At 35.0% G+C, this 72,089-nt stretch overlaps 4 protein-coding genes and 2 pseudogenes across 4 annotated transcripts; all 6 read left to right on the forward strand.

The window, feature by feature from the left end:
* The first annotated feature begins 3,243 nt into the window (after positions 1-3,243).
* On the forward strand, positions 3,244-4,842 carry LOC131416531 (olfactory receptor 6C2-like; annotated as a pseudogene).
* Positions 4,843-18,884: 14,042 nt separating this feature from the next.
* Positions 18,885-19,820, forward strand: LOC131415972 (olfactory receptor 6C2-like). Its single transcript, XM_058558038.1, has one exon. It carries the CDS (start codon positions 18,885-18,887, stop codon positions 19,818-19,820), a length of 936 nt encoding a protein of 311 aa, XP_058414021.1.
* Positions 19,821-29,285: 9,465 nt separating this feature from the next.
* LOC131415975 (olfactory receptor 6C68-like) lies at positions 29,286-30,221 on the forward strand. Its single transcript, XM_058558040.1, has one exon. It carries the CDS (start codon positions 29,286-29,288, stop codon positions 30,219-30,221), a length of 936 nt encoding a protein of 311 aa, XP_058414023.1.
* Positions 30,222-42,393: 12,172 nt separating this feature from the next.
* On the forward strand, positions 42,394-43,328 carry LOC131415978 (olfactory receptor 6C2-like; annotated as a pseudogene).
* Positions 43,329-55,933: 12,605 nt separating this feature from the next.
* Positions 55,934-56,881, forward strand: LOC131416532 (olfactory receptor 6C2-like). The gene has a single exon (XM_058559210.1). The coding sequence runs from the start codon at positions 55,934-55,936 to the stop codon at positions 56,879-56,881; it is 948 nt and encodes a 315-aa protein (XP_058415193.1).
* Positions 56,882-67,942: 11,061 nt separating this feature from the next.
* Positions 67,943-68,878, forward strand: LOC131415966 (olfactory receptor 6C2-like). The gene has a single exon (XM_058558031.1). The coding sequence runs from the start codon at positions 67,943-67,945 to the stop codon at positions 68,876-68,878; it is 936 nt and encodes a 311-aa protein (XP_058414014.1).
* The last annotated feature ends 3,211 nt before the right edge of the window (positions 68,879-72,089 follow it).

Raw genomic sequence — 72,089 nt, forward strand, 5'->3', positions numbered from 1 at the left:
AGTAAAGAAAATATTTCCTGGGCTAATGAGGCAGCCAGCTTTCTGTTGAAAAAAACCTTGAGCCTGTGTGGATGGTGGAAACTTAGTGAAACTAGAATTGCAGAGCTCTCTGGGTGTATCATTTTGTGGTCATGAGAATGAGCAGTCAGAGCCCACCCTTCTGTCTCCACTGTAAGACATTCCTGGATGACTTGTTTAATCCTTTGCAACTTTGGGGTTCAGTGAACATCTGAGGTCATGACTATCAGAGAAGTAAGTATTTTTTTTATGATTTTATTTTCCTTTTTTGAACTCTAGAATGATGCTTTTCTTTGAGGAAAGTGTCTGTAACAAAATAACTGATATGATCTTTTATTTTAATATTTTATGAAAGATTTCAACGACGATTTATGAAGTGTGGCTTTTCCATATGAGTGACAAACCTATAATAGTCATTGACAATCTGTTTTTATGTATCAATACAATGAAGATCATCTAAATGTAGTGGAATTCGGGGGGGTGGCACTCCAAGGCATCCTCTGCCACAATCTCACCCTCATTTTAAATAAAAATTATGTATAAAATATGTAAATTTTATCTCCATTGAGTGATTTATTTGCTGATGTTTTATCAGTTGGTGACTCTGCTCTGTAATAGTCTTTCACATTTTAATGTAAAATCAATTTTTAATCTCTGTATCTTAATGTCAATACCAATTAATTTCATGAAGTGTTCTTAAAAATGTGGAATATTAACGACTGGAAGAAACTGTTATTTTTGAAAGAAAGGATACTATCCTCAGTGCATGCAGGCTGAATGAGGTGCCTCAGAGCAAGTGAGACATCTGAATTGTGGTGATGAGAATTGAGGGGACGTATCCGGGCTGTAGACACAATTCATTTCTACACCAACATTGGAAATGTTGTCCCTTTATGACCCTTAACCTGACACTGTGGCGGGGAGGCTAACTTTTAGGTAAACCACGACCTGTTCTTTCCTTACTTTGCTTTTCTATAAACTCTCTAGGCTAAACCATGAACTAGGTACAAAGTGGGAGATGATATCTACCCCTCCTAGTCATTAGGAAGGAAACTTATTAAAGCAACCAAGTGAAACTTCAAATAACCATCTAATTGAGGCCTCTAAGACGAATGTCTTTTAATTCAGCCATGTAGGAAAACGACGAGGTATCCAGACAGTGACTGATCGTAGGAAATATTTGATAGCTGTTATGTAATTAATCAGATCAGAAAGACAACCGAATAAATAATACTTAATGACCCAAACAAAGGATTTCAAGTTATTTACTTTTTTTTTCCAGTCTAGGACTATAACTGAACAGTAGCCTTTTTTTTTTGTAAAGACAGAGAGCAAAGAATGATTTTTACATCTTGAACTCATTAAAAAAATTAAGGAGAATGTAGAACAGAGATTATATGTGGTGTATACATTAAATATGTGCATTTTTATATCAATTATACCTCATCAAAGTTAAAACAAAAAAGAATCTAATTGACCCTTTGCAGAAAAAAATTTGTGGACCCCCATCTGAGATTACATACTTACATAAGAATGTACCACAAAAGAGAATCATATTTCACTAAATGAGAAAACAGACTTCTTGTTCCGAGTCAGAAGAGTAAATATAAAATTTAACCATTTTACAGGAGACATTTTTTGAGCGCTTGATAAACTTTGAATAGGGCTAGTTGTTGTGGGATCTCACTGAACAAGACATACAGCTCAATCTCAATAAAATTACATTCACTAGTTTAGTGACAACAAAGAGAGAAGCATAGTGCGCTAGAGGGCAAAAAAGAGAGGCAAACAGACAAGGAAGTTTCAAGACACTTTTTCGCGGGAAGTGACGCTAGGCCAAAACTTGAAGAACGTACCCGCATCAGCCTAGTGAAGGTAAGGACAGGGGTGGGAAGTTGGACGTGAAGCGGGTTGTATCAACCTTCGTAGATATGTTGTTTCGGTTCGTGGAAAGTGAGCTCGCCCCCGGTGGAAGCCTGCTGAAGAACTGCTTCATAAGGAAGGTTCCTTCTAGATACTGACGTCATCACCACATGCTCGTCCTCTCAGTGCTCAAAAACCCCAAGCATTTTGGGTCTTGTTAGCAGATGGTATAATTTTGCCTTTTAGGTATAGATAGAATCTATGCAATTCAGCTACTGTTAATTAAAATTAATTCATAAATTTACCTGTAAACATTAATTTCAAAGGATATGCTTCATACATCAAGAGAATGAAATTTATGTCATCACAAAAACATGGTTGAAGCAGCACAGATGATGGGAGGAGAGAATATACAAAATAGTCCGTGCGAAGACGCCGCAACATATTGCCTGGCAGGTAGAAAGTGATCAGCAGTTGCTGTTTGCTTTTTTAGTTTTAGGGTTTTTTTTTTTTTTTTTTTGGTAAAATTTTAATTATGAAATAATGTTATACTTAGTTGAAAAAACAGTGCAGACAGTTCCCAGATACCCTTCACCAGCTCCCGCTAATGTTACCATGCCACGTAATCATAGTGCAATTATTAAAACTAAAGAATTAACGTGGTCTACAAACACTAGGAACTGAAGCACAGCCTCCAGGGCGGCTCCGGGACGCGGCCGCGCGGGGGCGCAAGCGGGCCGCCCGCCGCCGCTGTCCCCCCGCGCCCCCCGGCGCAGGCCCCGGCCGCCCCTTCCCCGCGAGCACGCGCAGGCGCCGGCGCGCGGCGGACCCCGCGCGGGACTCGGCTCCCCTCCCGGGCCGGGTCCGCCGCTGCGGCGAGTCCCGCGCGCTCGGCGAGGGCGGCCGCGCACGCGCTTCTGCCTCCGAGCCCGGCGCCCGGCGCCTGAGCTGCCCGGGAGGTTGGCGCGTCTCCGAGTCCCCCAAAAAGCGCAGATGGGAGAGCGGGCGCCGCCCTGGCTTGAGGGATTTGAAAGAGCGACAGATTCATTGAACAAAATTAAAATGAAATTAAATACAGACACTGTTTGGATTTTTCCCAGTTTCCCACTCATGTAATTTTTCTGTTCCAGGACCCAATTCAGGTTACTACATGACATGAAACTGCCGTGTCTACCTAGTCTCCTCCAACCTGCGTCTCATCCTGTCTTCCTTTGTCTTTCATGACCTTGAAAGTATTAACAATGAAGGCAATATTCTTCAAGTTTTTTTCACTTATAGCCGATAATTCCTTTATCGAATATTGTAGCATGTCACTTGTTTATACAGTACTTTTCGTACGCTGTGTTCTATATCAGAGTGAAAATGGAGCAGAAGTCCGGTAATGATGTAGAAACTTCGAGCTACATACTAGAAGTGGGAAGCAACGGCTGTTATTAGGATGACAATTCTCTGATACCAAAAGTAAAATGAAACGAAATGAAATGAAATGACCTCTTTGGTCATAGCCCTGGAAGCAAACGTTCAGATACTGCATACACGGCTTGTAGGCTCGGTATAAATTGTCAAACTCATTAGGGATTTATTTGCATTTAGTAGGAACCAACACTTCAAGCATCTTGTGAGTAGTGAAGAATTATTGGGAGCAAAAGGACATTATAATATCAGTAAAGTTGTATCACACAGATGATCCTAATTCTATAGCTAAATCCATTTCAGGGAATAAATGACAGATTTTAGATTAATTGAAAAATAAAGTTATGTGAACATGTAAGAGGGTATAAAAATATGGGCTGTAGTACTGTTAAACTAATATTAAGAAAAACGTTCTCTTGAGTAAACGTATAATGCACATCAAAAGACCTTAGGATACCAGAGTTTTGAGGGGTCATTATCAGGTCAAAGAAGAAAACGACTATTCATTGCAGTGATTGGACGTTCTTACCCAGTGGCCATGGCCATGTGATTCCACAGAAGTTTTCTCAGTTCAATGTCACTTGAGTTTGTGAGGAGTTTGAGAAGAGGTACAAGCGAGTGGTGAGAAACCGTACATCATTATCTACATTCACACTTCTGGGACTGATGGATGATCCTCAAATGCAGGCTCTGGTTTATATATTTCTGTTTGTCACCTACACATTGAGTGTAACTGGGAACCTGACCATCATTACACTCACTTTAGCAGATTCTCACCTTAAAACTGCTGTGCACTTTTTCCTTAAAAACTTCTCGTTTTTAGAAACCTTAACTATGGTCTGCGTCCCCAGATTCTTACACAGCTTATCAACTGAGGACAAAACTATTTCATATAATGCATGTGTTGCTCAACTATTTTTTTTCATCTTCCTTGGAGCTACAGAATTTTTTTGCTGACCATCATGTCCTATGATCGCTATGTGGCCATCTGCAAACCCTTGCATTATGCAACCATCATGAACAGCAGAGTCTATGGATGGCTTGTTATCTGCTGTTGGATAGCAGGGTTTTTAGTCATATTCCCACCAGTTTGTCTGGGCTTAACCCTGGAATTCTGTGACTATAATGTCATTGATCATATTCTGTGTGATGCTTCTCCTATGCTGAAGATCTCTTGTTCAGACACATGGTTCACAGAACAGATGACCATTGCCCTTGCTGTGTTGACCACCATCATGACACTTCTGTGTGTAGTTATGTCGTATGTGTATACTGTCAAGACCATCATAAGGTTTCCTTCTGCCCAGCAAAGGAGGAAGGCCTTTTCTACCTGCTCCTCTTACATGACTGTGGTTTCTTTCACTTACAGTGGTTGTATCTTCATCTATATCAAACTTTCAGCAAAGGATGAAGTGACAATTAATGTGTGTTAATGCTTACTACTTCAGTTGCCCCCATGTTAAACCCACTTATTTATACCTTGAGGAACAAGCAAGTGAAACAAGCTTTCACATAATCAAAAGAATATCACTGATCTCAAAGAAGTAAAGGAATGTTGAACCTGAACGTTAAATATATCAGAAAAGAGCAGTGGGCCTTAAGCTCATAGTCTTAAATTCTTAATTATTGTACCCTTGTCCACAGTCTGTTCGTATTAACTTGCTGTTATTATTGAATCTAGGACCCAAATTCATCATTTCAATGTTTGTTGATATAAACAAGTTGAGTCATTTCAACTCTTCTTGAAAATAAACTTTCTCCAAGGAAACATCTCATATCGAGAGAACATGAAATCAGATTTCCAGGAAAGGATTGTTTTACCTAAACTGAAATCTGGTTCTGAGTAATGCAAGAACTATTAAAACTTATGTGAAAAAAAAAATTGAATTAACAGGAAAACAGTGGAGTAATATTATCCATTGCTTTTTTTCAATGCAAACATTCAAATTGCATCAGAAAAAAAGCATATATATTATTAATCTTCTTGAACAGGAGTAAGATAATTTTTTAAAATAATAATGAGTTAGTTTGAGCACAAAAGAATGGATTTTAACACTGAAGAGGAAAATATATAAGTTGAGACATATGGAGATCAACATCTAACTTGGAAAAGAAACTTCCAAGTCCAAAGATTTAGAGTTCAGATTCACTGGATTCTCTCCAAAGTGAAAGAGCACAGCCTCTACATGAGTTCATCACCCAGATGGCGGTGATCTGATAAACTCGACCGAGACAATAAAACCATCTTTACGATGGCAAAGCAAGACTAGTGCTGAAATACATAATACGATGCAAGTCCTAAATAATGCTAAATTAAGCCAACAGGAGCTAACAACTCTCAGCAAAGTTCTAGACGTCAAGAAGATGAAACCAGCAAAATATATGGAAGCCTTGGGTTAAAGAAAAGGAATCCAATATGAAATCATAATTGTTTCTTAAAAGATTATTTTCAATATTGAAAGAACATAAGGTATGACCTTTACTAATATTTCATAAGAAAGATTTTCTACATTTGATTATTTTGTTCTTTACCATCTTTCACATTTCTCACCATAGACCTTGATGGGGTTCAGGGCAGGCCGCTCCAGAATGTGCCATTTTAGCATGTGGATTATTTTGAGCTGTAGACGGTCAAGGCCCAACAGACCCAAGAAGAGCTTTTTACCTCTCCTTTAACTGCCTAAAACAATTTAGGCAGGAGGTCTGTACCAGGATGAAAGCTATTACCAGATACAACTTTTTACATCAGAAAGATTTATCTGCATGGCATGGCAAACATTTGCTTATCAAACATTTGATCTTCCCATCTTCCTGTGAATTGTTTTCCTGCCCTGTGAAGTCCCAGATTCCTACCTCCTTCTCCTTGGCTCAAGATGGCATATAAGGCTCTATTGCCTGACTGTTAGGGAGCCTCACATCTTTGAGGTTCTCATATGCACAAAATTAAATTTGTTTCTTTTTCTCCTGTTAATCTGTTTTATGGGTCAAATGGGTGTTTCTGCTAATTTAAGCAGAGATCAGCTGATCTTGGCTGGATTTGTTCATAGGCTTGTCATTATGGATGTCTCGGTCTTGCTGTCTAGTAGGACCTCATTCACAAATTTAGAAGTTGAATGAGTCTGTAATAAGATAACTGAGTTCTCTTCCAGATGGTGTTTTACCCTCTAGCTAACACTTGTTTACATGGTAAGATCATAGGGCTCCAGGGGAGAGAGTGGAAGCATGCAAGACCTCTAGAGTCCTAGGCACAATTTCCCTTCTCCCACGTTCTATTAGCCAAGCAAGTCATAAGACCAGCCGAGTTTCAACAGAGAGAAATAGAATCACTTATTCATAGAAAGAGTTGGAGAGACACATTGCAAAGGGCGTAGATAGAGAGAGGGACATCCATTTTTGCTATCCATCTTCCACAGACACTATGATTCCCCTATGTTTTATAATTTCCTGCCCTTTTTGGTTCTAGTACACTATTTTGTCTTTAGTATGCATAGGGATCCCAGAAAAGTCAATGGTGATTAGTGTTGCTTTTATTATTAACTTTTAATAAACATTAGTTAAATAAATCCATAGAAAACAATAACGAATAACCTTTTACAGAGGAAATGTCTGTAATAACTCTAACTTTGAATCAGAACCATATAGAGAAAAATAAGGTATGTGCAATTTTTGTGTAATTAAAAAGGAATTTGATTCATAACTGAAGTGCTCTGCAAACTTTTGTTTTAATTTTAAAATAACTTTTGAAATTTTTCATTCATTCATTATAGCAATGATAATCGTGCACTGAGAATAAAAAATTATTCCACATAAAATACATTTGCTAATTCTCGAAACAACCCTCCTAGGTAAATTTTTTGAGGAGTGGCAAAATCGAACTTTAATGACTCCCATTTCCTTCTCATGTGTAGAGGGTCAATAGTCATTTCTCTATTCCTTGCTCTGTTTTAGTTGTCATTAGGTATTCCCACTCACTTAGTTTGCCTTTTTATTTTTCTCTTTTATTTCCATTTGCCGTTGTCATTCCTCAGTCTCCTATAGGCAACCCTCTTTAATGTTTTCAAAGGTTTTATTTTATTTTTTTGCTTTGCATGTGTTTTCTTACAAAATATGTTTTAATACATCTAGCAAAGCTATGTATTGCTGGTAATTGCTAAAAAATATTATTTGCACCCGGTAGCATTTGCCTCCAATGTGTATGCCCATTCCAGCATATGACACAGCCTCTCCAGTGTAATAGCAATGTAACTTCAAGGAAACCCTTAAAAAAGTATACATATATTTTTTAAAGCATCATTTAAAACACTAATGCATAAAATAGTCTTCAGCAACAGTAATAAATAATTTTATTAACAAAAATTTTAATTATAAAAATGGAAGGTTACTTTAATGGAAAGTGTACAATGTATTATCCAGCAGTAAATAATTGCACTATGAATATATAGAAATAACCATGATGTTTTAAAACACAAAAGAATGCTTCATAATAGAATTTTAGCAATACAAATTGGGAGGGAAGGAGAGAGTGAATTTAGCAATATATCACCAATCTCTCTTAAAATTGATGTCAAGTTGGAATTAACTAAAAATTGATTTAAAGAAATATGGACATTCATTCCAAGGTTATGTTTTCCCCAAGTAAGACCTAGAAATTCTAGATTTAAGAGGGAAAAGGGTTTAAAAAGCCATCAGGAGAGTAAGGTCAGAATCATGGTGGAGTGAGTTGTTCCCTTTGTCTCTCCCCTCTAAGTTACAACCAATTGGACATCCATTGACCAACTGAGGATTCCCTACACAGCACAACAAGATGCATAAGAGATCCATGCATCTGTGCATCTGAAGGTAGGTGGACCGGATCCCTGGGAGGCCATGGAACTAAGGGAGCAGCCCCCTCCCACTGTCCCAGCAGCAGTGATCCAGGGAGCATTGCAGAAACAGCAGGTGCCACGGCTTGCAAAACTGTGAGTGGATATGGCAGGAGCAGAAAAAACAGGTGCAACTTGCTCCCTTTAGGTGTCCCAGGGAATCTAGCACGTGTGACCCCTCTGATCCCCACCACTCAGCTGTGGCCAGGTCTTTCCAACAGTGAGGTTAGTATACAAAACTTGGATTTTCTCAGCTTAGCTCTGGCATTTCATCCTGACCTGAGTTTTCTAAACACACTGGCTAGTTCCAGACACTAGAGGCTGCATGAGGGAGCAGCAACAACCTCTCCTTGCTTAATCTTTGCTTCCTCCCAGTGGTGGCAGGTGGAACCTGTGACTAGAGGCTTCAGGAACCACAGCAGAACTAGTAACACAGCCTCCAGTGATGGCACCCCTGACACCAGCTCCATCAGCTGCGGGGGCTACATACAAGACCCCAGGCCCCCGGCTGTGACAGCAATACCCATGAACCAGCCCCCAGACAACGTGGGAGCAGCATAGTGGGTGCACAGAGCAGCAGCATCCAAGCCCATGGAGAGCTCACGGAGAGCCAGTGGAGGAACACGACACCCAGGCAACCCTGGAAGCAGCAGAAGTGCTCGCAGTCTGGTGACACCAGTGGTGACGCCTGAGATTGCAGGGATATCCTGAGCAGCAAGGATATCAGAGGTACATTCTGCCTGAGGAGGGCACTTATGATGCCTCTAGCAGAGGCAGTGGAGGGTGGAAAGTGCAGGCTACCAAATACAACCAGAAGCAGCTTAGAACCAAAGTAACCAAAGCCTTACCTGAATGAGAAAGATGGTTACTACCACAAATGCACTGGCCGAGGATCAATTCATCAAACACCATGAGGAACTACAGTAACAGGTCAGAACAGAAGGAGAATGACAACTCTCCTTATAAGTTTGTGGAAATAATGAAAGAGTGGATTTCATATGTGAAATGACATTTAGAAAAAAGTTTCTTTTTTTCTATTGGAACCTAATATAAGACTACCTTTAATGTTATGTGGACGTGAACCCAAATGTATTGCTTTCCTCTGGACGGATGTCTAGTAGGAAGTATACTTCCTATGCTTTTTACAGTTTCTGGAATCAGACTGCCTAGGTTCATTTAGTCAGTTTCCTCAATAACATCTGGTTCATGGGATTATTTTGAGGATTAATTGAGATAATCCACACAGAGTCCTTGGTAGAGAATAAGTTAAAACCTCTATCCCTAATTCTTTCTCTCCGTTATTTTCTTCTTCCTCCTCATCTTCTTCTATTTGCCCCGTAAATCACTCTAACACTTATGCTAATAGCTCTGGGCACTAAGCAGTAGCCACTGTGATGAGCGCCTTTGTTTCCTACATTCCCTATGAAGCAGGTGAGTTGTGCTGACTATGAATGTTCATTGTCTGTTAGTGAGTGTTAAGGCTGGAGTTCAGGGACTCTACAATTTTGGATGTAATTGAATTTAAGTGTTTTTTGTATTTGGTGTATTTCCAGGAACATTGGCATTTAATTAACTCAGTGTTCCCTAATGACAACATTGCAGTTAATTTAGCATTCTAATGAAGGATAATATAGTTATATCTTGGTATAAATAAATATTGATTTGTGAAAGTTGTATTGTAGGGTGGATCACTTCTGATTGTCCCTCAATTATTCTGTTCCAATGAGTACTCATGAATTCATTCAAGACTTACTTTTGGAGAACCTGTTATGTGACTGGTCCTAATCTAGCCACTGAGGATAAAAAGAGTGAAAAGGAATTGACATGTACCTTTACTGATACATGTAATAAATATTCCCAATGACTCTAATCCCTTCATATTTCACTTTTCTAGGACAAAATAATATCAGAAATAACTATTTTCTTTTACTGAAATATCCAAATTGATTACTGCCATTTTATTTTTAAACATATAAGTCTGATATTTTACTCAGACCAAGGAAATAAAATGTTGAATGAAGAAAGAAACTGTAACTACCAAATAAAAACATACTTAATCTTAAGGAAAACATAATGGCTTTAGTTGAATATGCAATCCTGATAGTCCTAAGATGAAACTGAAAGTTTAAGTGGAGTCAATACATTCATAAATGCCCTCTCATGGAGGCTTACATGCTCCCACAGCATTTTTTGGAATAGATGGTGCTCTCAGAGTTTTCACCAGTTCTTACCGTACACAGATGCTCTTCGGAGATCCTATTCCACTTTAAATCTAGGAAACAATTGTCTATATCTCAGTATGGAAATAAAAACACATTCATTTTAAATGTCTGAGAAATGTAAGGTGATTTTTGGAAGATTCAGAAAGAGATAATTTCTGATGTCTCTGGGCAAAGATAGGTTTTGACACAAAAGAGTAAGATGAAGGTTTTATTATCATGGTCTGTTACGGATGTGCATGGGCTGTCTATGTAAATAAATAAAGGGTCTTTTGTGACCAAAGTTCAAACACGACTAATGAATCCAACATGAACTGAATTTTGGCGAAACCTAACAGAGGCGTCAGTGGGAAATGTGTCCTTGGAGACAATAAGATGCAACAACTTTATGAGACACATACCAAGTGCATAACAATTGCCTGATGAAAAAGCGTAGTTCTGGCAACTCTTCAACTCTCAGATAACAAAGTGTGAACAAAAGACAAAAAATTGTTTCATATCTGTATATAAACATATATCAAAGTAATATACATAGTCAGTTATCAGCCAAAAAAAGTTAATATTTTTTATGTTAATAAATATAGATTTGCATCATAATTTTTCTACGTAGTATACTCTATATTATACGGAAAGGATTGAGAGTAGAGATGCTAGAAAAATTGAATGAAATACTGAAATGAAATATTGAGAAAAAAATTTTCAAATCTTGGAACAAAGCAGGAGAGTGACTATCTGTTCTTATAATGTCATTGTTTAACAAGTTCACCCAAGAAGTATTTAATTACACAGGAAAATGCACTTGCATTTGACTTTGCTTTTTATTGTTAGCTTAATGTTCAAACACTGTGAGGTTACACATTAACTTATACATTTTTATCCCATAGAAAAAAATCATACAAAGATTATAATATTATAGCTCTATAGGACATTAACCAGTTCAGTATCTATTAGAAAAATTATTTCAGCAGTCTTTGGAATATAAAATCCTTATCCCATGAATACTTTGAAGTAGCTTTACCACCTTACTGGTTTCGTTGTTAAGTTGACTAAAATATTTTGCTTGTGTTCATTCAGTAATTGTATGAGTCATACTTACGCCAGCTCTGGTGGTCTATTGGTTAAGATTCGGTGCTCTCACTGGCCTGGGTTCATTTCCGGTCAAGGAACCACATCACCCATCTGTCCGATGTCATACTGTGGCACCTGCATGTTGCTGTGATGCTGAAAGCTTTGCCACCAGGATTTCAAAAAACAGCAGGGTCACCCATGATGGACAGCTTTCAGTGGAGCTTCCAGACTCAGACAGACTAGGAAGAAGGACTTGGCCCCCCGATTCCAAAAAAATTGGCTGTGAAAACTGTATGAATAGCAGTGAAGCATTGTCTGATAGCACCAAAGGTGAGAGGACGGCGCAAAAAAAACAGGCAAGTTACTTCTCTGCTGTACAGAGGGTCGCTAGGGGTCAGAATCCTCTTCTCAGGACTAACAACCACCGTCTATATAGTAAGGCAATTGGCAGGATTTCAACTTTGCCAAATTATAATGTAGTAATAAGCAATAGTAGTTATATTATTTTGGTATGTATAGCTTAATCACTGTAGTTGAGTCGTTCTCAAACTTTGATAAGTTTCGGAATCACCTAGAGAGATAAAGAACTCAAAGACCAAGGCTCACTAAAGCAAGATAGATCCTGGGCCTTTGAATTTTTACCAAGTTCCCAGGTGGTGTATTAGTTATATTAGTGCATCAAAACATTGTGCTGTTTTGCAGAATGAACAAAAGTGGAAATCAGGCTTATCTTAGAAACTTAGAAGATTGTAGTTGGATAGAAACAGGGAATGGGTGTTTATAAGAATCTCTTTTTTATTAAAAATTCTCTTTAGACATAGCAGAGCCAAGTTTTACCAAGTTCTACTGCAAAACACACACAGTCTGCCAAAATCATCAGCTTCTGTACTTTCATTTAATAAAAACCCAGCACTTCAAGCAAAGATATAAAACTAATGGTAATGTTTTTTAATTTGACTTGTGAGTCCTGAAGAATTATTGGAAGAAAAAGGTTATCAGACTAGCTGTGCAATCACCTACATCAGTTGTTTCTTCTACTTCTGTGGCTAAAAATGGAATTAAACAAGTATACGCACAATGCAAAATCAATTGAAAAGAAATTTGAGAAAGTGCAAAGAACTATAAAAATGACTCTAGTACAGTAAAAACAATTTTGATAAAACTTTCCCTCAATCAATCGTGTAATATACATCAGTTAGAGCTGAGGATAGCCATATATTCACAATTTATCTTTCAATCCAGGGAAAAAAATCTATACAAATGGCATTAATTGAATATTTTTGCTAGTGTCCATTGTTAACATGATTTTTAATACCACCATATTTTTTGTTTCATTTTCAATCTCAATGTTATAAACAGATTGGGCTGAAGTCAAGAGCCTGTGATGAGAAACTATACAAGACCACAACATTCATCCTGCTGGGATTGACTGATGATCCACTACTTCAAGTTCTGATATTTTTCTGTCTGCTTGTCACCTATATTTGAGTGTAACTGGAAATCTGACCATCATCTCCCTTACATTAATGATTTCTCAACTTAAGCCTACCTTGTACTTTTTCCTCCAAAATTTCTCCTTCTGAGAGATCTTATTCACTACAGTCTGTATTCCCAGATTCCTTTGCAGCATTTCTACTGGAGACAAGACCATTACTTAGAATGTGTGTGCTAGTCGATTATTTTTTGTCATACTTTTGATGCAACAGAATTTTTTTCTCCTGGCCATCATGTCCTATGGTCGCTATGTGGCCATCTGCAAACCCTTGCATTATGTGACCATCATGAGCAACAGAGTCTGCAGAAGGTTTGTCCTTTGTTCTTGGGATGGAGGTTTGTTAATTATAATCCTCCACTTAGCCTAGGCTTAAATCTGGAGTTCTGTGACTTGAATATCATTGATCATTTTCTCTGTGATGCATCTCCTATTCTCAAGATCTCTTGCTCAGACACATGGTTCATAGATCAGATGGTTATAGCCTGTGCTGTGATCACCTTCATCATGACCCTTGTGTGTGTAGTTCTTTCCTACATAGACATCATCAAACAATCCTAAAATTTACCTCTGCCCAGCAAAGGAAAAAGGCTCTTTCCATCTGTTCTTCCCCCATGATTGTTGTATCCATCACCTATGGAGGCTGCATCTTCATTTACATTAAACCTTCATCGAAAGAAGAAGTGGATGTTAGTAAGGGTGTGCCAGTACTCACTGCTTCCATTGCCCTGGTGCTACACCCTTTTGTATAGACCCTGAGGAGCAAGCAGGTGGGACAAGCATTCAATGACTCAATCAAAATAATTACATTTTTCTCAAAGAAATAGGAAAGGATTCAAATTGTGGATTCAAGTTATCAGAAAGTTTTATGTAGTGGTTAGTGTAGGACCAGAGCAGATCAGCAAACTGTTTTTGATGCACAGTAAGTACAGAAATTGAAAATAAAATTTATATACTGTAAGAGCAATATGACGAAGTTAATATTTGTTGAATCTAATAATGAAAATTTTGAATTTGTATTTCCTGCTTTTTTATTTCTTTTTAAGTAATTCTTCTCTCTTGTATTTACAAAAGTATCAGTATACAACAAGCTGGGGAAAAATGCTAGTCGTTTACCACAAGTAGTTAGGGAAACACTGGATTATGTTTCTCAAATACTTCATATATTTGAAGTCATCATGATAGTCAGATTAACTGTCTAAAAATAGTTTGGGTCTTGCAGCTAAAACAGATCCTAACTAGTTCATTTTTTTCCCTCCTTGGAAAACAAATGTACCACAGTGTCATCTCTCACTAAGAGATTTTTCCAGAAAAACAAACCAGATTACACCTCCAAATCAGTGTCACTCATTCAGCAAACAAGTCAACTGTGCATGTATGTAAGAGATGATAGATAGGTAGGTAGATGATAGATAGATAGATGATTGATAGATTAGATAGATAGATAGATAGATAGATAGATAAATTCCCATCCACATAACTATCAGGACCATTCCCAAGGAGTTATTACAAAAATACTTTCTAAAAATCTGAAAAACGTAGACCATGCAAAAATAAATGTACTTTATTATCAAAGAGAAGATTAGCGTTAGAGAACTGGAAATAACATCTTGAATGGGATTTTATAACAAAGATAGAAATAAAACAGCCCCTCTTAGGAGAAAGCAGACTAAGCACTAAAACATATATGGAAGCACCAGTTATGAAAGTAGCTATATTATGCATGCAGGTGAGAACAAATTTCAGTGAAATTCAACTTGGAAAATGTATGGAAAATTCAGGCTATATATTGATCAGAAATTAGTTGTGTAAAGTATGAAAGAACAAAAAAGATGATCCTCAGTATTAGTTCTCAAGGAAAAATCTTCATGCTCTCAGTTATTGTATCCTTCATATTTCTCTCCCCGGGCCTCTGTGTCCAGGCATATGGGGGACTTTTGTCTCTCTAATCTTTTATTTCTAGATCCTTGTTCATTCTAGGAATGTTTTTCCTTTCATTCTTAGCTGGTCCTTTAGATAAGTCCTGTTCATCCCTCGATCTGACCATAACTGTCACTGCCTTGGCTGCTTCCCAAATCTATGCCTGATTAGACAGCCACCCCTTCTTCCCATTTCCCCACAGCCTGTTCTTCTTCGCCTCTTTATTCTTCTCTGTAAAAGAAAAGCCCTTGTTGCCTCACCCTTGAGATGCGTGCAGACCTTATGGCACAACATTCTCCCTGTTGCAATAATTCCCACTATTGCTGTTCACCCTCCTCCCCCTTGCAACAATCCTTTTGCATAAGGTCTCTCTTTGCTAAGTCTGGATTTGTTTTGTTTTATTTTATTTTGTTTATGACAATATACAATCGTATTGATACTTTCTGAGTCTACTGCTTGTTTAAACCTAGAAACAGAATAGACATAATTGTCTTTCCAAACAATACTGTTGAAGCTTTATGGAACCAGTTAATAACAAATATTCTCTCCTATGAGTGGTGAAGAAAAAGAAAATCAGACCTAGTCATAGAGGATTTAATCTGCCAGCTTTAGTGATGTGAAGTGGAAATTTAAGAGATATTCTACCCTGTCCTCATACACTGAATTGCTCCTCCTGTTTTCAGGAGGACAAAGGAGGGTCAGAGTGTCTCCTCACCTCTGCACCCTGTTTTGTTCTGTGCACCTAACAGGATTTTCATTCAGCACCATGCAAATGCAATCATACAATTATGAAAACTAAAGCACAACCACGGGAGTCAGGGTGCCTTGATTTCAATCCCGACTTCACCACTTTCTAGTTGCATCACATTAAGCAAGTTGCACCACTATAGTAATTTGATTACTTGATCTGCAGAAAGCTGCATAACGGTTACAGCTGCAGCATAGAGCTGTAAAGATGTGAGATAAGGCCTATAAAGAGCTTTGCAAAGTTTCTGGCAAGTAGCAGATATTGTTGTTATTAGTCCCTAAATTGGATGATATTGTGCCAGAGTATTCTCCTATCAGCACCACATCTAACCCAGAACTGGACTAACTTGCAGCCTGGCTCCCTTTTTAGTAAGTCTCATCTTTAAAGATGATTTTCCTCTGTCTTCTCACTTGCATCATTTCTGTTGAGGAATCTGTGATCATTCTTATATCTGTCCCTATAGCTGCTCTTTAGAGTTTTTCATTATCACTCATTCTGAGGAATTTAATTATTATGATCCTTGGTGTGGTTTCCTTTGTGTTTATCCTTCCTGGTGATTATTGATCTTTTCTGTTTTCATCAAATTTGTAAATTTTTATCCATTTTTAATTTCTTCAAATATTTTTCTGTCATCCCTCCCCAGCCCCTGTAGTGTCTTTCTTCTCAACTCCAATTACACATATGTTAGATCACTGGTCCTACAGTGACATTTTCTGTATCTTTCTCTCTCTGCTTCAGTGTATCTAACTTGCTGTATCTAAAAGTTCTTTTATTCTGCATTATTTATAATGCTATTAATATCAAAGAGTAAATTTCTCATTTCAGGTATGGTATTTCATTTCTAGGAGTTAACCATTTGGTTTGTGTCTAATTCTGAAGAAGAAATTTCTCTCTAGAATATTTTGGCTGGGGTACAAAAATATTTTCACTGAAATAATTTTTCAAAATCTTTTACAAAATCTTATTTTAAAAATTATAAAAATGGAAGAATATATAATTTTATTTTATTAAATAGTTATATTCCTATATTCATTTTAATAATAGTAAAAATATAAAGTTATAAATTTATGTAAAGGATTTGTTTTTTTAAGTTGATATTATAGTAATAAAATATAACAACAATTAAATTTCATTAAAATTGAGATATAAATAGATCCCCAGTATATTTTTGATTTACATTGATCTTTGTAATCTATTCAGCCAATTATATCATGTTATGATTATTGTTCACATATTTATAAATGTTACATATAACATATTTAGATAAATTTGCTGATTTACAATCTGAAAGGATCTTTTCCAAAGTGTTAACATTAGTTATCTCCAGATTATGGTATCACATATATTTTATCTGATTAATTTTTGAAATAATTTTATTTATTCATATAATAGGTAAATACAAGAGAAAATCAGGACTCTTTGATCCCCTGAGGACACATCCTCAGAGCTGCATGTTTTAGGCCTTTTGCCAAGATTATGACACAAAAAACTCTACAGTGCTTTTATTGGAGCTGGGTCTCCAAGGACCTTTTTGTTTATTCATTAGTTGGAAGTTTGCTGAATAAAACAAACACCTACCTTGTTAATGTATAAACCTCTCTGCCCAGGGAAGTCGGAATATCAAAATTTCCAAAATCTGAGAGAATTCTTGATAATTCCTAACTCTCAAAACTGCTTTTTATCTTCATGTATCAGCAGCATGAGAAAATGTTCCTTAGGTTTATAATAGCTAGAGGTCTTTGTGAGGAAAATTTCCTAATTTTTGGTGATGAATACAGAAAGAACTATGCATTTCCAAACTGCACATGAGTATGGAGTGAAATTATGAGCAATAGAGAACAGAAAGACACAAATTTTAGCCTTAAGAACTAATGTTGTTAAACAACCACCTGAAGTTATGATTGACTAGCAAAAGAGTAAGTACAATGAAGTTTTTATTTTCAGTGCCTTTTGTAAGAAATGATCATAAATTCTTACGTAAAAAATGCATTCTATCTGTCTTTATGAAATCAGAGCTTAGGGTGAATTTTGACATCTTGTAATGGAACCAAAAGTTATTTATTGTATGCCACTTTAAAAATTCATTATCCTGGAATCGATAAAAATCATGGAGAGATTGATTTTTACGCCTTAGTGTAGTACAGTTTGAGAGATATCGAGACAATAAACTCCTAACTTATCCTCAATCATAACTTAACAACAAAAAATACACACACATTCACACACATGCACGTGTGTGTATGAATCAAATATGATTATCACTCTCATGTAAAACAAGGTCATGTAGTCTGATGATTTATCATCTTATGTGACACCTCACCCTTCGTTGTGAATACCGATTCATTAGAACGTTAGAATAAACAGAAATGAATCAGTCACATTCTAGGGTCAATTACTTTCTCAGTCTCTGCTTTGTAACATCTAGGAGAAACTGAGCTTCATGGATGAACTGTATTAGTGATTGAAAAAGAAACCATGTTAGTTCTAGAACACTGAAATCTGACTGGGATGTGAAAGGCTGAGTTCAGCATCACTGCGATGCCTTACATGCCCATGACTGTATGAGAAGGGGAAGTCAGTTGAGTTGTAGAAGTGTTTTTCACAACACCCCAAATTCATTTACTGTGGTTGTTCCCTGGGTAGCCCTTATTTTGAGGGAAGCTTTCAGCCCTCAAGCAAAGAAGAAAACCAAAACAATTTCCTTCTCTATGATAGTGTCTACAAACCCTGAGGCTTACTTGGGGACCCTATAAACCTTTTTGTGAGAGTTGATCTTGCTCCCACATCAGTAGGAAGAGTACGTTTTAAATAAAGGTAGTAAAAAGTAAAATCATATAAAATGATTCAGTTCTGCAAGGGGAAATTCCTTATTGGTAACAGGGAATTTCCGAGCCCTGGAGGCACTGACTGGAGGCTAAAAACAGTATGTTGGTGTCTTTGCAACTAACTAATTGGTGGAGTCTGAGAAATAACCTTGGAGAATTAAGTCAGTATTACAAAGTATTTGACCACTAACATCCGTAACTCATGGATAGATACACTAAAGCCAAAAGTATTGGGAACAAAGATGAAACTATCTGATTGGAAAATAAGGCAACTATAGTTACTAGTCATATCCACAATAAAAATATTATATATAAACAAGAGGATCACTTCAAGACAGTCAAGTCAGTTTGCTTGGCATTTACAGCCAGTGTTGAGTGCTCATTTTGGCTTCACTATCCTCTATTCAAGTGTCTTTGAATTTTTCATGCAGATTAGACAGAAAGCAGGAATCCATGATGAGAAACCACACAATAACAACATTCATCCTGCTGGGACTGACCGATGACCCACACATGAAAGTTCTGATTTTCACCTTTCTTTTTTTTACCTACCTGTTGAGCGTAGCTGGGAACCTGATCATTATCTCCCTCACCATCATAGATTGCCATCTTAGAACAGCCATGTGCTTTTTTCTCCAAAATTTCTCTTTCTTAGAAATCTCATTCACAACTGCTTGTATTCCCAGATTTCTGTACAACATATCAACTGGTGACAAAATCATTACCTATGATGCTTGTGCTGTTCAAATATTTTTTACTTATCTTTTTGGGATAACAGAATTTTTTCTCCTAGCCACTATGTCCTTTGACCGCTATGTGGCTATCTGCAAACCCTTGCATTATGTGAACATCATGAATAACAGAGTCTGCAGTAGCCTTATCATCAGCTGTTGGATGGCTGGTTTGTTAATTATAATCCCCCCACTTAGCCTGGGCCTTAATCTGGAATTCTGTGACTCTAATGTCATTGATCACTTTTTCTGTGATGCCATTCCTCTGCTAAAGATCTCATGCTCAGACACATGGTTCATAGAGCGAATGATTTCAGTGAGCACTGTGTTGACTTTTCTCATGACCCTTGTGTGTGTTGTTCTCTCCTATGTTTATATCATCATGACAATTCTAAGATTCTCTTCTGCCCAGCAAAGGAAAAAAGCCTTTTCTACCTGTTCTTCCCACATGATTGTGGTTTCCATCACCTATGGCAGCTGCATCTTCATCTACATCAAACCTTCAGCAAAGGAGGAGGTCGCTCTTAATAAAAGAGTTTTCCTGCTCATTTCTTCAATTTCACCTGTGTTGAACCCATTTATTTATACACTGAGAAACAAGCAAGTGAAGAAAGCCTTGAATGACTCAATCAAAAGGATTTCTTTCTTCTTAAAGAATTGAAAATAGTAGTTGGTTAATGATAATAAAAAGATGAATATTCCTTCATATTTTATGGTAAAATTCTAATCATATTTGTGTCTTACTAATCTCTTTTCCAGTTTTATTAACATTTTACAACTTCTTTAACTTTACTGGTGGGGTACTATTACAATTTAACTCCTCTATTCCATTTAACAATGGAATTGTTTAACAATTTTATCCACATGGATATAATCATAATAAAATTTGAGTTAAAAGTTATAAGTAAGTTGTAACATAAAGTACCAATTTTTGTAAGACCATATTATAATTCCAGAACAAGGAAAATATGGTAAATTAAACTACTGTAAAAATAATACCAATGCACACACCTGGAACATTATCAAAACAATTTAATAACTATTATTTTCAATATTTAGCTTATCCTATAGTCCCACAAGAGAAGTGGCAGAGATAAAGAGGATATTGAAAACAGAACAGCTTAAGCCTATAAACTAACACTAGGTATGACAAAGGTTGGAGAAGAATGAATAAAGATATTTCAAAATGTATCCAAACAGAATGAATTTAAATACCACTTGGAGATGAAATATGAGATCTCAATAGCTACATGATGAAAAAGTTTAGAAATGGTAAGAAACTAAGATTATCATATTGATGCATATTCAATGAAAAGGAGAATTAAAAAAAAAATCTTCCCACCCACAAATTCAGATGATAAGTTTGAGTATTTTTGTCTATCAATTTAAAAAAAGAACAGAAGAACAGAAATAGTCTCCCTAATGTCACTTAAAATTCTGATTGTAGACTCAAACAGGTGGAGTGTTTAAAGTCTACAAATAATAAATGAAATTAAAAATGAATCCTTAAAAATTAAGTATACAATTAATATTAGATTAAAAATTTGAGACTGAAAATACAGTATAACTAACAAGCAATAATATGGTAAAAGTCTGTGTATGTAATGCACAGATATTTATAAAATTTGCATACATAAAGCACAATTGTATATTTAATGCTGTACTTGATAGAAATTTGTGTGCTTAAACATCTTTGTTATTAAAATATTTTTAAGTAGATTAAAAATAAAGGAGCACATGCTCACTTTAAACAATTAGAAAAACTACACAATAAAACAAAGTAAGTAGACGGAACAGTGAAAATTTTAGATAAAAAGAAAAAGCAATAACAATAAAATTTAAGGTAAATAATTCAGAAGCTGATTCTCTGTAAAACTCAGGGAAAAATAATCTAACATACCCAAATATGGGGAAAAAAGAAAGAAAGTAACATATTCATCATTAAAATTTATAAATGAGATATAAATATCAATACAGAAGAGATTCAAATAGATATAAATACATGCTGCATTCAATTTTACAACAAAAGATAGAAAAATTGCAATAAAATTTCTTAATAATATATGAATTAAGAAATCAGAAATTTGATATAGCAATACTTATATAATTTATTAAGAAAGTGAACATATTTCTGCGTGTAAAATCAAAAGAGGACTAAATTGTTTTAAAAAAATTCTAACTTTAAAAATATCCTAAATAATTTCATCCTATATTAAACCATTCAAAACCATGGAAAAAGAAAATTTCATAACTCCATTTAAGTCTATAAATAGAAATTTTCTATATAAAATATATGTAAGTACATTCTAAGAATATGTTAAGAGAAAAATGGATTATGGCCAAGAAGGGTTTAATCTAGTAATAAAAGAAAAGCTACATCTCAATAAAATCTATCCACATACTTTATCATATCAATGTTTAAAAGTAGACATCATAAAAATGGTTGTATGCTGAAAAGGTTTTAATAAAATGTAATAGTCATGAAAAATTCCGAGTAAAATGGGAATATGGTAAAATAATAAATACAACTATTTATATAAAAATAAAAATTATTTTAAAGAATAAAACATTGATAGATTATAAATCAAAACCAAAAACCAAATATGAATGCTTAGTTTCCTCCTTGTTGTTCAACATTGTTTTGGATGATCTTGAAAAGTCATAAGATAAGAAAATAAAATAGTCATTATAAATTCTAGACAGAAGATATAAAAATTTAGCTTGCAGAAATTTGAATATGCTTATTGTAAACATTACTAACTCTGAAAATAAAATCTGTTTTATAACGTATGACATCTTAGCATTTACATCATAATTTAATTGGCAGCATTTTTTTAATTGGCAGAATTACTACAAAGTAGCAATAAAAGAAGTTATACCTTTGCATAAGTGTCGTTTTAATTTCACATAAAGAGGTATGTAGTTTTCTGCTATCATTATTGAAAAAGGCGTAACTACAAGAAACTAATAGAAAAATAACAGAATTTAAAAGAGAATTTAAGTTGGATAAATAAAGAATATTTTTTAAACAATCAGCAGCCTATTTTTATATAGCAATAAAGGCCTGAAAAGCAAAAAGTAAGAAAACAATTTGAGTCATAACAGTGACAAAGGGATGTCATCAAGAAGTAAAGCATGGGGCCGGCCCGGTGGTGCAGCGGTTAAGTGCGCACGCTCCGCTGCTGTGGCCCAGGTTTGCAGGTTCAGATTCTGGGCGCACATAGACGCACCACCTGTCAAGCCACGCTCTGGCGGCATCCCACCTAAAGTAGAGGAAGGTGGGCATGGATGTTAGCCCAGGGTCAGTCTTCCTCAGCAAAAATAGGAAGACTGACATGGATGTTAGCTCAGAGCTGATCTTGCTCACAAAAATAAATAAATGAATAAAGATGAAATTTGTATGACAATACCAGTACCAAGGCAGGAGGAGGGAATAGAGCTGTATTTGAGCAGTTTTGAATACTATTGAAATTAATTTGGTTTATTCAAAACTAGATTGTTAAAAGTTAAGATGTCCATTGTAATCTCCAGGAAACAACTAAGAAAATAACTTAGAAACATATAGTTGCATTGATTTAATGCAACAAAAAGGAGTAATGAAGGAATAAAGGAACAAAAAAGACGTTGTACACACACAAACATAACAGCAAAATGGTTGGTGTGAATCTTACTTTATCAGTAATTATATTAAATATAAATGGAATAAACTCTCGAAAGGCAGAGATTGACAGAATGCATTTTAAAAAATGATTTAACTCTATACTGTCTACAATACACAAACTTTAGATTCAAAACCCAAGTAGGTTTTAAGTAAAAGGATCAAAAAACATATACCATGCAAAGGAGACCTGGAGTGGTATTATTATTATCAAGCAAAAGACACTATATTACAAAAATTGTCACTAGCAGCAAAGATGGACATTTTATAATGATAGATCTCTATCAGAAGGGCATAGTAATTATAAACATATATTGAACTAACAACAGAACCCCAAAATATGTGAGGTAAAAACTGACAAAAGGGAAGGAAAAAATGGACAATTCACAAATAATAGTTGAAAATTTTAATACTCCACTTTTAATAATAGATGGAACAACTAGGCAGAAGACTATCATGTAAATAGAGGATATGAGAAACACTATAACCAACTAGACCTAACAGACATCTATAGAACACTCCACTACATATCAAGATACACATTTTCCTCAAACACACATGGAAATTCTCTAGGACAGATCATATACTAGGCCATATAATAAGAATCACTGTATGAAAAGATTTAAATCACACAAATTATGTTGTCCAACCACAATGTAATAAAATTATAAATTGGTAAATGAAGAATATTTGGGAAATTTATAATTATATGAAAAGTAAACACATTCCTAAATAGTCAATAGATTAGAAAATAAATCACATGAGACATGAGAATATGCTTTAGATGAATGAAAGCAAAAACATACCAAAACTTATAGGATGCAGCTCAAGTAGTGCTTACAGAGACATTTATAGCAATAAACACATATATTAAAAAATAAGAAAGAACCAAATCAACTATCTACCTTTCCACTTTAAGAAATCTGAAAACAAAGAGAAAATCAAACCCAAAGCAAGCAAATGGAAGGAAATGCTAACAATTAGGGCAGAAATTAAGATAACCACTCCTGCTAGTTTTTTATTAGTGTTAGTATGACGTATGTTTCTCCATCCCTTTACTTTCAATCAATCTGAGTCTATATATAAAGTTGATGTCTTGTAGACAGCATGGAGGAATACAAGATGGAGAAGAAAGAAAGAATGGAACGGAAGAAATCTTTACACTTTCTCACAGGGGTCTTGTTTTTTAATTCACTCTGACCATCTCTGTATTTAATTGATATATTAGACCATTAACATTTAAAGTGATTATTCAGATCACTTTAAGCTTTTGAAAGCCCATAGGGCAGAGAAAAGTGACTCTTAGAGGTCAGGTGTTTGGCAAATGTTTTTCCTTTTGTCCAACCCTTAATTTGTAGTAAAGAATGTTCTATGGTCTGATCCCCACTTCTGGGAGTTCCTGACCTTTCTTTATTTGCATTTTTTCCTACCATGATATAAAATTATACAAAATACTGTTTAATAAGTAAAATGTGTCCCTATGCAAAGACTGTCTGTACCAAGGAAAAAAAAAATAAAAAAACCAAAGGAGAATCCTTCCATACCTCTTTCAGCTTCTGGTGGCCCTTGGAATGCCTTGATTTGTGGCAGCCTGATTCTAATCTCTACCTCCAACTTCACATGGCTTTCTTCCCAGAAGAACCTCAGTCACTGGACTTAGGACCTCCTCAGAATTCTTAGCTTAATTATATCTTCAAAGACCCCTTTTCAAAGAAGGTCATAATTTCAGGTTCTGTGCATCAGAACTTGGACAGATCTTTTTCAGAGCCACTATTCAAGCCACTACAGTGGTCAACTGATTTATAACAAGGGTGCCAAGACAATTCACTGGGAAAAGAATAGTATTTTCAACAAATGGTGCTAGACAACTGGATATCCATGTACAAAACAGTGAATTTAGACATCTTTCCCATTCCATACACAAAAATGTACTCAAAGTGAACCATAGAACTATATGTAAAAGCTAAAACTCTTAGAGGAAAACATAGGAGTAAATCTTTGTGACCTTGGGTTAGACAATGGTTTCTTAGCTATGACACCAAAAGCACAAGCGGTAAAAGACATGCACAAATCAATATGACTTCATCCAAATTAAATTTTTTTTCCTCAAAGGACACCATTCAGAAACTGGAACACCTACACAATGGGATAAAATATTCAAAAATCATATATCTGGTGAGAGACTTGTATGCAGAATACATAAAGTACTCTCACAACTCAACAATAGGAAAACAACCCAATTGAAAAATGGGCAAAAGATCTGCCCAGATACCATGCCAAAGAAGATATGCAAATGTCAAATAAGCACATGAAAAGCAGGGCAACACCATATGTCATTAGGGAATTGTAAATCAAAACAACACTGAGATATCACTACACGTGTACTAGAATAGCTAAAGTTAAAGTGTGACCAGGCTAAGGGTTGACATTGATGTGGAGCAACCAAAACTCTCAAACACTGACAATAGAAATGTAAATCCTAAAGGCGTGTTGGAAAACAGTTTTTCAGACTCTTTAAAAGTTAAACATACACCTAACCTATAAACTACCCAACCAGTGCCCTACATTTTGAGGTATTTACCCAAGAGAAATGAAAGCATATTTCCATACGAATCTAATACACAACTGTTCATAGCAGCTTTATTTGTAATAGTCACAAGCTAGAAAAACTCCGTAAGCCCATCAACATTGGAATACTACTCAAAAGTAAAAAGGAATGAACTATTGATACACATGAAAACAGGGATAAATCTTAAATACCTGCTCAGTGAAAGAGGCCAGGCAAAAAAATACAATATTTCATTATTGTATTTACTTAAGCGTTTACATGAAAGCGAGCTAATCTGTAGCGGCAGACACCTTATCAGTGGTTGCCCGAGGAGTGGAGGAGTGCAGAAAGAGGAGGGCACAAGGGATGACACAGGTGCACAAGGACACTTTTGGGAGTGATGGACATGTTCACTCGTGATTGTGTTGATGTTTTCACAGGAATCTACATGTCACAACTCATTAAATTGTACCCTTTAAATATGTGCAGTTTAGTGTATGTTTATTTTCCTTCAATAAAGCTGTTAAGAAAAATAAGAAAATGAATGAAATAACCTGGTACTTGTCCTGTTGTCTCCAAGGACACTGGAACCAGCCTTTGTTAGTAATTTTGCTTTTGCCAATTAAAATGACTCCAAAGATCCATTAGTGACTTTTGAGTGTAAATCACCAAGGATCTTTTGTTTCTTCATTTATTTGCAGGTAGAGCAAAACAAAAAAAAAAACAAAAAAAAAATCAAGGTCGGTATTGTTCAAACTTCTGTCGCTGTCCAGAGAGATTCAAATACCAGCTCTTTCAAAAGAGGGGAGAGTTTCTGGCATTCTACTGCCATGAGGATGGTCTCTTATCTCCTTTTAAATGTCAAAATATACAAGAAAGTATTTCTTAGGCCTTTCATGAGAAAATAAATTTAATTTGTTGGCGAGAGCAATCTCAGAGAGTTTTCTACCTGTTCAGAGAACTTGCAAGTGTGACCATGAATGCGTGAGCAAAAGTGAAGCATTGGTCTCATGAAAATCTTCATGAAATCTACCATTTTCAACCAAGTACCTTTAAGAATTACTATTTTTAAACATCTTAAGGAAGTTGATTGACTAACAGAAAAGTAAGTATGATAAGTTTTGCAACATTAGTAATATTTCCCTTAGTGAAACTGTGGCCATATTTTTCTCTGAGAAAAAAATGATTTCACCTGCCTATATGAAAATCAGATATATGAATTATAACATATATTTCATAAAGCCTTCAAAAATATATATGAGTTGTCTTAATAGTAAAAGGGGGACATATAAATATGAATCCTAATATTAAGAAATATCCAGAAATGACATCAGCTATACCATCAACTTCAAATTGTGAAATAAAAGCACCCATTGTATGTGCCTGTGTGTGTGCACCTGCGTGAGTGTGTTTATATTTCTGCCTTCATCACTCCAAAAGACTGGCTACAGTAGTAACGTTCATTATAAATCTCTGCATCCTTTCAAATATTTATGGAAAGATAAACGCAAATATGTAGGTTACATGTCACTGTCAATTAGTTTATTGAATTCTGTCTTATAATACTGTATAATATCTTGCAAGAAAAAAAATTTTTTTTGAGCATTGAGTAACGCCCATAGCATGGGTGCTGAGTAAGGTTATATAGTGATGCATACGTAGCTGAGAGATAAGGAGAAAGGACAACAGAAAAGCAGAGAGACTGCAGCAATCATTCTCCACTACTTCTGAATTTAATCTAGTGTATATGTGGTGTATGTCCCAGAAGTCCCTGGTAGGGTTTTAGTTTTCAGGCAAACCAGGAGCCTAGGTCCCCACTTCTTCCCCTGTTTGGTGACTGCCAGCCTGTTGGTTCAACCCTCAGATGTGGCTCTTCTCCTACTTAAGTATGAATAAAATACAGTTAAAAGACAATGAAGAGAAAATGTTTACAAACAAAAAGTGTGATGTCAAGGGGAATTTTTTCGCTTATTGAAGTAGGATTACAAACATTGAAAGACCAAGCGACAATTGAAAACATTCAAGCCTCCACCACAGTAACTAATTCTTGATGCCTGAGAAAATTACTGTGCAGCTTTGACATAAACTCAGCATCAAACATCCCATGATCTCTGGATTTAACATTGCAATAATAGATCACAGTAAGGATGGAAACACGGCATCAATGAAAATACAATTACTTATTTGAAAGACCAGGGAAAGAGGAGAAGGCAGTTATAACTTTTCTCACAATTGTAAAGACCACTTCACAATGTGACTTTAATATAAAACCTCTTCTTTAGAGGAAAAAAGCAAAAAAACCCACTAAATTTTCTAGTAAAAGAGTCAGAGACAGAGAAAAATTAATAAACATATTAAGTATCAGAGCAATACAAATCTAAGTCAAAATATGAAGAAACAGCTTTCTCTCTGTAGGTGTGGTAAATTTGGGATATACAAATTTATTCAGAACATATTCTATTGATGTTGAGAATATCAACAATAACACAGTGGAACTGTGTTAGCTGTTGTTGCTATCACTGTGAGAAAGGCATGATCCCAACAAACATATTCTGCAGCTGAGCACTAACAGAGTGGCAAGTTTGGTTTGTTTGGATAGCACAGGAGTGGTGTGTAGGCTGAGATACTCATCAGAATTTCAGAATTCCACAGGGGAAGTGGTGCTTCAACTGAAAATCCATGATGCTTAGGTTTACTAAGTTAAGTTGGGAAATATGGGACAAAGTACACAATACAACTGCCTACTATAATCCCTGGCACAGAATGCGTGGTTAACAAGTGGGACCTATTGATCCACGGGAGAGTGGGGATGGTGGCTCACCATGTGGAAGGTCAGGACTTCTGTTCTAGGCACACTGAAATGGACATGCATGTGATTTGTGCAAGCAGATGTTTGGTACTAGGTTCAAGATATAAGTAGATATATTTGGTAGTCAATTAAATATGTCATTCAGAAAAAATCCATTACCGGAAACAGAAATTTAGTGTTCACTAAGTGAAAGATGTTATATAAAATTGTAGGAACTGTGGAAAACAGGGAGAAAGTGTATAGTCAGAAGTGGAGAACTAATAAGCCTATGGAATCAAGACAGGCAAAAAGATCACACTAAAAAATCCATGCGGTGATGGACTGTAATTAATACTTGGGTGGTGAACATGAGAACATGATGTAATCCATGCAGAAATAGAAGTATAATGGTGTACATCTGAAATTTATACAATATTATAAACCAATGTTACCTCAATAACCAAAGTAAATAAATAAATCTTTTTGTTCAACTAACAAAAAAAAATGTGTAATTGTTAAGTTACTTTATGAAAACATTTAATAAACATAAATACATTAAAACTGTGTTTACAATACTGTATTCTGCTTAACAGTTTGCACATTGATAAAGAAATGTAGAAGGATGGCAAGAAAGATAAAGAAATATAGAAGGAAAACGAGGGAAGGAAGCTTATATGTGGTCTTTTCTGTGAGGTTTAGCACTGTTCATAGGAAAAAATTCACTTATTCCAAAAAAGCAAGAAAAAATGATAATCTAATTATAAAGCTGGAGCAGAGACTTCAAGTTACGGACGAGACTTTTTAGAGTGAGTCCAAATTATATATCATGTATTAACATTTTGACTAGGACCAAATTTTTAACCAAAAGCATAAGTTTAATGATGTGATTTTTTTTTCTTTTACATAGCTCTGAGTACAGAAGGATTTGAGAGAACTAAATGACATTTTTGCCACCTATAAAATCACAGCACATTAGCAAATAGATCTAATCATATTCATAGTATGATTTAAATTATAATATGAAAATATTATGAGAGTAGAGATAATTAAATTAGATTTTATAAAGAGACTATAATTTATATAATAATCTCTGAATTATTGGACATGCAGCTTGAACAGAAATCATAAAGTGATGAAAAACTCTACAATAACAGCATTCATACTACTGGGCCTGACAAATGACCCTAAGCTACAAGTTCTCATGTTTATCTTTCTGTTTCTCACCTACATGCTGAACGTGACTGGGAACCTGAGCATCATCATACTCACCTTTGTGGATCCCCAACTTAAAACACCCATGTACTATTTTTTACAAAATTTCTCCTTCTTAGAGATCTCATTCACAACCGCCTGTATTCCCAGATACTTGTATAACATAGCAACAGGTGATAACATCATCACATATAATGCCTGTATCATCCAAGTGTTTTTTACTGATCTCTGTGTAGTAACAGAATTTTTTCTCCTGGCCGCGATGTCCTATGACCGCTATGTGGCCATCTGCAAACCCTTGCATTACGTGACCATCATGAGCAGCAGAGTCTGCAGGAGGCTTGTTTTTTGCTGTTGGTTGGCTGCATTGTTGGTCATAACTCCCCCACTTATTCTGGCACTAAATTTGAAATTCTGTGACTCGAATGTCATTGATCACTTTCTCTGTGATGCTTTTCCCCTCCTGAAGATATCATGTTCAGACACACGGTTCTTGGAACAAACTGTTTTAACCTCAGCTGTGCTGACCCTCATTTTGACTCTTCTGTGTGTAGTTCTATCCTATACTTATATTATCAAGACAATTTTAGGATTTCCATCTACCCAGCAAAGAAAAAAGGCCTTTTCCACCTGTTCTTCCCACATGATTGTAGTTTCCATCACCTATGGCACATGCATATTCATCTATATGAATCCAACAGCAAAGGAACAAGTGACTATTAATAAAGTGGTTTCACTACTCGTTTCTTCCATTTCACCTGTGTTAAATCCATTTATTTATACACTAAGAAATAAGCAAGTGAAGAAAGCCTTCAATGACTCAATCAAAAGACTTGCATCATTACTGAAGAAGTGAAAGAAAATAGCACCCAATAAATAAAGTTAAAATAAGAGATGAATGGCTGCTAATCCTTTCTATTGAAGCTTATAATTTTCTTGATCTCTTAACAATCTGTATTTCAATGATGTTATATTTCTCGTCTCCTCTTTGGATTTACTTACATTGTGCCTTAATCAACTCACTTCTTTCCTTTGGTTTTTACTCAACTTCTTGTAGATTTGACTCAGTAAATAACATGAAAGTATACTTCACATAAGTTCATTTGTAGATCAATATAACTACAGTAATGAAATTTGTAGTATACTAAAAGCATTCTTTAGTCTTCCTTAAAATTGACAGCATAATACTGTATTCAAATGCACCTAAAATAAAACAAAATTTCAAGTAAGAATTGAAATTTTATGTGAAAATACTAACTAGGATGAATGAGGGCATGATGTAGTAATACAAGGAACAACTGAGGGAGAAGATAATAGCATTTCTAATACTCTGAGAATGTATACTAAAAGCAAAACATGCTGGATAAAGTCCCACAAGTATTCTTGTGAACATATAGCTGATATCAAAGGTTAATACGTAGGCAATCACAATATATCAAAGATACAGAATAGTCAGAAACGAAGATAAATAATCCCATTCATGTCCCGCGGATTCCCAGGAAAGCAAGGAATGGAAGATGGAGAGATGCAAGTTGTTGAGTTATGGGGATAGGGGCTCAGGTTTACATGTCCTTCTGGGGATGGGAGATGAAGTGTCAGGATGCAAGTGGTGAAAGCTCGTGACACTGACAGAATAGCATAAAGTCAAGACTTTAAAAATGTGATTTAGGGGAAGGAAATGACCACTCTTGTGAAAAGACAACTGTTTTCTCTAAGACATTTTTTTTTGTTTCTTCTTGAGTTATGAGGTATGCATGTGTGTGTGTGGGGGGGGGAGGGTGGGAACCGTTACTATACTCCTCTGTCTATCTGAAAGAGAGCTTTTACAGTCCAAATTCTATCAGAAATAATCTACTAATACCATATATAAAGAATTAAAGAGTGAGTCCAAATGTAACTCTTTGGAAGTTAAGAAATACATTTGCAGTGCAACAGAGACAATTCATAACAATTCATATAAAGCATAAAAAAGCTGTACTCAGAAGAAATTAAAGAATTATTCATCCATCAATATGTTAATTATTTTAAAAAATAAGCAGAACAAAAATACTGTAACTCCTGCTCATTATAAGATTTTTAAAAACCCATAAAGTCAATCCAAAGTATGGAGAACATGGATTTTACTAAGGGTAGAAAAATTAAATTAATTTAAAAAGATACCACTGAAAGTTGATTCTTTTAAAAATTTCCAGAAAATTGATAAATTTCTCAGAAACATGAGTGAATACCAAACAAAGAGCAAAATAGGTAGGGTTACAAATAAGAAAGAGATAGAAATACTAATGCAGGACAGATTTGTATAACTTGACGGATGTACTGTTGCAATTCCACAACAACAGCAAAGTAACTTGAGGACCCAGAGCTAAGGAACAAGGTTTTAGCAAAACAAAGTTTTAAAAGTTAATTTTGTGAGGTGTACACTTTGATTGTCCTTCTTCTGTAGGGAACAGGGCTGGACATACTTTCTTTCTCAGGTCAGAAACCACCAACGTGTACAGAAAACACTCATTCTCAGCAAGCCCAAATAGAGGGATTTTTGTATTTTACTGATTATGTAAGAATCATACTGCTACATAAATAACCTCAAGAGGAGGACCTTTAGTGGTCTCACCTAGACCAAGTGCAAATGATCAACGTCACTATTACCAATAAACGATATTAACAAGCTGTTACAAACTGTTCTGAAACTCCTCAGACCCACGGTTACAAAGCAACATTATTGATCAGTATATTTCATGCCTTTATCAGGGGTCAGTGTTGGAAGTTGGGCAAAAATAGCTTCGGCTAACTCCAGGCTTGTTAGAATTAATCCTCAAAACACAGATGCGAACAAAAGTCACTCCAAAAAAAAAAAAAAAAAAAAAAACAGATAACTAGGCATCTAGGTATTGCCAAAATTAAAAATGTGATTAAAAACATTCTCCAAATAAAACCCAAGCCATGGCTTCAGGGGTGAATTGTACCAAATATTTAAGTAAGAATTAATACAAATTCTACACAAATTATTCCAGAAAACTAATAAAGAGAGGACATTTCCAAACTGATTTTATGAGGTCAACAATAGCCTGATAACAAAATCAGATAAAAACATTACAAGTAAAGAAACTGAAAGATCAATACCACTCATAAACATAGATGTAAAAATAAAGTGCTAGCAATTAGAATCCAGCCATAGATATACAAATAATGATAGATATGCATCCTTACCCCAGAGGACTTTATCCCAAGAACGTAAGATTGATTTAACATTTGAAAATCAACCCATATAATCCACCATATACTGAGACTAAAAAATAAAACCTGTCCATGAGAAGATCCTAATATAGGATCCTAATATAGGATCTTCTCAATGAATGCAAAAGCATTTGAAAAAGTCCAACGCCCATTCCCAATAAAAAAAATCTTACCAAACTAGAAAAAAAAGGAAACGTCCTCAACTTGATAAAACACGTCTACAAAAACTAAAACTAAGATCACATTTAATAATGAAATACTGAATGCTTCCCCTCTAAGATGAAGAACAAGAGAATAACGTCCACTCTTATCTTTTCTATTCACCATTGGACTGAAGATTACAGTTAATGCAATAAGAAAAAAAAAAGATATCTATTTTCAGTAGAAAGAAAATAATTTTATTTCCCTGCAACTTGATCTTCTATGTAGAAAATCCTATGGATTATATGAAAAAAAAGTTATTAGAACTAATAAGTGAATTTATAAATGTTGCAGGAAAAAGATCCACATACAAAATATCAAATATATTTTCATATACTAGTGACAAATAATCAGAAATTGAATACTAAAAATTGCATCAAAACTATAAAAGATGTAGGCTTAAATCTGACAAAAGACATGAAAGATCTGCATACTGAAAACTAAAACTATGCTGAGAGAAGTTTAAAGAGAGTCACATGGGTGGAGATATACACCACTTTCATGGATCAGAAAACTAAATACTGGGGCTGGCCCGGTGGCTTGGCAGTTAAGTTCGTACATTCTGCTTCACCGGCTTGGGGTTCACCGGTTCGCATCCTGGGCACAGATCTACTCACAGCTCATCAAGCCATGCTGAGGCAGCATCCCATATAGAAGAACTACCACTCTAAAATTATGATACGCAACTATGTACTGTGGCTTAGGGGAGAAAAAAGAAAAAAAAAAAGGAAGATTGGCAACAGATGTTAGTGTAGGGCCAATTTTCCTCAAACACACACACAAAAAAATGAAACAAAAAACTAAATTTTGTTGTGTTCAATTATTTCCAAATTAATTTATAGACTAAATTCAATCTTAATCAAAGTTCAAGCAGAATATTTTATAGAAATTGCAAGCTGATTATAAAATTCATACGGAAATTCAAAATACCTAGAATAACAAATTCAACTCTGAAAAGGAACAAAGCTATATGATCTACCTTATTCCGTTTTAACATTTATTATAAAACTACAGTAATGAAGACACTGTGATATTGGTGTAAAGATAGAGAAGTAGGTCACTGGAAAAGAACTGAAACTCCAGAGGTAAACCCTTACGTTTATGGTCAACTGATTTTTGATAAAGATGGAAAAAAACTCAATGGAGAAATGTTAGTCTTTTCAACAAATGGCACTGGAAGAATTGGACAGCCATATTTTTAAAAAATGAACTTTGACAAATATCTTGTACTACGTACAAATAAATTTGCAAAAGTTAACTTAAAAAGAATCACAGAAGTAAGTGTAAAACAACTATGATACTTCTACAAGAGAATATTGATGCTGAGTTAGGCAAAGATTTTTTGGACACATGAGTAAAGCATGATACATGTTTAAAACATGATGAAATGCCATTCATCAAAATTAAGAACTTCTGCTCTTAAAAACACACTGTTGAGAGAATATGAGAAGCCACAAACTGGAAGAAAATGTTTCTTTGTGAATCAGGTATCTGATAAAGGCCTTGTATCTGGAGTGTATTAAGAACTCTGAACACTCAATAATAAGAAAATGCAGAACCCAATTAAAAAATAGGCAAATGATTTAAACAGACATTTCACCAAGGGCAATATACAGATGGGAACTAAACACACCAAAAGATGTTCAACATCATTAGCTATTAGGTACACAAAAAATTAAAATCACATTGGGATACCGCTATATACCGACTAGAATGTCAGAAAGTATAAAGACTGATCACACCAAGCAGGTGTAATAATTAGAACACTCCTATATTGCTGGTGGGAATGTAGAATCTTATGACTGCTTTGGAAAACTCTTTGGTATTCTTTTTAAAACGTTAAATATATGTTTTCCATACGACCCAGACATTCCACTCCTAGGTATTTACCCAATAGAAATGGAAATAAATGTCAGTAGAGAGATTTGTGTATGAATGTTCATAGCAGCTTTATTTGTAAGTGCCTTAAAGTTGAAATGATAAAATATCTTTTAGCGGGTGAATAGTAAACAAATTGTGGTATATCCACACAAAGGAATTGTTCTCAGAAACCAAAGGAATGAACTGTAGATGCACATAACACAGATGAACCTCAAAAAATTATGCTGAATAAAATAAACCAGATGAAAAATGAGTACATACTGTAAGATCTCATTCATATAAATTTCTAGGAAATGCAAACTAATCTATAATGACAGAGAACAGACGAGTGGTTGGCTGTGAAGGGCAGTGGTGGCGGATGGGCAGGAAGGAGGGTCTTAAAAAGGGGCCCAAGGAAACTTTGAGGAATGATGGATGTATTTATTATTTCGATTGTGGTGATACTTTTCTGGGAGCATGCATATGTCAAAACTTGTCAAACTGTATACTTTAAATATGTACAGTTTATTGTATGTCAATTATATCTCATAATGCTGTTAAAAATGAAAAGACAAAAAGTTTTGGTAGATTTGACAGCAAAAAAAATGAACGATGTTCCAAAAATCAGCATTGGCATTTTTAAGGAGTTATTATAATCTTAAAATGCATATCTAACATATTTCAAAGAACAAGATATGGATAAGCGTAAAAATAAAAATAATATAGACTAAACCCAAATTATGGTGGCAAATGTTTGATATAAACTAATCTTATGGCTCTTATAACATTATAAATTTTCTTAAAATGAAATAATATTTTTATCTAGAAATTTCACTTCTACCCCTTATTCTCACACATGCAAAAATATTTGTATGAAAATGCTTTCGATAGAATGGTTGATAATTGCGGAAAATAAAGGACATTGTACATTTAATTCAGGCATTGGTTTAAAAATTGCCAGAATATTCATGCAGCAAACACTATTAAAGTGAATAATTGGGAACAACAAATTTATATTATGTAATACATTAAGATCTGTTTAAATATATAAAAGTGTATGTTTTTTATAGTGGTGAAATATACATAACATAAAATTTATCATTTTGACCATTTTTAAGTGTAAAATTCAGTGCCACTAAGTATATTCGTATTGTTGTGTTTTGTATCCAATTATAAGATACACTTGTACATTTTTATGCATTCATATATAATCACTTGATTTACAGCAAAAGTGTAGTTTGGTGGGTAAAGTATTGTGCCAGAACATCTACATTTTTTTATAGAAAAAATGAGCTTTGACTCTCATCTCATACAGCGCACAACCGTTAACTTGAGATGAATCATAGACCTAAATGTGAAAACTGAAAACAATAGAACTTCTAGAATATCACTTAAGAATACTTTAAAGATCTTGGGGTTAAAAATATATATAATTTCTTAGAACAATACTGCATTAAGAAAAACATTGACACAATGTACTTCATTAAAATGAGTTTATAAATAATATCTTTACGGTAAATTGATAAAGTAGAGCAACATAATATATTCAGAAGATATAAAGAACTTATAGAATTCAGTAAGATTTCAATAAGGAAAAAGAAAAGAAATCCAATTTAAAAAAGAACAAACATTTGAATAGGTAGTTCTCACAATGGATATCCAAGTGACCACTAAGCGTATGCAGAGGTTCTCAGTATCATTACTCATCAAGGAACGTGAATTAAGGCAACAAGGAGAACAAATTACCACTCACCAGAATGGCACTTTTGTTTTTAATGATAATCCCAGGTTGGCAAGGAAGTAAAGCAACTCCCTCTCTCTGATAAACTGCTGATTGGAGGATAAGTTGTTTCAATCACTTTAATAAACATTTTGGCCATGCTTATGTATGTTAAAAATATGCCTATCATAAGAATCAAAAATTGCACTCTTACATTTATTTCAGGATGAAAAAATAATGCATGTAAATTCACAAAACCTCAAGTATAAGAATATATTTACCAATGTTATTCAACAGCCAAAAGAAAATAGAAACAATGATTATACCAGAAAATGAATGAAAACAGGTTTATGCAATGGAAAGCTATGCAACAATTAACAAGAACAAAAATGCCATGAATGAATCTTAAAGACATTATGTTGGAGCAAATAAATCAGACACAAGGTAGTACATATGGTAGGATTTGGTTTATATGAAGTTAAAGAAAAGATAAAAATAACCATTGGTGATAGCAGTAAAAATAGTGGTTATCTCTGTGGAGGGTGGCACTTATAAAAGAAGACAAGGGAGGCTTCTGAAATGATGAACATACTCTATATCTTGTTTTCTATGGTAATTATGCCAGTGTATTCACATGTAAACTTCATTGAGATTTCTACTTATGATTTGTTCAGTTAGTGAAACTTCAAAAATAGAAAACAAAAACTGATCAAGTGGGATTTATTCCAGGGATAGAAGGATGGTTCAACATCTGCAAATCAATCAATGTGATACATCACATTACCTAAATGATGGATAAAAATCACATGATGATCTCAATAAACGCAGAAAAAGCCTTTGACAAAATTCGTCATCAATTTATGACAAAAACTCTCAATAAAGTGGGTATAGAGGGATTGTACCTCAATATAATAAAGGCCTTATATGACAAGCCCACAGCTAACGTCATCCTTAACAGTGAAAAGCTGAAAGCTTTTCCTCTAAGATCAGGAACAAGACAAGGATGCCCCCTCCACCACGTTTATTCAATATTGTATTGGAAGTTCTACCCATAGCAAGTAGGCAAGAAAAAGACATAAAAGACATTCAAACCAAAAAGGAAGAATTAAACTGTCTCTATTTACAGAGGACATGATAAATGTTATATATAGAAAACCCTGAAGACTCCAACAAAACAATCTTAGAACTAATAAAAGAATTCAATAAAGTTGCAAAATACAAAACCAATATACAAAAGTCAGTTGCCTTGACACTACACTAATTATGAACTATCAGAAAGAGAAATTAAGAAAACAATCTCATTTTTGATTGTATCAAGAAGGACAAAATACCTAGCAATTAATTTAACCAAGGAGGTGAAAGACCCATACATTGAAAACTATAAGACATTAATGAAAGAAATTGAAGAAGACATGAATAAATGGAAAGACAATCCATCATCACAGACTGAAAGATTTAATATTGTTAAAATGTCCATACTGTCCAAAGCAATCTACAGATTCAATGCAATCTCTACCAAAATTCCAATGGTATTTTTCACAGAAATAGAAGAAACAGTCCTAAAATTTGTATGGAACTACAAAAGACCCTGGATAGCCAAAGCAATCTTGAGAAAAAAGAACAAAGCTGAAGGCATCGCGCTTTTTGATTTCAAACTATATTACAAAGCTACAGTAATCAAGACAGTATGGTATTGGAGTAAAAAACAGACACAAAGATGAATGAAACAGAATAGAGAGCCCAGAAGCAAATCCACAAATATGGTCAATTAATTTAAGACAAAGGGGCCAAAATTATACAACAGGGAAAAGACAGTTTCTTTAATAAACAGAGTTGGAAAAACTAAACAGTCACATGCAAAAGACTGAAACTGGACCACTACCTTACACCATGCACCGAAATTAACTCAGATTGATTGAAGACTTGAATGTAAGACTGAACCATAAAACTTTTAGAAGAAAATGGGCAGTAAGCTCTTTGATATCAGTCTTGGTGATGATTTTTTGGATTTGACAACACCACCAAAGGCAACAAAAGCAAAAATAAATAAGTAGGACAACATCAAACTAAAAAGCTTCTGCGGAGAAAAGGAAACCATCAACTAACTGAAAAGGCAACCTACTGAATGGGAGAAAATATTTGTCAATCATATCTCTGAAAAAGGGTTAATATCCAAAATATATGATGAACTCATACAACTCAGTAGCAAAAAAACAAACAATTGATTAAAAAATGAGCAGAGGACCTGAATAGACATTTTGCCAAAAAAGACTTACAAATGGCCAACAGGTACATGAAAAGGTGCTCAACATCACTAATCATGAGGGAAATGCAAATCAAAACCACAATGAGATATCACCTCCCATCTCTTAGGATGGCTATTATCAAAAAGCTAAGCAATAACAAGTGTTGGCAAAGATTTGGAGAAAAGGGAACACTTGTGCACTATTGGTCAGAATGTAAATTGGTGCAGCCACCATGGAAAACAGTATGGATGTCACTCAAAAAATTAGAAATAGAACTACCATATGATCCAGCAATTTCACCTCTCTGTATTTTTCCGAAGGAAATGAAAACAATAACTCGAAAAGATACACTTACCTGCATTTTCATTGCAGCATTATTTACAACAGCCGATATATGGAAGCAACCTAAGTGTCCATTGTTGGATGAATAGATAAAGAAAATGTGGTGTATATATACAATGAATTATTATTCAACCATAAAAAGAAGGAAATCTTGCCATTTGTGACAACATGGATGGACCTTAAGGGCATTGTGCTGAATAAGTCAGACAGAGAAAGACAAATACTGTATGATCTCACTTATATGTGCAATCTAAAACAAACAAACAAAGAAAAAACCAAACTCACAGATACAGAGAACAAATTGGTGGCTGCCAGAGGCAAGAGTGGGGGTGGGCAATGGGTGCAGGTGATCCAAAGTAGTTGTGTTTTACAACCAGATTCTTCTGTGGTCCTGTTGGCCTTTATCTGCTGCCTCCCCCCCCGTCTCCAAGGACGCTGTCTCCAAAGAACCCGTAGTTGACATACTTTTTTTACTTCAAATTTTATTACTCAGAAGATTTATTAGTGACTCTGTTCTTGGGTTACCAGGGACTCTTTGTTTATTCACTTAGTTGTATTTTTATCAAACGAAGCAAATATCAAGCTAGATATAGTAAATGTGCTCACAGCCCTAAGAGGTCAGAATAGCAACTTTCCTGAAACTAGAGAAGATTCCTGACATTCCACAACCCTCATATTATATTATTAAATTTTTATTAAGTTTAATTATTAAAATAAAATTATTAAAATTATTAATTGTATTTTAATATGTTTTTGTTTTTTGAGATGGTTATAATAGTACTACAAGGAATTCCATGTAATTGCTTGATGATATGTAGTTCACAGAAGTCTACGCAGCTTAGAGTTGTTGTGAATATGAATGGATTCATAAGCAAAAGTGACCAGAAGTTCATATGAAAATCTTCATCTCAACTACTGTTTTCAATTTAGGAGATTTAAGATTTTGTGTATTTCAACAACCAACAGAAATCATGATCAACAGTCATAATAGTAAGTGAGATAAAATTTGTCATTTTAATTATATTTACTTTTGTGTAATTTGAGTTTTATTTTGCTCTGGAAAACATATTTTACCAGTGTTTTAAAAATTGAGAATGTGAGTGATAAATTTCTGTATTTGGTAAAGCATACTTTTTTTTCATTTTTATAGAATGCAGCAAAACCTTGGGATACATAAATGTCAGTTTCTGGGAGATTTTTATGCACAAGAATATATTGGCACTTAAAAGGATTAAAACTTGATACCTGTTCAGAAATATATTACCTATGTCATCTACCTCACATCAAAAAATAAGATATATAGTCATATAATTCTGTAAGCATACTCCTCAATCTCTCAGAGGAATGACACACTGACTGAAGTCGCATCCTCATTAGAGATCCCTGTCTTCATTTCAAACCTATCTTTTGAAAGTAGAATAAACAAAAACAGGTTTGTCACATTTCACTGTGAGCCATTTTTTAAATCCTTTTTATTATACCTTGTGATAACTTAGAAGGAAAAATAAACAGAGCCTCGTTCAGTTCTTCTCCCTTATGTTGGGTACTGTAACCCTGAGGCCTTAACTGCCTTTGCTCCTTAGATCGTCAGAGCTGACCCCATCCCACATCAGTACAACAACACATTGGTTTACACAATAAAGTGAGTCTACATACAGATAAATTGGGCTCTCCAGGGGAAACTTTTCATAATTCACTATTTAGGGAAATTTCAAACCTAGAGTCTCTAATTTTAAAATGAAAATATTGGAGTCCCTACTAATGTAATTATTGTCAACGCCTTGAAACAATCTGTGGAAGGGCCGTTAATCCAAACTGAGACTCACAAAAGCTCATGCCCTCTGGATTTAACATTTCACAGATAGATGTTCTCAGTGGCAATGGCATCGATAGAATTTTACTGGAAGATACGGCAAAGAGAAGACATTTTCTCTCTTATCCGCTGTGAAGATAATAAACGAAAGCAGAAAAGTCGATCCTCCTCGAAATCAAAAGAAAAATGAAATGCAACAACAGATTCTAACATAGAAAATTTAAATAAATGAAGTTAATATCAAAATGCTTTGAATTAGAAGTCCAAACAGAAAGGAAAATAGCTTCATAGGTGTCTGGAAATCATGCCATTGATAAATTCATTTAGAAACATTTATTGGGCAGTTGAAAATCTATCCGGGCTATGTTAGTTGTACTGTGAAAAAGACGCACATTTCATGACCCCCACAAATTAGTATTGTTTCTTAAGTGTTAAAATAGTAGCAAGCATTTTTTTCTATGGGAACAGGTGACAGGATTGCAGATTGCACAGTAATCAGACTTGCAGGAAACCATCCAGAGGGCTTAAAGATGAAGTAGAAAACCAGTGGAAGAACAGAAGTTACTCCGGTGAGTCAAAGACAGAGAACAGATGTCCTGTGAGAAATGTTTACTAAATTACCTGTCACATGGAATGTGCTCAATAAATGTAGTGTATTATCTTTATTGAAAGGAACATATTAAGAAGAGGAGGAAGAGAGAGAGAGAAGATCATGAGTTTTATTTGTGACACAGTGAATTTGAAGTCCATGTGAAATGTTCAAATAAATATGGTAGGTTGTATCTGAGAATCAGAAACTTTATTACAAAATAAAGATACAGATTTAGTAATGATCACCTGAAAGATGATATTTCAAAACACAGGAACTGATGAAAATATAGAGAGAATATTAGTATGGTGAGAAGTAAAGAGAGATGAAGAAAACACTAACAGACAGATTAAAGGGTCAGAGAAACATATCATCTGCAGTATCTTTGAAGTTTATTTGTCAGAACACTTCATGAAAGTATAAATGTGAACTGTGCCTAAGGGTAATGTGCTCTAACACCTTTTCTATTCTGCACCACTGTGAATTATAAGTGATTACTTAGGGACAGAGAAACCTTAGAAGAAGGCAATATCAAGAGGGAAGCTGAAGAAGCTACGTGCGTGTGTGTGTGTGTGTGTTTGTGTGCGCGCTCGTGTGCGCGGGCGCGCATGCGTGCACACATGATCAAGTTTAGAGGAGTTCAGGAGAAAACATGTATATGCAATAAAAAAGAAACAGAAAACAAAATTCTTTAATCCTAGAGCTAGAACAAAGACTTCTCTACAGAGAGTGCATAGTAGCACTTGTTTGTCATATATTAATACTTTTAAGAAGGAATAAAGTGTCAAGCAAATACATCAAACAGAATTCTTGAAAGTCAAAAGACATCTTTGCTCTTATGAAATGACAGACCCATAGGAGTCAAAAGTAGTCCTTTCCAGAGTGTGCATTTAAATTATAAATATTGTTTAAATAGTAACAAGTAAGAAAAACCTTAATATGATAGATTTCATACTGTTCAAATAATGTCTAATAAAATGTCTCATTGTTACATGCAGATATAACAGAAGTCAGGAGTCAGCAATGAGAAACGACACAGTAACAACATTCATTCTGCTGGGACTGACAGGTGACCCTCAACTGCAGGTTTTGATTTTCATCTTTCTCTTTCTCACCTACATGCTGAGCATAACTGGGAACCTGACTATCATCTCTCTTATCTTATTGGATTCTCACCTTAAGACAGCCATGTACCATTTCCTACAAAATTTCTCCTTCTTGGAGATCTCATTCACATCTGCTTGCATTCCCAGATACCTGTATAACATAGCAACAGGTGACAAGGTCATTACCTACAATGCCTGTGCCAGCCAAGTAATTTTACTGACCTCTTTGGCGTAACCGAATTTTTTCTCCTGGCTGTCATGTCCTATGACTGCTATGTGGCCATCTACAAACCCTTGCACTACGTGATCATTATGAGTAGCACAGTCTGAAGAACACTTGTCTTTTGTTGTTGAATAGCTGGTCTATTTATTATAATCCCGCCACTTAGCCTAGGCCTAAATCTGGAATTTTGTGATTCTAACAACATTGATCATTTTATCTGTGATGCATCTCCCCCCTTGAAAATTTCCTGTTCAAATACTTGGATCATGGAACAGACTGTTATAGTCTGTGCTGTGCTGACCCTCCTTATGACAGTTATGTGTGTAGTTCTGTCCTACATTCATATTGTCAAGACAATTTTAGGATTCCCTTCTGCTCAACAAAAGAAAAAAGCCTTTTCTGTCTGTTTTTCCCACATGATTGTGGTTTCCATCACCTATGGCAGCTGCATCTTCATCTACGTCAAACCTTCAGCAAAGGAATCAGTGGCCATAAACAAGGGTGTGACAGTGCTCACTACTTCCATTGCACCAGTGCTGAACCCCTTCATTTACACACTGAGGAACACGCAAGTCAAACAAGCATTCAATAACTCAATCAAAAGAATCATGATATTTTCCAAGAAATAAGAGAATGTGAAGCCAAATGAACGTGTACAGTGAACTTCCCAAATTTCCTAGTCAAGTTACCTTATTCAAAACATGGTTATTCATCCTGGTCTAGTGACACCTTCCTCACAAACCTTTGTTAGGATCCTTCCATAAACAGACACTCAATAGTTTTTTAAAATTTAAATTCTGGTTTTACCTTTAAATTAGTGATATCAAAAAACAAAATGAAACAAACAAAACAGAAGTATATCTCCAGATTAGAAATATCAAAAGAGAAAAGCATACGTTAATAAATTTTTACATTTACCAGCAAAAGAATAAATAATAATTGCCATTGTTTCTTCCAATCCAAAGCTTTCCAATGACTTCTTTATTGACTCACCTAAAAAACTTATATTGGGTACTTTCTTTGGGGCAGGTACTGTTTTAGGCACTAAATAGAGAGAATAAACCAGCAAAAACTTACTCCCCATGTACCCTCAGGGGTAAACAGAAACAATTCTATTTGAAAGAATGCAAAAGAGTTAACTTGCACTCAAATATTTTTTCATGAGGGAATTATAAACATTAAAATTATGGGAAAACATCTAAAATACGAAGTCAAAAATGTTAGGACTTGCAACATGTACCAAGCTGATAATAACCAAAAATTTCAAATGTTCTAAGCTTTTCTCAAAAAATAAGTTAAAAGGAAGATGGTGAAAATGGATAATAACCATTTTGAGGAATTTTAATATTTGGCATTGCAAAAACCCTATAGATGTAGACACATACATTGAAATGCAAACACAGAATGTCACTAAAATAAGCAAACACCTGCCAAAAACTGAAGTGAAAAATCGAGGAAATAAAAGCACCTAGATCTATGGGATCTTGGCAACTTAGAAAAGTTCTGGAGAGGAAAATGAAAAGCTATACATAAATGTATTGGATCTTTTATGATATAAACACATACATTGGAAGAACAGACACTGTCTACCACATTTCCTCCAGAAGAAGAAGCTCACACAGCTCATCATCTGAAGCTATTTCCCTCACCCCACCACACTCCAGGCTTCAGGAGTCTGAATGTACAGTTCCCCTCTGTGTTCATGTCTAGACTTTTCCATCTGCTGTTTCCCTGTCAAGATATATTCTCCTCATTCTTTATTCACTCACTCTTTTTTTCCCCTTCATTTTTCATTTTAAAAGTCACTTGGGTTCCTCAAAAAATTAAACGTAAAACTATCTTATACTTCAGAAATCCCACTCTGGGTATATATTCAAAAGAATTAAAATCAGGATCTCAAAGACATATCTGCACACCCATGTTCATTGCAGCACTGTTCATGATAACTAATATGCAGAAACAACTTAAATGTCTATCAACTGATGAGTGGATATATGAACTGTGGTACACATATACAGTGGAATACTATTCAGCCTTAAAAAAGAAGCAAATTGTGAAACATGGGACAACATACATGGAGCCTGAAGACATTGTTCTAAGAGAAATAAACCAGACATAGAAAGACAAGTAATTCATGATTCCACTTAAATATCTAAAATAGTTAAATTCATAAAATCAAAGACTAGAACGGTGGTTACCAGGGGCCAGAGGAGGTTAAATGGGGAATTATTAATCAGGCATGAAATTTTAGTTAAGTAAGATGAATAAGCTCTAGAGGTCTGCTTTACAACATTGTACGTATAGTAGACAATAATGTATTTTGCATTTAAAATTTGTTAAGAGGATAGATCTCATGTTAAGTGTTCTTACTATAATAAAATTTTTAAAAATACAGGCACATTCATTTTTCAGACAAAAAAGAAGCCTTTATAAACATGATTTTAAGTGAATACCTAAATCTAAAGCTTAATATTCCTCTACTTGATTACCAACTCATCATTTAGCAATACCTATTGTTACTAAAAAGAACCATTCCTTTGAGGTTCCACAGTTTTATAACATCCTTAGAACATGCCTATATTTCACCCTTGAAAATTTATGAAAAGAGTATTTCTGCACAAAATCGGGGTTCTCTTGACCAATGTGCAGAAACAATTAATTATGGCACCAGACTTTGGGAGAAGAAATCAGCTTTATTTTGTGAGATCAATCTGCTGAGAGACAGGGGGCATGTGCCCTCAGATCTGTCTCCCCAGTTCAGGATTTGGGGCAGAATTTAAGAGTTTAGGAAGAATAGGCTGGCACGTGGAAACACTGGCGGGACAGGTTTTGATTGGTGGGCTTCAAGCATTTATGATAAGGTTCTAAATATATGTGATGAGGTTATAAACATTTATGGTAAGGTGGTGAAGGGATTTTAACACAAGATCTTCCTGAATGACGGACCCTTCCTTTCTGAGAACAGTCCAGCTTTGAGGTTCTGGTCATCTTCCAGTCTTTCAGTTCCATGGGGAGGAGAATCTTTGGTTCAGCGGTCATTTCAAATCTTTCAGGTCAAGATTTCTTCTTCTGCACATGCTCTGCCTTTACAAATTTTCTGAAAGACCATTTCTTAATTACTCTGTTGATATGATGGGGTCAGTTGAACGGTGTTGGAGTGCCTGAGGTTACAAGAGCATCAGAATATCCATTGTGTATTTGGTGACAAGAATATGCTCAGAAAACAACACATTAATCATAATTATTACACTAATACTGTTATCATGAACAATAAAGATCTATCAGCTGTGTGATATTGTGATTTATAATAAGAAATATCTATTTGGTCTTTCTAGTGTCTGGCACAGAGTTCCTAAGACCTTTGGAATTTTCTAAGTGATGAGAGAAATAAAGGTATATTTTGTTATGTTAATGAAGTGACATGGGAAGCCCCTAGGTAACCTAAGGGTGGAAGCTGGTTGCCAGGGGAACCAACCATGTGATTAGAGGGTTGGAACTTTCAGGCCCCAGCCCTGGACCCTTATCTCAGGGATGGAGAGCAGCTGGAGATTGAGTTCAGTTGCTAATGGCCAATAATTTAATGATTCATGCCTATGTAATGACACTTCCGTAAAAAGTCCAAAAGCACAGGCTTCAGGGAGCTTCCAGGTTGGTGAAGACATAGAAGTGCTGGGAGAGTGGCACATTTGGAGAGGGTGTGGAAGCTCTGTACCCCTTCCCACATACCTTGCCCTACGCATCTCTTCCATTTGGCTATTCCTGAGTTATATCCCTTTATAATAAACCACTAATCTAGCAAAATAAATGTTTCTCTGAGTTCTGTAAGCCACTCTAGCAAATTAACCGAATCCAAGGAGGGAGTCAAGAGCACCTTGTATCTATAGAAGCACGGGTGACAACCTGGACTTCCCATTGACCTCTGAAGTGAGAGGGACGTGGTCTTGTAGGACTGAGCCCTTACCCTGTGGAATCTGATGCTATCCCCAAGCAGATAGTGTCAGGATTGAGCTGAATTATAGGACACCCGGGTGGTGTTGGAGAATTGCTTCTTGTGGGAAAAAAACATACATCAGAACTGATGTTAGAATTGTAAGCTGGAAAAAAAGTCACTCCTCCTGGGAATTCTTTCCTGCCAAATCCCACATGCCCCCAAACACCAGGAATCACTATGCAGTGACACCCTATATTTCCCCCACCATAACATTTTCTCTGTTTCTATATATATCCTTTAGTGTTTGTCAATATTGAAGTCAGAGACTTTGATAATATTGTTCCCTTGGGTATGAATAGTGCCTGCCTTTCAAATATGTTGATGACTTTCTCAACTGTAAAAACAATGTCAAAAGTAGTTGAATCATTATTTGTAACAAAAAAAATTTTTTAGAGCTTTCAACAGAAAAAAAAAGAGAAAATAATTAAATTTGTCAAAATGTTTGAAATCAAATATGAGTTTTGGTTATAATAGAAATATGCTTCGTACATTTTTATCTTTGTATGGTGGTCTGAGTGAAAACGGAGCTGCAATTTATTATTACACTTATATGCATCTATCACTTACATGTTATTAGTAATCTTCCAAATGTCACTAAACGAATTCTCCTTTCTGATCTTCTTTCATAAATGATATGATAACCACCTAATTTATACAGGATATAACTGCCTACTATAGCAGACTCCCAAATTAATAATATTGCATAATAATCAGCTTTATTGTCTCTGAAAAGTCTCGACTGTTATAGCAGCTTTTGCAGTTGAAGACTTGATAAGATCCAGCTCCTTTTATCTCTCGCTGCATTACACCTTGTTGCCATCTGCCATGTCTCTAAGATGTCTCACTACCATGACCACATTCCAACCAGAAAAAAGGGAGTGAAGACAGAATATGTGGATGCCTTTTACTTTTAAGTTTATATCCTAGATTTGCAGAACTCGTCTCCACTCCCATGATGTTGACTAGAATATAGCCACTTAGTCAGCTTCAAGAGTTTTAAAAATTAACCTTGAGATCATGGTTTCTAAATTCAGATCCTGTGATCCCTCTTACTAGCTGTGAGATTTTTAGGAAGTTATCTAACATTTTTTAATCTTTTATATTTACTGGAGTACTTAGTCCATTTTTTAAAAACAGCTTTGTTAATATGTAATGTACATGTAATACAGCTCACCCATTGAGAATGTTCAAGTCAATGATTTTTTGCTATATTTATAAGGTTGTGCATGCATCACCATCATTTAGTTTTAGAACACTTTCGTCACTGCAAAAGGGACCTCATACCCACTAGCAGTCACTCTCCATCCGTCTCTCCCCACATTTCTTCCCAGCCTCAGGCAACCACTAATATATTTTCTTTCTCTATAGATTTGTCTATTCTGGACTTTTCATATAAATGGAATGATACAGTATGCTTTCTTTTACAAGTGGCTTCTTTTCAGTCCATTTATTTTAGTGCAAAAAGTATTTTTTAGACCTACCATGTTGTTAAGTGCTTTCAGTTTGTTCCAATTTTTCTTTTTTTTATCTTTGAAATCTCACTATTAATTTGTAAGTTATACAGTATATTCTTTCTTATATACTCTTTGTGTTTCCTCTAGAATTAAAACTATTTGGTTATCTTTCTAATCTTCTAAGCTGCTTTTAATAGGTTTCCATAATATGCTTATTTTTTTATCTTGTCTCTTGTCTCTTTGAAAATAGTAAACATGGCTTTGTTGCAGTCTGTATCTTGTATTTCCGTTATCTGCAGTACTATGGGTCTGTTTCTCTTGTCCACTTTTCTTCTGTTTCACTCACATGTGTCTGTTAATTCTCATCTATGTTGTGGACATTGTACAGTATTTGAGAATTATTTGTAAAAGAAAAATTAAAGCTGGAATAATGTTATCATCCTGTGAAGAAGATATTTGTTATATTTCTGCTTGGTGCCTGATTAGCAGTCTGAACACATCTTAAAACAAGCTCAAAACCTGATGATGTAAAATCGGACTAAATTCTATGCCAGTGTTCTTTTATTCCTGGTTCACCTTACCCTTTAAATACACTCATTCATGTCACAACCCAAGAGTTGAGTAATTTACTGGACCTACCACATTAGGATTTGCAAAATGCCATAGACAAAAGAAGCCAGGAAACCTAGAATGTTTCTCAAACTTTACATATTCTAAGAATTCTTCACCAATATGTTTGCTCTTTGGTGCTTAGATCAATCATAAATCCCAGAATTCTCTTACTCAAGTATTTTCAAGATTTTCTTCAAAGTCATCAATCAGATAAGTCACTATAACATAGAATTGAGTAAGTTAGGGCACAGAAAACTTGCTGAGTTGAAGAGGAGATCAGAGATCAAGGAAGCTTGAAGTTCTTCCTTGTAACTTCCAAGAACTGCAGCCTCCTTGGAAGAATTAATTAAAATGTCCCTACTACTCAAAGCAATCAACATTTTCAATGCAATCTCTGTAAAAACTCCAATGACATTTTTCACAGAAATAGAACAAAGAATCTTAAAATTTGTATGGAACCACAAAAGATCCTGAGTAGCCAAAGCAGTCTTAGGAAGGAAAAATAAAGCTGGATATGTCACATTTCCTGATTTCAAACTATATTACAAAGCTATAGTATTCAAAACAGTACAGTAATGGTATAAAAACAGACACATAGATGGAGGGAAAAGAATAGAGAGCCCAGAAGTAAACTCAGGCAAAAATGTTCAATTAATTTTTGACAAAGGAGCCAAGAATATACAATGGGAAAGGGATATTCTCTTCAATAAACAGCGTTGGGAAAACTAGATTGCCACGTGCAAAAGGGTGAAACTGGACCCTTATCTTACATCATACATAAAAATCAATTCAAAATGGATTAAAGATTTGAACATAAGACCCGAGGGGGCCGGCCCCGTGTCTTAGCGGTTAAGTGCATGTGCTCCCCTACTGGTGGCCCAGGTTCAGATCCCGGCGCGCACCGACGCACTGCTCGTCCGGCCATGCTGAGGTGGCGTCCCACATAAGACAACTAGAAAGATGTGCAGCTATGACATACACCTATCTACTAGGGCTTTGGGGAGAAAAAGGAGGACTAGCAATAGATGTTAGCTCAGGGCCGGTCTTCCTCAGCAAAAAGAGGAGGATTGGCATGGATGTTAGCTCAGGGCTGATCTTCTCCACAAAAAAAAAGACCAGAAACCATTACTCCTGGAAGAAAACACAGGGGATGAGCTCTCTGACATTGGTCTTGGCCAGGATATTTTGGATTTGACACCAATAGCAAAGGCATCCAGAGCAAAGATAAACAGTGGGACTACATCAAACTAAAAAGCTCCTCACAGCAAAGGAAACCATCAACTAAATGAAAAGGCAACCTAGCAAATGGGAGAAATATATGCAAATCATGTATCTGATAAGAGGTTAATTCCAAAATATATAAAGAATTCATACAACTCAATGGCAAAAGAAACAAACAATCCAAGGAACCCCTGATGGCCTAGTGGCTAAAGTTGAATGCTCTCACCACTTTGGTGGCCCAGGTTCACTTCCTGGTCAAGGAACAACACCACCCGTCTGTCAGTTACCATGCTGTGGTGGCAGCTCACATAGAAGAACTAGAAGGACTTACAACTAGGATATACAACAATGCCCTGGGGCTTTGGGGAGGAAAAAAAGGTAAAAGAGGAAGACTGGCAACAGATGTTAGCTCAGGGCAAATCTTTCCCTGCAAAGAAAGCCCAACCAAACAACCAAACAAATAATCCAATTTAAAAATGGGCAGACGGTCTGAATAGACATTTTTCCAAAGAAGACATACAGATGCTCAACAGGTAAAGGTGCTCGACATCACTAATCATCAGGGAAATACTAATCAAAACCACAAATACTGCAATAAACAAAAAATTAAACAACAAGAAAATAAAAAATAAATCCATGCCATAAAAGAAAAAAAAAAAAGACAAGAGATAACAAATATTGGTGAGGATGTGGAGAAAAGGCAAAGCTTGTGCACTGTTGGTGAGAATGTAAATTGGTGCAGCCACTATGGAAAATAACATGGAGTTTCCTCAAAAAATTAAAAATAGAACTATCATATGATCCAGCAATTCCACTTCTGGGTATTTATTCAAAAGAAATGAAAACACTAATTTGAAAAGATATATGCACCCATATGTTCACTGCAGCATTATATACAATAGCCAAGACACGGAAACAATGGAAATGTTCATTGATGGATAAAAGGGTAAAGAAAATGTGAAATATAGAGATAGATATAGATATAATGGAATATTATTCAGCCATAAAAAGAAGGAAATCTTGCTATTTAAGATAACACGGATGGACTTGGAGGGCATTAATCTAGGGGAAATACATCAGACAGAGAAAGACAGATACTGTATGATCTCATGTATGTATGGAATCTGAAAAAAAAAAAAGAACTCATAGATACAGAGAACAGATTGGTGGTTGCCAGAGGCAAGGATGGGGGTGGGCAATATGGGTGAAGGGGGTCAAAAGGTACAAACTTAAAGTTACAAAATAAATAAGTCATGGGGATGTAATTTACAGCATGGTGACTGTAGTTAATAATACTGTATGGTATATTTGAAAGTTGCTAAGAGTAGATCTCAAAACTTCTTGTCACAAGAATAAAAATTACAACTGTGTGGTGATGTATGTTAACTAGACTTATTGTGGTGATCGTTTTGCAGTGTATACAAATATCAAATCATTACATTGTACACCTGAAACAAATATAATGACATTATATAATGTAATGACATAGTAATTGAGAATTCTATCTCAATAAAAAAATTTTAATTAAAAATAAACAGGCTGAGAATGCAGAGTGTTAGTGATGATTTAGAGCAAGTGGAAATTTCATACATTGTTTCTGAGAATGTAAAATATTACAACCACTTTGAAACTGTTTGTCAAACAAAAACTTGCACTTGATTTAACAATTGAGACCTAAGTGTTTACCTGAGAGAAATGAAAACACACATTTATGTAAAAACTTGTAGATGAATGTTCATGACTGCTTTATTTCCAATAATCCAAGCCTAGAGCTATTCAAAATTTCCATCTATTGTTGAACAAAGAAACAAATTGTGATATGTCTAAACAGTGGAATGTTTCTCAGTAATACAAATGAACTACTGATATATGCCAGAGTAAAGATACATATAAAAAAACCTCATAAGGGAAGAATGTGATGCATGATTCCATTCATATGAAACACAAGAAAAAGACAAATCAAATCTAATCTAAAATGACAGAAAGCAGATCATTGGTTGTCTGGGAATAGAGGATTTTGCTAGGAAGTGACATTATCTTCACAGTGGTGGTATGATTAGGGAGGTATATATATTTGTAAAAGTTCATCAGCTGAAATATTTAAAAAAGAGTCCACTTACTCTATGTAAATTTTACTTTAATAAATCTGTAACACAGACTTGACCAATATTAGTCCATGAATAAATGAAAGTAATAATGATTTTAAGAAAAAAAAGATACACCTTCTTGGGGCCAGCCCAGTGGCGCAAGCGGTTAAGTGCACGAGTTCCGCTGCTGCGGCCCTGGGTTCGCCAGTTCGGATCCTGGGCACACACATACACCGCTTGTCAAGACATGCTGTGGCAGTGTCCCATATAAAGTGGAGGAAGATGGGCACAGATGTTAGCCCAGGGACAGTCTTCCTCAGCAAAAAGAGGAGGATTGGCAGATGTTAACTCAGGGCCGATCTTCCTCACAAAAAAAAAGAAAAAAAAGAAGATACACCTTCTGGACTCAAGTATATGCACAGAGACACTCATACACTTGACTTGAAGGAACATATTAATTATTACTCATAATAATATTAGTACATCATAGTTCTAAATATGAATATCAATATTTTAAATTTAATTCTAGCAATTATTCTGGCAATGTATAAAAATACTTTCACAAGGATTCTTCTTGTAGTTTTTTTATAATTGTAAAATACATAAAAGAAGCTAAATGATTTAAGATAAACGGAAACAACGTGATTACTCATAGAGTGATATTTTACAATGGTGAAACTTTGGAAACAGCATACATTTACAACATTGATAAACTTTGGTTAAATTTCTGAGGATTACGTGAATACGGTGAACTGAAGTTAAACAGATTTAAAATGATGCATATCAATAATTATTGAGATATAAGTCGGTTCACACATATCAAGGAGTAGAATAGCTGTGAGAATCTGTATATCCCAATGTACAACTATTTTTCATTTAATGTTCATGCATTTGTAATTATTACACGTGACATACATGAATATATTTGCAGGAGGAAAAGTATGGAAGGCTACGCTTCAAAACATTATCTTTTATCATCTCTATTTTAAGTCTTTTTCTTCACTGAAATTTTTTGTTGTTGCATAGCCAATCAAAGGCAGAGAGGGAGATCTATCATCTTTTAACTACTTTACATGATAAGAATTAGTTAAAAGAAGCTGGACTATGTTTTGTTTTTAATTAGAGTCACTGTTGTCCTACCAGTCTCTCAACTGCTTCTGTTGCTTTCCTCCTCTCTAAAGGCCATGTTCCCACTCTTACTGTTTTAGGTTTGTTTGATTTTTACCCAAAGGTCAGATGATTGAAGATGATTACACAGATGATTCATTAGCGATTTTTGAACCTGGGTCACCAAGGGCTTTTTGTTTATTTTTGTTGCAGATTTGGCAAGTAAAATAGAATCAAGCTTGAAACTGGAAAATCCTCCCTCTGGGCAGAATAACTCAGAACATCAACTCTTCCAAAGCTACTAGAAGTTCCTTTGAACTTGCTTTTCTTTTCAATAATTAAAAGTTTAAAAAAAAATTATTTCCCAAGCTTGTGATAGCTCCGCATCTGTAGAGAAGTTGATGCAACTGATTGAAGATAAAAATCTCAAGGAAATTCTGCATTCCCAAGCTGCTGTTGCTGGGAGAATGACCAGACTCAGTCAGTAGTGACCAGAGGTTCTCGTGTTGGTTTTCTACGTCATGTCCATTTTCAGGTTGTAGCTGTAAGAATAGTTGTAAACAACTAACAGAGGGGCCACGACTAACTGCCAGAGCGTGAGCATCATAAATTCTGTCGTTTCAGTTACATTTTCTTTTTCTGAAACTTCAGTCATATTTGCCTCTAATAAATGAGTCTCTCCTGACTACAAAATTTAGCAATGGAAGTCCTTATATGGGTATTCATTAAACATCGTATTGAGTGCTTTAATCTTGGATAGTGTCTAGTCGTTTAGAAGGTTATTTTAAGCAAAAATAAATGAGAGGTCATCTAAAAGTAGCATGATTTGAATGCCATGATGTAGTGGTACAGCCCCCCACATACAAATTCATGGGAAATAAAAACTAAAAGTCAGTGGCTATGTGCATTCCCAGCAAAATTGGAGACTGGTGACAGAGATGGAATGGGGAAATATGGAGCAGTGGAGGAGAGAGACTCCAGATAAATAATCTGTGTAAAATGTTTATTTCAATATCTAGCATATAGGAAAGATTCCGTAAATATACGAGTTTGATTATAAAAATCACAGAGAGAGAAATAGGATGAGAGTGTGGAAAATCAAGAGTCTCATTTTGGACTTCTTATGTTTGGAGTGCATTTGGTTATATATATGACTGACAAGCAATCATTTTTGGAGATTAGGAGTTCAGGAAAATACCCAAAGAGAGTGTATATGTTAAGACGGAAAATTTAAAGGTATAAACTTGTGATGAGTAGTAAATAAGTCATATAGACCTAATGCACAGTGTAATGAATATAGACAATAATATTGTACTGTAATTATGTAATGTGATAAATAGCAGTAAATTGGTAATCATATTACAATATATAAATGTATCAAAGTAACACACTGTACACCTTAAACCTACACAAAGTTACATGTCAATTTTATTCGATAAAAAAATTCAAAAAAAAAAAGAAGTACTAAGAACTGTGAACATAAGAGAGACCTGCAAAGAAAGAAGTGTCTAGAAATTAGAAAGCCAAAAGATGGCAGGTAAAACATGTCTGTGGTATTAAGGTAAGTTATGAGAGAATGCTATGAATATTGTATGGTTAAAAGTACACATTCTACTTAGAAATTTCCAAAACTTTAACAGCAAAAAGGAAGTGTTTGATAGACACTGGCATAAATTGTTTCATGAGATTCAGGGAGACAAACATGAGTACAGTATATTGATGATTGAATGTATGGTAACTAAAAGGAAAATCATTATGGACAAAGTCATTGAAATAATTAAAATATATTTATTACTCATTATCAGGCAGGCACTTTTATAAGTACTTTGTACATTAACATTTAATTTTTCAACATATGAAGGATAATGTTATTATTTCCATTTTGTAGATGACAAAACTGAGTCACAGTCAAAGCAAGCCATGCTTAAAGAATGGGTTAGTAGTTTAATTGGATATTTTTTGTAGCTAGTGATATTAATAACAATAGTTTGGAATGTGTTTCAACCTTAACCAAACAGATTGAAAGCTAAGAAAAATTCTAATGATTTTTTACATCCCTATGTATTTTATACTCAACACATATTATCATTCTATACAATAAAGTTGATATCAAAACACTCCCTGTCTTCTGTACCACAGTAGGAAATGAGTGTAATTTTACACATAAAATTATAAGAGAGAATCAGGAGAATGAGTGAGTGAGGAAGAAGTTATTTAAAGAAAACAAAATTTTAATATTATATTTAGAGCTCAATATCTTCAGTAAGGAATGTGGAGAGCCTATATACTGAGCCCTAAACTATTTGTAATATATTTCTACCTTATCAATAACAAAACTTCAAGGAAACACATGAAGGCGATATTGAACTTTAGGATTCAGCTTTAGGATTCAGTCTGTCAACAGGAAAGAACTCTTAATCTCATAAAACATTAGCAGTCAAACCTACTGTAAGGGAAAATCAAATCCAAGGTGCAGATAAAATAAAATATAAATTGGGAATAAAATGTGATGAGAAGGAAGCATCCCTAATATTTTGGAGTATGGCATAGATAAAGCAATTATAATATCTTAAAATCTCCCCAGAAATGACCAAAAATACACAACTGTGGAACATAGGATACCAATGTATTGATAATATTTGTAAACAAATTTTTTAAATGAATATAAGTTTGCTAGTTTTTCCCTTTATTAATTACCACTGTATACATATCAAATATCTCTGAATTTTAAATGCAGACTGAGTAGAATTCAAGATTCAATGATGAGAAACCAAACGATAACAACGTTTATTCTGCTGGGACTGACTGACAATCCACAGCTGAAGATTGTGGTTTTTATCTTTCTATTTGTCACCTACATGCTGAGTGTAACTGGGAACCTGACAATCATCTCCCTCACCTTCATAGATTCTCATCTTAAAACTGCCATGTACTTTTTCCTACAAAATTTCTCCTTCTTAGAAATCTCATTCACATCTGCCTGTATTCTCAAATATTTGTACAACATATCAACAGGTGACAAGACAATCACATATGACAATTGTATCATTCAAATGTTTTTTACTGATCTTCTTGGCGTAACAGAATTTTTTCTCTTGGCCGCCATGTCCTATGACCGATGTGTAGCCATCTGCAAACCCCTGCATTACGTGACCATCATGAACCACAGGGTCTGTAGGAGACTCATCCTCTGGTGCTGGACAGCAGGCTTATTCATCATACTCCCTCCACTTAGCTTGGGCATAAATCTGGAATTCTGTGACTCTAATGTTATTGACTATTTTTTCTGTGATGCATACCCCCTCCTAAAGATCTCATGCTCAGAAACCTGGTTCATAGAGCAGTTGGTCATAGTCTGTGCTGTGTTCACCTTTATCATGACCCTTGTATGTGTAGTTCTATCCTATATGTACATCATCAAGACCATTCTACGATTCCCTTCTGCCCAGCAAAGAAAGAAGGCATTTTCTACCTGTTCTTCCCACATGATTGTGGTCTCCATCACCTACGGAAGCTGTATTTTCGTGTATGTTAAACCTTCAGCAAAGGAAGCAGCAGCTATAAATAAGGGTGTGGCTGTCCTCACGACTTCCATTGCTCCTATGCTGAACCCCTTCATTTACACCTTGAGAAACAAGCAAGTAAAGCAAGCCTTCAGTGACTCAATCAGAAGAACTGCATTGTTCTTTAAGAAGAATTTGCTAATGTAGCGGAATGACGTTTTCATAAAAAGATCATTGGTTCCTAACTAGGTATCTTTAAGTTTTTAAGTCATTCCTTTCTTGGTAAGTAAGCTGTTTCATGAAGCTCCCTTTGAAAGGAATTATACTACATTTCTAGGAAACAAAAGAGTGACTTCACTTCTTAAAAAGCCTTTACAAAACTGCCAGCAAAAACAAAATAAGCAAAATCAGCGAGTTCATTGTCTATATTGGATAGAGTAATTGTGCTTATTGTCTTTTCCTATTCTAGCTTTCAAGGGCATTTTTGATGCCAGGCACCATCTCAGGCACTGGAAATAAGACTAGAACACCTACAAATTTCTTGCCCTCATGTATCTTACATTTTAGAAGGGATTTGTGACCAGGGCAGTAAATAAAATATAAACATCACAAACAACAAAAATATTTTAAAGTAAAAAAAAATAGGAAACTATTACAAATGACTGTGTCTTAATGTAGAAGCTGAATTATAAATTGTAGCCTCCTACAATTTTGAATACTCTAAAAATCACAGGCTAAGAGATTAATTTTAACAGATAATACGTGAAATAAAGTGCTAACATTTCTTCTTAAAATCCAAGTAAATTCGTAAGGAAAATGGCCATATATCTACACCTGTATTTGTTTCTATATCTTTATCTATAACTATATGCACTGGCTATTGAGAAACTAAAATGATAGGAGATTATGAAAACTTGTAAAAAGTGAAAACAAGTAAAAAAACATAGAATGCATATAAATAAGGCACAAAAATGTCTACAATTTAAGGTAAATCTATGGAAACTGTACTTTCATCTATGTTTCAACCTTCAGCAAAGGAATCAGTGGCTACTAATAAGGGTGTGACAGTGCTCACTGCTTCCCATGTGAACCCCTTCACTTACACCTTGAGAAACAAGTAAGTAAAACAAGACTTGAGGGACATTTCAAGTAACTTGATTGTGATACATCTCAAAAATGATTTTATTTTGATTACAGGTTGAAATGATAATATTTTAATATATTGGAATAAATAAAATATACTATTAAATTTTATTTTTCTTTTATGATGTGGCCATGAGAAAATTCTAAATTACGTATGTGGTTCATGTTATATTTCTATTGGAATGCTTCAGATATTTAAACAATGCTGGTTAGTAGTGGACTCAGAATTCAAATTCTGTTTTTTTGACCCGATACTCTGTGTTTGGTGTAAGGAAGCCCCACCAGAGACACAATTTCAGCAAAAAGATATTTTTAAGAAACTTGAAACTTTACAATTTCAGAAAAAGATGTTTTCAAGAAACTCTTCAAGCAAGCCCTACATTAGTGAAATCTGTATAAGTAACATTTAAACAATAAAAAAATGCTCACAGTAGGCTTACACTACAAAGTGCAATACATCTTTGTAATATAAGGTTGATAAGGTACAAAGGAAATTAATCTGTGGCTTAAAAACTAAAATAACTATTGAATGAAAATATAAATATTTGACCACTAGCATAACTACTTTCCCTTAAAGAGAAGAATTGTACTTGAAATGTATGTAAACTAGTATACATAATGGGAATCTGAGTATTTGAGCAACGCTGCTTCTTAGAGCAACACTCAGTATTGAGTGCAGGAAGAAGCAGTGAAGTAAAATGAGTTCAGGGACTTGGGGAAGCTCTTTCTAACGCAGGCAGAGATTTTGGCAACTCATTGTATGAACTGGTCCACAGCATTAAGTCCGTTTCATTCTGCTACAAAAGCTCTGACTCTCTGGTGACATTTTTTCAACATCATTTTTGCACCTTTGCCGAACCTTCTCACATTTTTTTAATTGGCCTAGTCCATGCCCTCACTCCCAGACTGACAATACTATGAATTATATTCTCCTTGTCCTGAATCCTTAATCTGTCGCTTGGGAGTTTCCAAATAGAGATCAATGGACTTAGTGACAGCTAAGTTTTTAGAAATTTTCAGTTTCTAGAAATTTAGATTGCAATAATACCCCTCACCTGTCTTGAGGCAGGGAGCTGGAGGAGGCCTGCAATGCAGGAATAAAAGCCCCCTGCTGCTCAGGCCCACTGAGAGTTTACCTGAGGGCCCAGACTGAGAAGTTACTACTCCCACAGACCTTGTTCCAAGATGCCTGTCTTTTTCAGCTCAGGGGTAATTACAACTAGTTTCCTAAATTCCGTGAAATGTCCAAAATTTTAAAAAACATCCCAAAGTAAACAAATTCGTTTGAGTGCTTACTCTGGGCCAAGCCATGTGTTAAGCACTTCATTTCTCTTAATTTTAAACTTCCATAGAGAAAATTTCACGATGTACAGTGCTGTATCCATCACAATGTCAACAAAGTATCAATTTATAGCCAATCTTATTTCATCTACAAACTGGTCCATTCCTCCCAAACCCCATTTGATGATTTGAAACAGATACATATATTATTTCATCTATAATATTTCAGTATGTATCTCTAAAAACATAAATACTTTTTAAATATTAAAGTGTAACTTACAGTAAAGAACATAAATCAGTGTATACAGCTTGATGAAAATATAGCTACTCAGGTAACTATCACCCTCATCCAAATATAGCGTATTTTCAACAACCCAGAAATCTCTTTCATGCCTGTCTAAACCAATATCCTCCCAGTGTCTGTTATGGGGATTTATAATGCCAAAGATTAGTTTTGTATATTCATAACCATCATACGAAGAGAAATACACAGAATGTACTATTTTGGGTCTTGTTTCATTTGCTCAACAATATGTCTGTGACAGCCGTCCATGTTAAGTTAGCAGTAGTTTTTCCTTTTAATTTGTAAGTTGTAGTCAATTACGTAAATATAGCACAATTAATTTAATCATTTCCTATTAATGAATATTTGGGTTGTTTTCCATTTATGACGATTATACATAAAACTGCTAAGATTATTCTTATAGCTGTTTGTTTAGCAGACACATGCACTCATAATTTTAGAATATAGACTTAGAAGTGGAATTGATAGGCTATATGGTGACCATGTTTAGCTTAAATGACACTGTCAGACAATTTTTGAAAATAGTGTACCAATTTATTCTTCTATCAGCAGTGTATAAGGGTTATAATTTCTCCATATTCTTACCTACATGTACCTTTGTCAAATCTATTAATATCAGCTGTATTATGACTAGTGATGTTGAAAATGTATTATATGCTTTTTAGATGTCAGACATCCTATTTTGTGAAGGGTCTATTCAAATAATTTGTCCTTTTTATTAGATTTCTTCCTTTTTCACATTTAATTTTAGTAGTTTTATGAATTTTCTATAGATCAGTATTTTGTCAGGAGTGTGTATTGAAGTCATTTATCCTCTACCTGTGTCTTACTTTTTTATGTTATTTATGTTGACTTTGAAAAACAAAAGTTCTTAGTCTTAATGAAGTCCAATTCATCACTTAAATTCTGCTGCTGATAGGGCTCTTTGGTTTTTGTTTTAGACATCTTTGCCTAACTCACTATCATGAAAGTAGGTAATTACGTCAGTTTCACTCACAGATCCTACAAATTAAGGTTAACAGCCTTGAAATTGTCTTTTTTCTATGGTTTGAGACAGGGAACAATGTCCAATTTTTCCATGTGAACATTCAAATAACCCAGCATTATTTATTGAAAAGATTGCCCTTTTCTCCTTGCACTCAGTGGCAAACTGTCATAACCAATTGTTGTTACGTAAGTGAGTCCTTCTCAGGTTTCATTGTTTAATTCCACTGATAATGTTTATCTGTGGATCAATACTATGCTGTTTTATTTATGGTAGCTTTATAATAAGTTTTCATATTGAGCAGTGTAATTTAAACAACTTTGTTCGACTTCCTGAAGTTAGCTTTGCTCTTACCCCTTCGTTTTTCATAGAACTTTAAAAACCATGGCAATTTCTACAAAGAAGTAAAAATTCTCTTCAGCTATTTTAAGATTGCGTTGAACTAAGAGGCCAATTTGGGGAAAATTAATGTCTTTACAACTTTGAGAATTCTGATCTATTAAAACAAGGGATAGCCCACTCTCATTTGTGTCTTCGTTAATTAATTAGCAAAAATATTTCAGAATTTTAAGTGTATAGAGGCCTTGCACAATACTGATAGATGTTACTTGGTATTTTAGTAGATTCATTCCTAGGCATTTGATAATATGTTGCTATTTTATATGGATGTCTTAAATTTCATTTTTATAAAATTGTTTGCTGCTAGTGTGTAGAGGTGCTATTGTTTTTGTATATTGACTTTTGTCTAGCAACCTTTCCAAATTTAGTAATGACTAATAATTAAATTTAGTAATTAATTCTAATAATTTACTCAGTGTCTTTTATTTTTTTATTTGTTTACCTATTACAACAATTAATTTTATTTTTATTTAGTTATTTATTTAATTTTTAATTTTTTGTTTATTGCAGTATCATTGGTTTATAACATTGCATAAATTTCAGGTGTACATCATTATACTTCTATTTCTTTATAGATTACATCATGTTCACCACCCAAATACTAATTACAACCCATCACCACACATATGTGCCAAATTATCCCTTTTGCCCTCCTCCCTCCCCACTTCCTCTCTGGTAACCACCAATCCAATCTCTGTCTCTATGTTTGTTTATTGTTGTTATTATCTACTACTTAATGAAGGAAATCATACGGTATTTGACCTTCTCACTCTGACTTATTTCACTTTGCATAATACCCTCAATGTCCATCCATGTTGTCACAAATGGCTGGATTGCATCGTTTCTTATGGCTGAGTAGTATTCCATTGTGTGTATATACCACAGCTTCTTTATCCATTCATCTCTTAATGGGCACTTAGGTTGCTTCCAAGTCTTGGCTATTGTGAATAACGCTGCAATGAACACAGGGGTGCATGTATCCTTACGCATTGGTGTTTTCAAGTTCTTTGGACAAATACCCAGCAGTGGAATACCTGGATCATATGGTAGTTCTATCCTTGATTTTTTGAGGAATCTCCATACTGTTTTCCATAGTGGCTGCACCAGTTTGCACTCCCACCAGCGGTGTATGAGAGTTCCCTTCTCTCCACATCCTCTCCAGCATATGATGTTTCATGTCGTTAATTATAGCCATTCTGATGGGCGTGAGGTGCTATCTCATTGTAGTTTTGATTTGCATTTCCCTGAGAGTTAATGATTTTGAACATCTTTTCATGTGTCTGTTGGCCATCTGTATATCTTCTTTGAAGAAATGTCTGTTCAGGTCTTTTGCCCATTTTTCAATTGGGTTGTTAGTTTTTTTGTTGTTAAGATGCATGAGTTCTTTATATGTTTTGGAGATTAAACCCTTATCAGTTGTATGGTTTGCAAATATCTTCTCCCAATTGTTAGGCTGTCTTTTCGTTTTGTTGATGGTTTCCTTTGCTGTGCAGAACCTTTTTAGTTTGATGTTGTCCCATTTGTTTATTTTTTCTGTTGTTTCTCTTGCCTGGTCCGATATGGTGCTTGAAGATATGTTGCTAAGACCGACGTCGAAGAGTGTACTGCCTATGTTTTCTTCTCGAAGTTTCATAGTTTCAGGTCTTACATTCAAGTCTTTAATCCATTTGGAGTTAATTTTTGTGTATGGTGTAAGGTAAGGGTCTACTTTCATTTTTTTGCATTTGGCTATCCAGTTTTCCCAACACCATTTATTGAAGCGACTTTCCATGTCGATCCTCATCTTTTTGCTGAGGAAGACTGGCTCTGAGGTAACATCTATTGCCAATCCTCCTCTGTTTTTTCCCTTTTTCTTCCCAAAGCCCCAGCAGATAGTTGTACGTCATAGTTGCACATCCTTCTAGTTGCTGTATGTGGGGCACTGCCTCAGCATGGCTGGAGAAGTGGTGCATTGGTGCGTGCCCTGGATCTGTGCACTTAACCGCTAAGCCATGGGGCTCGCCCCATTTTTATTTAATTTATTTATTTATTTTGTTAGGAAGATCGGCCCTGAGCTAAAACATCTGCCAATCCTCCTCTTTTTATTTATTTATTTATTTATTTATTTATTTATTTATTTATTTATTTATTTTTTGCTGAGGAAGACTGGCCCTGGGCTAACATCCATGCCCATCTTCCTCCACCTTATATGGGACACCTGCCACAGCATGGCCTGACAAGCGGTGCGTTGTTGCGTGCCCGGGATCTGAATCTGTGAACCCCGGGCTGCTGCAGCAGAGCACATGCACCCAACTGCTTGCACCACCAGGTTGGCCCTAGGCCCCATTTTTAGTACCATTTCTTGCTGAAGGTTTTCTTTGCCTGATAATAGTACAATTAATAAAGCTTTCTTCTCATTAGTGTTTGCATGATATATCTTTCCATATTTTTTATCCTTTTAATCATTTCGTGTACTTATTTAAAATGTCTCATAAACAGAAAATTGTTGTTATGAGGGTCTTATAAAATCATATAATTGGATTTTGATTTCTCTTTAGTTCCACAATTTTTAATAGATTTGAGTTTCCTGTGTTCACTGCTATCTTGTGTTTAAATCTACTCTCTTGCTATTTGCTCTCTTATTTGACCTATATATTATTTGTTCTCTTTCTCTCTCCCTACCTGCCTCCAATATCTGAAATGAAAGAAAAGTTATGTTTACAGCCCACATCTCAAGAAATTACTAGAGTATATAGCACAGTTTAAAAAAAGTGCACAGGATTAATCCAAGCAAATAATGCGGTGCGTGCCCTGGAAAAAGCAGCAGTGAACACCCAAACCAGTGTTTATTGTGAAAAGAAAGTATAAGTATTGTGATGTGAAAATTATATATGGATAACATCCACAATTAAGTTTATTGTGAAAAGAAAACGTATCTTTACATAAATTAAAAGAAAGCTATCTTCACATGAATCCATATATGACCACATCATAGGAAGTGCTGAAAAGGGGAGATGGAAATAGTATTTTTATTTTTTAAATATTCATATATTTCTTTATTATATTAAAATGAATTTTCACCTGCTTTGAGTGTTTTAACATTTTCCTATTTTGTTATCTTTTTTAAAGATTGAGAAAAAGCAGCAAGTGTGATAGAGTTGTGACCTTTCAGCTTCTACAGACAGCAGGGAAGAAATGCAGGAAAAACAGACTCCTTTTCGACCATCTAGTTTTTTGCTATTGTGTCTTGACCTGCGCTTGTTGCTAATGTTGCATCTTTGTGTCTCCAAGGACACTGCCCTCACTGCCACATCTCTCAGGATTTTTGGCCAAGTTCATTACAAAGGAGACTCATTAGTGACGTTTGGACCCAGGTCACCAAGGACCCAGTTATTTATTATTTAGTCTCAGGTTTAGCAAATAAATCAAATATATAACTTAATAGTGTAAAAGCCTCTTACCCTATGAAGAGAACTCATTATGTCAATGATTTCAAAGCAAGTAGGGGAAACAGTTGAAGAATATTTTACTTTTGACCAAGAGATAGCCAGAAAATATTTCCTAGGCCTAAAGGGAACCAAAGTTCTTGGTTTGGAAATTTCACTGTGTTGGAGATGAAAACACTCAGAATTGTAGAACCCCCCGGAGCACCAGTCAGGGTAAGTGGATTCATAAGCTGAGAACCAAGTAAATCCCACACAAAACTTTTCTAATAGGTCCTTTACATCAAATTAGCCTTTAGGACTCGCTGTTAGAGAATCAGCTGAAGCTATTATTAACTCTCAGAAGACTAAGTACAGTGACCATTTCATTCACTTTCATCTTTGGTAAACCTGTATGTCATTTTTCTCTGAGAAGCAAATTTGACATGATTTATCAAAATCAGATGTAATTAATATTTGAATTATTACATAAAGATCCACAGATCTTTCTGAGTTGTAGTTTTTGAATGCTGCTTTCTATAGTTTACATAAAGGTAATGTGAATTTATATGCAGTGAGAAGTTATCTCTGCCACACCCTTTCTTTCCTCTTTAAAAAGAAAAACATGTATATCTACTTTAAAATCACCCACTGTGACAATTTATATAATAATATTGACAAAATTAATTATCCTTTCACTTTTAAAAAATATAAACACCTTTGAAAGATGCAAACTATTTTCTTAAAGTTTGCTTCTTAAAAACTAGGATTATTAATGATTGGAATAAATAAAGAATATTTTGGAACAAGAGCTACCACCCAGAGGGTGCAGGAAAGAGCATGTTACTGTGGAGAGCCCTAGGAGCCACTGGGTTGGGGAGTAATGAATTAAGAAAGATAAGAAGACTGAAAAGCGTATCCTTTGCTTTAATTAAAATTATCTATTGTAGTTAGTATGGTATGGCTCCACAGTTCCTAGGAATGTCAAAGGTCTTCAAAAAATCATTACTGTCTTTCCTTTCCAATGATAGTGACAGTAAACCTTGGGGTTTAACTGTACTAACTGTTAGTAAATGTTATTACATGTATCATGTAACTGTTTATACAACTCTCTTACAATGAGAGAAGATCTTGCCCTAATTGCTGAAGAAAGTGAATATTTTAAAGGAACAAATCATATAACAAGCTAAGTGAGTTTGCTAAGAAATTGAAAGGCAAATTACTTTCTATTTGTTTGTATAAAGGACATTCAAATCCTGGAGATACTAGTTCAGAACTAAAAAAAAATTAAGTATGTTAGTAAAACTGAGTGTGATAGCTAAGGAAAAACTATAGAACAACTATTGAGCCTAAGCAAACATTAGAAAGTTTTTAAACTCTGGTTTTAAAATATTATGAAAATATGCATTGAAGAGACATAAATATTATATGAATATTGGAATAAGTGGAATATTTAGGGGAAAAAATCTTTATCTGCAGAAGACAAGGATAAAAGCTTTAAATGTAGACTGAATAGGTGAATATTCCATGGTGTAAATTGTGTGAGACCCAATGGCACCAAAATCTATAGCAAATAAAAGTGTCGATAATCTTGAAAAAAGACACAAGATATCTTGTAGTAATTTCAGTGTGGATACAATTGTGCAGTCACACAGTGATTTGAAGGAAAGGTGATGTGAAGTTTGTAAATGATACCTTGGTAAATGTATACAAAAATTCTAAATGAATATCTTCTTTTCCTTGAAATGTTATTTCCAGGCATTATTATGAAATCATGCAATAATGTTTATAAAAAGCTGCTTTCTGCAGACACTTTAACAATTTCAGAAAACAAAGGAATACAAAAAAGTGTGTTGGAAATTGATTTAAAACTTGTGCTACATTCATAAAGCTATTTCAATATAGGCGAAATTTTGAAATAATAAGAAGGTACAAAAATAAAACAAAGATTTAAAAATAAGAGTTATACAAATACATTGGATTTAAATTAAATGGAATTAAATTAAGGGCATTTATCTTATAGCGATGTAAAATATTCATAATATATTTTAAGATGAATACGTGAAAAATTATGTATTTAGATGCGTGAATTCGTTGACCTCCAGTTTGAATATCTTACTGACAGATTCCTGAAGAAAGAAAAATACCTACCAAGAAAGACACAGCTATTTATCTGCTTGACAGCTAAAGCAAGGAGAAGATGCCAGCTAACAGTTACGGCAGCATGGAAGGTAGTAACGTGATCAAAGAGAGAGCACAGATGAGGACCAGTTAAGTCAGACAATCAAGTGTTAGAAGACTTTCCAGTAGAAGTGGTGCTCAAAGTGAAAATCACAAATAAACAGTTGTATCTGGGTAGTTTGGGAGACTGAGAAGTAAAGATGGAGTGTGGAAGGAGCGAGATAGGAGGGGAGATTTCTTCTTTTTTCAGACGGATAACCTATGCGAAGTGCTTACTACAAGACTTATCACATGGTGAATCTATTCCTACTCTTTCTATTATAAGAAACATGGAGAAGAAAGAAGAAGATAGGGGTTACACAGGGCATAAGTCCCACTCAGGACTTTGTGGTTTTGAGTTCACAGCACATGAATTTTCTGTGGGAATCCAGAAAATAACAGCTGACGTATATGAAGTGCATACCATGCATCGGATTTTATTATAAATGTATTACTTCTAATCATTTTAACTGTATATGGTGGATACAATAGTCATCTCCATTTTATAGATTAAAGAACAGAAGGCCTGAGAGGTTGGGAAACTTGCCCAAGGTCACACAGACATAGGCGGGAAAGCCAGGTATTGAAGGATGGAGATACTACAGCAGAAGGTCTGCTCTTAACATGGTGCTGTTAGTACGGCTAAGACTGAGGGAGAGAGCAAAGACAGGTGTGTGGAGAGTATATTTAGTGCTTTAAATTTGATTTTGAACTTAGTGATAGTGATAACAAGGTGTTAGAGTGTTTTCCATACTTAACTAAGCAGACTGAAAGTATAAAAGAAATATGTGGGCTTTTTCTAGCTGCATATCGTTGCACCAAACATTTCTTCACATGTAGCAAATAAATTGTGCATTAAAATACTCTCTGTAATGTGTGTCCGGTGGACACTGAGTGTAAATTACATAGCTCCAGGAGAGTCAGAGGAGTGATCCAACAATGTGGAAGTTGCATGTTAAAACTCAAAACAAAACAATAAAAACACACGCTTGGTCATAGTGGCAAAATGTGAAGTACAAGTTTCAGATGGATCAACAAAGCCTCATGGGGCCCACATTAGTTGCTACATATTTACATTTTATCATGACAAAATCTTCAAGGAAAGACATGAAACAAATTATTACATTTAAATATTCACCTTTGAAATAAAGAAGAAACTTTAGATTTAAGAAAAAAATCATAATTTTGATAAGCTACAATACATTGTGGCTCACGTCTGATCATATGAGAAAATCCGGTCTTGGGTATAGACGACAACTGTGAAATAAAAGAGGAAAATGGGATGGTAGAACAATTTTTTAAAACGCATTTAAAAATCTATCACAAAACTGCCAAAACAATAAAATAGAAACATTAGAGTAGCCAAGCCCACTAGAATAGTGGCAATATCAATTACCAATTTATAGAAGAAACTAGATGTGAATTAGTTTGCTGTCTCTGGTAGTCACTGTTTCCTGCTATCTGGCTTTGAACGCCTTCTTCAAATAAAATATCTCTACATTTTACGTGAAATTGAACAAATTTCATAATCAGTGATGAAAAACCACACAATAACAACCTTCATCGTGTTGGGACTCACAGATGACCCTCAACTTCAGATTCCAATTTTTACGTTCCTATTTCTTACTTACGTGTTAAGTATAACTGGAAATGTGACCATCATATCCCTCACTTTAGTGGACTCCCACCTTAAAACACCCATGTACATTTTCCTACAGAATTTTGCCTTATTAGAAATTTCATTTACATCCGCTTGTATCCCTAGATATTTGTACAACATAGTAACAGGTGACAGGACAATTAAATATAATATCTGTGTTATTCAAGTGTTTTTTACTGATGTCTTTGGAATAACAGAATTTTTTCTCCTGGCCGCCATGTCCTATGACCGCTATGTCGCCATCTGCAAACCCCTGCATTATGGGACCATCGTGAGCAGCAGAGTCTGCAAGAGTCTTGTCCTCTGCTGTTGGATGTCTGGCTTGTTGATCATACTCCCACCACTTACTCTGTTCCTAAATTTGAAATTCTGTGACTCCAATGTTATTGATTATTTTTTCTGTGATGCATCTCCTATCTTGAAGATTTCATGCTCAGACACATGGCTCATAGAACAGTTGGTTATTGTCTGTGCTGTGCTCACCTTAATTTTGACCCTTGTGTGTGTTGTTCTGTCCTACATTTACATCATTATGACCATTCTAAGATTCTCCTCTGCCCAGCAAAGGAAAAGGGCCTTTTCCACCTGTTCTTCTCACATGATTGTGGTTTCCATCACCTACGGAAGCTGTATCTTCATCTATGTGAAACCTTCAGCAAAGGAATCAGTGGCTATTAATAAGGGTGTGACAGTGCTAATGACATCAATCGCTCCCATGTTGAATCCATTCATTTACACTCTGAGAAACAAACAAGTGAGACAAGCCTTTAGTGACACATTCAAACAAATTGCATTGGTCTCAAAGAAGTAAGAGAATGTTCAAGTCCAGAAATAAAATATCAAGCTAAGTATGAACCATTAAGCTCTAAATCTCTTTGTGTCTTCTTGATCTGATCTTTATTTAAGTTAAGTATCTCAAACATTTATTTATCGCATCCAGGACGAACACCCTCCATCACGTGCATTCACTCCTTAAAAGTCCCTGCAAACAAACCTCTTTCAGGGTCAGATCCCAATCAGAAGACATAAAAATAATTTTCCAGTAAATGTAAGCCTGATTTTACTTCAATCTAGCAAACAAAATTGAAATGAAGAAAAATAAAACAAACACAAATGAAACAAGGAAATAACTTTTAGTTTATGAACTGGCAAGAAAATAATTGATTTCAAGTGCTCTTCCAATCTTCCAATGTAAATGTTGTTGAAAATTTTAATTGATTAAATTAAAAATTATCGAGTGCCTCATTCTTGGTAGGTCAAGTTCCAGGCATAGATTTTTTTAAAATTAATAATATCCCTAAACTTATTCAGCTCACTAATAACCCTATATTCCTAAAAATTTTTAAATAAACATCATTAGCAAGAAGTAATATGATATAATTGAAAAGTAAAGAAAACAAAAATAAATATATGTCCAAGTTAAATCTGCTTTAAATGAAAATAGAATTTGATATCTAGGATCCTAGATTTTATTCATAAATACACACACATGCACACCCACCTAAAATGCCGAAGTTTTAAAATTAAAAGATTCACAGATTGTACAGAATAAATATCTTGAATAAATGTGAGTAAAAGCTATTTTCAAGAAGGATATGAAATTATAATACAATGTCAAAATGTTCATTGCAGTTGAGGAATTAAAGAAGTTATTAAGATTGTCAAAAATATCCAATTGCTAATATAGAACATGAATATCCAAACTAAAAATATAGCTAAATTAAGGAATAGATTTTTATGTATTATGGAAACAGACTTTTTAAAGAATCAATGAAACCAAACCAGCAATATACACGGAAATCTAAGACAACTGTAAAAGAAGTCCAAATGAAGAGTTATAATTAAAGTAATACTTAAACTTTTTCATAATATAAAATAAATGGCTTAGAAGTTAGAAGACCACAAAATATCAATCAGTTTTTCTCAAAAGAGCGCATAAAACTACTAAATGAATTTCCACACTGATAAGTGTTCTCCTGTCTCTCTGGGACGCAGGCCTCCTGGCCGTCCTTGGACTCTCTCGCGGCATCTCCAGGATTTTGCACTTGCTGTTCCCTCTGTAAAAAAGTGCTCTTTCCCTCATTCTTCCATCCCACTTCTGTTTTTCATTTAGGTCTCAATTTAAATGTCATTTCCACTTCAAGTCTGTTTCTTCCTCCCCTCACCACACAAACATACAAACCAAGTCTGGAGAAACTGTCTATCCTACCTGCTGTTTTAACCTAAGCTTTCTTTACTCCAGCACCAATTTCTCTAAAAGTTTGTTTATACTGTGTATTTGAAATCTGCCACGAAGGCACAAACTTTCTTTTTATGCACACCTCAGTGTGTATAAAACCTGGTAAATAATTGATACCGAATACATTACCTTCAAATATATTGGATAAAAAAGCCTTACAACTCCTAAAAAAAAACAGAGAATAATTACTTATTGAATAAAAATGCTAATTTCTGACCGGAAAAATAATCATAAAGAATCAAACCACTGTGCCACTGGGCAGGCCCCTGGAGCTGGTTTTGAATCTTTGTTCCATAGATTGGTAAATTGAGGTGTGGGAATATTAAGCAATGGCGGCAAGCGTTGGAGCCAGGGTTCAATCCTGTTTCATGTTATTGAAACTGGCCTGTAATTTCCATAGGACATGGCACTGCCTCTCCAGGATTGCACATGTAATCATCAAAATTACCTCGAGGCACATCACAAGAAAAATTATGTTATTTAAAATACCCAATGTTTAGATCAAGAATATAGGTTGATAACTTTGTGATTGGACAAATTTACTTAAAATAAAAAATATCATTAGATGATATGATAAATTATGATGCAAAAAAATGACAATTACCCTATAGAAATAACATATTGTATTCACTATCTTGCAAAATATATAATTATTAAAATATGTAATTGAATAAAGAAAAGCCAATACTCTAATATATAGTAATAAGTGGCAAATGTCCCTTAAAAATGCAATTTAGGTGCTGGCCTGGTGGCATAATGATTAAGTTTGTGTGCTCCACTTCGGCATCCCGGGTTCGGGGGTTCAGATCCTGGGCACAGACCTTAACAAAACCATGCTGTGTCAGCATCCCATATAAAGTAGAGGAAGATGGGCGTGGATGTTAGCCCAGGGCCAATCTTCGTCAGCAAAAAAAGGAGGACTGGCAACAGATGTTAGCTGAGGGCTAATCTTCCTCAAAAAAAAATGCAATTTAGAGTAGAAAGAGCTAAAAACTGGAATGAAGAAATAAGGACAATGAGTATCAGAATTTTGCTGGTTGTCAGGGGAAGGCTCACTGAAAATTAACCTATGAAGAATGAAGGGGAACGAGACACCTGAATGAAAAAATGAAGCCTCTTTAAAGAGGGATGAAAATTGAGGACTGGTTTCTGGGCTACTCCTTGGTGTCAAACTTCTAATGTTTCTGTCTCTGCACCTCCCCAAGTGAGACAATGAATCCCACCAGGAAAAAGATGGAAACGTTCTCATCAGGAATTCTCAAACTCATGACAATTTGAAAATTGGCTAGTCATCCGAGACTCAAACAAATTCACCCATGCATTGAGCCAGCTGTCACCAATGTGCCAGGCAGTGGAGGAATACCGTGAAGGTTCTGCATAAAGAAATACTAAGTCCACCAAACTGTATGGACGAAAGAGAGAATATTGTTGTAGTTTGGTCCAGAAACCTCCCCATTTCCCCTCCTCCAAACCCCTGGCAACTGCCATTCCACTCTGTCCTTCTGTAGTTTGGTTATTTTAGATACTTCATGTAAGTGGAATCCTGCAGCATTTGTGACTGGCTTATTACACTTAGCATAGTGTTCTCCGGTTTTATTCATGTTGTATCATGTGGCAGATTTCCTTCATTTTTGAGGCTAAATAGTACTCCATTTATGATTATAGCATATTTTTTCATCATTCATCTGTCAATGGACATTTAAGTTGCTTCTCTTGTCATCTGAAAACAAAGATAATTTTACTTCTTCCTTTTCTGTTTATATGCCTTTTATTTCTTTTCCTT

This window comes from Diceros bicornis, chromosome 17, assembly GCF_020826845.1.
Source record: "Diceros bicornis minor isolate mBicDic1 chromosome 17, mDicBic1.mat.cur, whole genome shotgun sequence".
In the NCBI taxonomy this organism is placed as follows: Eukaryota; Metazoa; Chordata; class Mammalia; order Perissodactyla; family Rhinocerotidae; genus Diceros; species Diceros bicornis.

Coding starts and splice junctions, on each gene's coding strand:
- LOC131415975 (XM_058558040.1), top strand. CDS start 29,286: ATGAAAAACTCTACAATAACAGCATTCATACTACTGGGCCTGACAAAT.
- LOC131415966 (XM_058558031.1), top strand. CDS start 67,943: ATGAAAAACCACACAATAACAACCTTCATCGTGTTGGGACTCACAGAT.
- LOC131416532 (XM_058559210.1), top strand. CDS start 55,934: ATGAGAAACCAAACGATAACAACGTTTATTCTGCTGGGACTGACTGAC.
- LOC131415972 (XM_058558038.1), top strand. CDS start 18,885: ATGAGAAACCACACAATAACAACATTCATCCTGCTGGGACTGACCGAT.